Genomic DNA, 72089 nt, shown 5'->3' on the forward strand with positions numbered 1-72089 from the left:
CACACAGACAACAAGTGACAACAGTCCTGCTCAAACATGATTCAACAGAAACTGGACAACAAGTACTTTTCGTACCAGAAATCTTGTCCCATCCACATAGATTAGTATATTTGAATTCAAATATCTGTTTATATTGATGAGTAGTAAAAGCAAACAAACAAAGAAAAAAGAGGCCTTTAATTCAAAATTACAAAGTTACTGAATTCTTTAAAAATAAAGATATAGATATAGCATCTCACAAAGGGACTTTGTGACACCAGTGTCTCTGTTCGAGCTCTCAATTTGGATTAGCTGTCTGCCCAATCTCTTGCTATACAAAGGCCTCATTTCTCCTTTCATCTCTGGTACCTCCTTGCACATTTTTATTCTCTGTAAATAAACTCTTCAATTTCATCTCCTGTGCTGTGTACTGCATTAGTCATCTGGTCCTGGTGAAACTTAACAGGACTAGAATGGAAATTAGTAGTCTTGATGCATTCTCAATCATCCAGGAAAGTAAATCTCCAAAAGTTGAATCTGTTCATCTGGACGTAGCGTTTTGTGGGAGAAACGTTTCGTCACTCATCCAAGTGACTTCTTCAGTCTCAGCTGACTGCAGGTTTCCCCAAACCTTATAAACAGTACATTTGCATAATGACTGAAACCAGCCCACTGAAGGAACAATGGGCTGTGAGGTCAGTTCCTTAATCATAATTATGCAAATTCCCATGACCATTGATCAACAATCACTGACCAAAACCCACTGATCAAAGAACACTGATCAATGGCCATGAGTACCATTCACAGAGAGTTGGGGAATGGCTGCAATCACAGCATTGTAAGATGGCGAAAGATGTACCCTTAGGCCCCCTCCTTGATTCAGAGATGGTCTTTCCCTTTTCATGTAAATGGCCTCCTTGACTCCGCGCTCAAACCAGCGTTCTTCCCTGTCCAGGATGTGTACATCCTCATCATTGAAAGAGTGTCCACTGGCCTGTAGGTGTAAATAAACTCAGAGTCCTGGCCTGATGAGGTAGCTCTTCTGTGTTGTGCCATCCGCTTCGCTAGAGGTTGTTTGGTTTCCCCGATGTATAAATCCTGGCAATCCTCCTGGCACTTAACAGCGTACACTATGTTACTCTGTTTGTGTCGGGGGACCCGATCCTTGGGGTGGACCAGTTTTTGGCGCAGCGTGTTTTGGGGTTTAAAAGCCACAGAGACCTGGTGTTTAGAAAAAAATGTGTCTCAACTGTTCCGATACTCCTGACACATATGGGATCACTACAGGTTTTCGCCTGGGCAGCGGTTGTCCTTCTCTCCTGGATCGGCTGGAGCTTTCTTTAGGTGCCTTCCCAGCTTTGACAAAAGTCCAGCTGAGATAACCACATTTACTCAGGGCCTTCTTGATGTGCTGTTCTTCTGCCTCCCTGGCCGCTGTGTCAGTGGGGATGGTGTTCGCTCTGTGTTGTAGCGTCCTGATGACACCCAGTTTGTGCTCCAGTGGATGATGAGAGTCAAACCTTAGATACTGATCCGTATGCGTAGGTTTACGGTACACATCAGCTTTTAGATGTCCCCCATTACTGATGGAAATCTCACAGTCTAAGAAGGAAATTAGTAGTCTGTGTGAACTATTGCATTGACTGATTGATATGTCCCACTAACAGTCCTGAGAAGAACACTTTAAAATGTTGGTATCCCCTCACATGCAAATGTCTGTATTCAGAGCAATAATATTTACAGCCTCTTGCTGTCAGTCAGAGTATTATCCAATCAGACAGTGACATATGGTGTGAAATAAGGCCTTTGTCTTGTGAGATCTAAAGATAAGAATCGTATTTCCATTAAATCAATGAGCTGTGTGCTTTACTGCAATGAATAATGCATCACCTCTTCAAACCTGCTTCTCTCACTCCTATACTTTCTCACTCACCTCTCTTGCTCAATGTTTGCAATGCTTGCCACCGTACAGTGTCTCAAGTGTTTTTGTACCTTTGTACTTCATAATAAAGTGAAGGTCCCGATCCCTCTGCTCAAGTGCTACTTCATTTTCTCTTAATGATCCTCCCAGGTTGACTGATGAGGACAGCACAGTTGTGAACCAGAGATGTCAATGATATGGCCTTTGAAATGATGCACCATATAAAAACTGCTAAGTAACTATTTATTCTTTACGCTCTCAAAAATGTCCCTTGGATATTGAGTGAAAAAGAGACTCAAGTGGATGCAAAACTGCCTGAACACATACTGTGTACTGGCACTGAAGTGGAATCCTTGCAACACTCCACATTAAACCAACTACTATAGCTTTCATTCTCTTGTCTGTCTCATCTTCAACACTCCCACCTTACCAGATCCATTAGCCCCATTAAGTCCCATTCACTGTCTCCCCTACTGTGAACTTAAACCAAGCCGACATCCTTTACGCCCGTTCCCCCTGACAAGGCTGCTGCAGACACAATGGCCCTCGTCCCACTTCCTTAATAACTGTGTATAGAAGTCTACAGGCGCGTGTAAAGCCCTATTGATCCCCTGTAGAGAGGCGAGACTAGCAGTCCACTGTGGTGTGCAGTGTTGACCTTGTCTCCCTCCATGTAATTAATTAAAACTTCACAGCAGGACTGACGGCTGATGGATCACCCTCTTGTTGATTGTTACTGTTGTGTTAATCACACACAGATAGACACACGCATACACAGACACACTCGGGGAACTGAGGTGTGTCCATTCGCACCATGTTGACAAGTAGTGGAGAACACTGACGTAAAAATGCTAATGTTGTCGTTTGTTAATGGCGATGCCAGCAGTGCAGAAAGGTGTTTGTGACGTGCGAGTGTGTGTGCAGAGTGATACTTGCATGTTCAATTAGAAAAAAGAAATAAAGAAAAAAAGAAAGACAACATTCGCTCCCTATTACCATCTTCACACTCACTAAATGTGTATTTGTGTTTTGGTGTTCAATTCCTTATCCTTCCCACACATAACAGCCCTCTGTCTACCTGTGTCTTTGTACTCTATCCCTTACCCTCCCTTCATCCCACGCAGCCAACCAAAACTACAGTGTGTCAGCCCCGTTTCATCATTTTCTGTTCACTTTTTCAAAGCAAGATCCCTTTTTTCTCCTCTTCTTGCTCCCCTCTCCAAGCCACACTGAAGCCATTTGCACAGGCAATGATCTGATCTATAGGCCCACAGAAAAATTGAGCTTTTGGATTAATATTGCAGATGATACATTTAACATCAGTCTTCAGCAATCCAGTGTGACTGTAGCTACTTGTAAGAAAATATGTGACTTTCAATATCAACTTATGAATCCTTCTGTATTTTTTTCGTTTACTCTATTTCTCACTTTATCAGATGTACCGAGAGAGAAAACTGGAGCTTCCTTCAATCATACTTTCTCATGCAGTGTCGCTTTGATAAGGCGAGAGGATATCAAGATCCGAAAGAAAAGTGTCTGGCAGTAAACAGAATGACTCTGGATCTAACAGCCGTTTCTTAGCTTCATTCTTAATCAAAGTTTATTTGGTGCCTGCAATCTATACTAATCGACTGTCCTCTATATAGGTATGAACAGAGAGATCATGAGGAAGTGTGTTGATGAACTGAAGCTGTGATAAAGACGATCAAAAAGTGGATCACTTTCTGATCGTCTTGCAGCAAGAATATATAATTTGACAAGATATACAGACCTAATCAAACTATCTATAACTGACTGAAACTTTAGTCTTTTGCCAAGGGGTTTTACACCGATGAAGTGTCAGAAATACTAATACAGTAACATAATAAAAAGGCCTCGTGAAGACAATGGCAAAAAAACAAACAAAACGAAAAGAAAACAAAAAAACCTAAAACATAATAAAAAGCTTGCTTAATACAGTGCACTTATGCAGAGTAACGAAATGTAGCAAAATGCAATAATTATGTTGTTAATTTACTGTTTGGTACATGCAGCCAAAGAGCAACAGGACACAAATTAACAACAACTGTGATATAGTTATGTAATATAATTTTTCACACATTGTCAATGTCAAGCAATAAAACACTGGTATGTTATGTGCTCATTGTGAATATCTTAGCTTTTAGCTGAAAGTCGCAATAACCCTATAAAAAGCCTCACAGACCTACTAGCACAAAAATGGAGTGTAATTTTGTTGAAGATAATTTCATATTGTTTATTCCTTCAGCGTTGTTGGTTACAGTATAATTTCAGTAATTTATTTGACCAACTAAAATTGCTCGGTGAAGATTACAGGAAGATAATGCCATTACTACAACCACACAAAACTATCCATCCATTTTCATCTGCTTATCCAATTCAGGATCATTGGGGGGCTGGATCCTGTCCCGGCTGGCATAGGACGAGATACACCCTGGACAGGGTATCAGTATGTCACAGGGCTAACACAAAGAGGCAGACAACTGTTCACACTCACACCAATGGGGGTATGTGGAATCATTAATTAACCGAAACCCACTAACCGCACATCCTTGGACTCTGGGAAGAAGCCGAGTACCTGTAGAGAACCCGTGGAGCATGGGAAGAACGTGCAAATGTCACACAGTAGAAATTTGTATTTGTCTTTATAATTGGTTTTATTCTGATTTCAGTGTTTATTTTTGTGTGTAGTTTTTATGTGCATGATTTTATTCAGATACTTGTATTGCATGTTTTTAGTGTTTTTATATGACAGTGTTTTAATCCACTGTGGACTAGCTGGGCTAATTGGCTAATAGGCTAATAGCAGACATCTGTTAAGGCATGGATGCGCCCCAAGGTGGCCTATCAGCTAGTGAAAGGACCTGTTTAAAGAAAGCTGGTTGAACACAGAGACAGAGGAGGCCCAGATATGAAGAGGAGGAACGCGTAGAAGCCAGGCGTTGGAAAGATGGTGCTGCCCGATTGTCAGGGACGGACCGATCGGCGTAACTTGGCAACTCAGTTCCGAACTGGGAAATAATGCGTTTGATCGACAGCAGGGCAGAGGTTGTAAGTACCCCTGTCTCCATTGTTGTTCGCCGGGTGCAGCCGTATTGGGGGAGGGTTGCCGTGGCTGTTAGCCAAGTCAGCTCCCCGAACGATGGTTCTGTCCAGTTCTGTCTGCTCACAGGGTGATGCCACGAGGGAAGCAGCTGTGGCGTCGAGCAACAGACTTAAGTGCAGAGTGCGAGCTGGGCTGGGATGTCATGAGCCCGGGGGAGGGATGAGACGGAGATGGGAGGCTTCTCTCCGTCTTCCTGGGACTAGGCTGCCGTGGTCCCTGCTCCGAAGAGAAATTTCTCTCCTGTGTCCTGTAGGACAATTGCATCGCGGGACTGTGGGGGATTTTACTGCACAAAAAGCACATTGTATTTTACCAGCTTTAGAATGGTGTTTATCGCACAAATTTCCCCGCCGTGGGATCAGTAAAGTCTTATCTAGTCTTGGTGGGAATCTTGACATACTGAGAACATTTTATTGTATACCCCTTTTTTTTTTTTTTTTGTTAAGAAGTTTGTTTTTATTCCTGCTGTCCGCCTTGAGGAATAAACTTTTTCTGATTGGCCCTGTAGCGTCTCTGTGCCCTGGGTTTCTGATTCACTTGCTCCCCCCTTTTATTTGAAGAACCCCCTAGTATGACATTCTGGCGCACCAGCTTTAGTGTCTACACAAACTCCACACATAAAGGCCCCAGTGTGGTGGATTTTCTTGCTGTGAGACAACAGCGCTAAGCACCATGCCATTGTGCTGCACTACCATACAAAACCACAATCTGGAAACACTTTCTTGGTGAGTTAATGGGCTTATTTGCTTATTTTTTGTCAAATCGAATCAAAAGTTAAGTCTACATTAAACATCTTGGTTATACTATATTTCAAAGTACAGGATTAAATCATAAATTGTTATGATTACAACATTGAAAATATGTCAAGGCCTGCCCCAAAAAATTCCAAGTGACTTATTCAGTCTGAAGACTCAACTTACGTGTGTGAGTGACGAAACGTTTCTCCCACTGAAAATGCAACGTTTAGATGCACCAAATCAACTTTTTGAGGTTTCCTTATCTGAATGATTGAGCATGCATCAAGACACTTATCTCATGGTTTCAAATCAAGACTTCAGAAACCAGGGGGAGATGGCGACATTCATCTTCTACACTGTCTATGCATAAAACATTAAAATCTGGCACAAAAACTGAATGTGTTTTACATTAGGAATTTTTAGACAAACTCAGTTCCTCTAAAATAAGAAACCCATTTAATGATATATGAAACTACAGCACTTCTTTGTGAAGCATTTTGGCTGACAGTGCAGGGATAACATGTTCTGTCATAAGAGACCACAGATTCCTCAGTGTTACATCTAACCTACTGCTCAGCTGGGAAACATAAACAGCTTTAGATATATATTTAGTTTTAGCTGACACAATATCCTTGTGTGTGAGGAAGAGCCACCGTTATAACCAAAGTTCTATATTTTAATGCCACTGCACCACTGTAACAATAATACTTCTATGCCCTAAGTGAACATTTTCATATATTTTAAATAAACCAATAGAAAAGCCACCAAGCCATCACATTAAATCATTTTTCGACAGTTATCTAACTGCTTCTTTTAATAAATCAAAGGGTTTTCCTTGAGCATTCATTTAATATTCTGGTTTCCTGTACACATGAGGCAGTCATCACACTTAAATCCACTGGCTGGGCATATGAAGTAGGCTTTGCAACTGACAGAATCCTCAATAAACTAATGACAGCTACAGGAAAGTCAATGCTAAATTCTGGTCTTCTTCTGTATTTACTGCTTCTTATAAATCCTGGAAGATATAAAGTATGCAGCAAAACTATTGAATTCCTATCATCTGAGCTTGCCTCTGTCTCCAGAAGACATCCAAGCTTCAAATGTACAAATGATCTCCAGTTTTTCTGCTGAAGAAATGTTGAGGAGAGGATTATGCATTCAAGACTTAAGAGATTCTGCTTGGAATGTCAGTGAAACCACAACAATACCTCAGTGTCTCCCTCTCTGTCTTGGGGGAGCTGAGTCGAGCTAATTAGCCATAATATCAGCAAGCAAACTCGCCTCGCTTCGTTGACATACACAACGGCCCCTAATTGACTGCCAGGAGTTTTGAGGCTTTAATACAGCAAAGAAGCAAGCTGTACCTTGGTGATTATGAGGTTTGGGGATATATTGCATTACATACAGCAGATTCTTGCAGAACCAATCCAATGTCATGAAGTTCGAATGCAACACTGCTTGAATAAACAAAGATGTGTTCAAACATTCATAAAAGCCCAAAGGAAAGTGAAAACATTCTCCATAGCAGTTTAAAGCTAAAGACATTTGTATTTTGGCAGATGCTTTGAATCCCAACAACAGAAAACACACGCATAAACCTTCAGCTAACTTGAATGCTCTGTAGTTTGCTCAGCCATTAGACCATGAATCCTTCAATTATCACAGCGGCAGAGTATCAGGTTATATTTATTGTTCTATCTCCTTGTCTTCCAGCTAAGATGGAGTGCTTAGATGATATTATATGGGCAGCCCCAAGACATAGCCCCCCATCGACAATGGGCTCTCTCACTCTCTCTCTCTCTCTCCCTCAATAGAGATCGATCATAACTCATTATGCCAACCACATAACAAAACAATTTCAGAATTGAATGTGGCTGGGTTGCAGGATGAGTGGAGTTGGACTGGGGGAGAAAAGCAAGCATATTGAACATAAACATCTATTTTCTAACTGGGGATTTCGGGTGGGGCAGGCAACCGCTTGAGTAATTTAGAGGATTCATCCATTTTTAAAGGGGATTTGATAGAAACCAATCCCCCTTTGTGAATCTTTCAACCATTTCCCCCAGACTCTGGCTATAATGGGGACCTCCCTCACTGTCTCACTGTCAATCAATTTCCGCACACATGGGTCACTTTGAGCCTGCAGGTGCAGCACGTGCATGTACAGTATATCTGCATGAATATTGACCGTTGTATTTGTTAAAGTGCCTGTGCTGTCTTTAGTGGATTAAATCTTTCATTTTCTCAGAAAGCAAGACGGAGAGAGACAGCGAGAAAGAGAGTGGGAGGAATATGATGGGGGGCCTCACCTAACCTCCGGGGAAAGGCCAGTGCATTAGACAGAGAACAGATCAGTTCCAGCTAAGATGAATATGAGCATATAGATTGGTCTACTGTCTGGGGAGACTCAGAAATGCAGTTTTGTGTACGCTGAAGTTCCGAGGCTTGGAGGCAGCCAGTAAGAAGGGCAGGAAAGAAGGCAATCACTGCATAACCAAACAGACCCTGAGTGGAGCACATCAGAGCGAAGGGCCAAGCTGAGACAGATACAGATTGCTTATTGAGCTTTTTTAAGCATGATGGTATTAACAGCATACAGAGGAAGAACTTTTCTTTTTTTCTCTCAGAATAGCTGAGACAATGTGTTATGGCTTTAATAATCTAACACAATTGTGTGTGTGTGTGTGTGTGTGTGTGTGTGTGTGTGTATGTGTGTGTGTGTGTGTGTTACGGGTGGGGGATTGTATAGTAATTTTTCCACAGTTAATGGCAATGATAATATCGCTGCATATTTATTGTTTATGGCATTGATGATCTTTACCACTTCCCTCCTCCATCATCCCTGTTGTCATCATCATTAGTGTAAAGCAAGTATGACATGCGTAAGGTGTTCACTTATCAGTGCCATCAGTTACTTGTTAATTGTCATCATTATCATTTCTATTACACCAACTGCTTTTGTTGTGAAAAATTAGGCTATTTAAAGCCACAAATGAGTAGCAAAGAATGCTAAAAATGTGTTTTGGTTCATTTAAATCTTCTGTGTGATTTTGAAGCAGAGCCACTATAAAAGATTTTGCTCATACCAACAAACGTACAGATAATCATCATCAGACGTTTGTGATGCATTTCAAATCACATGCTTTCTAACTTACATTTGTTGTTTGTTTGTTTTTTGAGAGAATAACTGGATTCACACTATCAAGTAAGGCTACATAAAGCGTTCAGCCCGTACTGATAATGATCAAAACGTGGTGTGCAACAAAGCATACTTATTCTTAACATTTTCTTTATTGCAGAAAGACGAGTTATCATGGCAGGTAGTGATGTGGATATTAACGAGCTAGCTAACTGCAGCAGAGCTTTCTTTTTTTTTTTTTACACGTATCGTGACATTCTTTGGTATTTGCCAGGTTAAAGTGTCCTCACTATAAGATAAATTTTAAAATAGGAATTAATAACACAACACCTGGTTTTGGACATTATGAAGCACTTAATAGCTGAGAAGAAAAAATGCATTTGTGCTAATTTATTGTTTCTGCATAAGCATCTGCTTGCTGCCACATTCATTACTGCAATGTCCTATGGTTGATGGTTGTTTACAGCTTATTGTGTTGTGTAAAAATGGCCAAAATACAAACCAGTTATTGCTGCTTTAAGACCTTTCAACTTGTTGTACAGTACCATTTGGCATTGTAAAAGGACAAGAATGTAGTCAGTGAGACTGAATACCACATGCAAATGCAAACACTGCTTTTGAGTAGAGCCACTCTAATATTGCCTACCAAGTCCAAAGTGCCACTAGCAAAGCATGCTTTTCATGGTTTGCATCAAAGAGTGCTAGCTGGAGTGCTGTGCAATTGTTGATGTTTCTGTGTGAAGTTACTTGTGAAATACAGAAAGAAAACCTGTTCGCCTACTCTTCTTTTTAATTATGTAAATTTTTCAAAAGATTTGGTAACAAATTTATTTTACTTTGAATTCTGCATTCTACACTTGCTCTGTTTTATGTTTATGTAGTATACAGTTTGTGTTTTTAAACGCTAACAGATGTTTTTATGTTCTCTCTCTCGCTCTCTTTTAATTTTTACATCATGTTGAGAAGCAAGGACTGAAAATTATCACTGGCAGTTACTGATGTATTTACAGAAATGGTGATGGATTCTCCCCATGAAAATAAACCAATTACCTAAAGTAGCATCCTCTTCTGCCTCCTCTTCCATTTCTTATCAGCACTATTCACTGCTGTCATGCCCAGATCCCATATCACCATCTCTCCACCTCTTTTTTTTTCTTCCTTCACCTCCTCTCATCTCACTTTAACATTTCAACCTCTTGTGGCCTCTGTTCCTCCAACCATTCCTCTGTTCCCTCTCACTATCTTGTTCATTTTGCCCTAATGTGCTGTCCACTGCTTCCTTTGAGTCCTCCTACTTTCCTATTACCCCTCTCTTTTTCTCTCCACCACTTTTTACACCATCCCTCCATCCATCAGACTGAGTAATGGCCATCAGGGCAGGGAGTCACCCTGCAGCTGTCTGGGACAGACACTGATCACACACACACAGTCACTCTGGGCTGAGGGCACAGCCATCCATTTTGTACATGGTCTTATCCAGCTTACAACACACTGCAATTTCTAAGCTAAAGCAATTACAGGAGCCCAAATGATACAAATGGTTTGCACTGATCATACTCATCTAGGGTTAAAGGGTGAATGTAGTGTGGTTTTTAATATGCAACTGTTTGTGGATTTCACATGAAAGCCTTGGGAGACAACTGAACAGAATTTCTTCAGTAAGAGTGGGGTAGTTATTAAGAGTGAATTGTATTTGCTATGTATTGATCAGTTTTCTTCTCAAGCTTGGTTCTTGTGACACTAAGAAGGAACAGCTCTGTTCTACACATTTATTTTGTTTGTTTATTGACCTGTTTTCATTTGTATTACAGTTTCTTCAGCGTTTATGACCCCAGAGCTTCAATAAGCCGATGAGATAACACAGTCAGAAATTAACAAGTTTCTTTTTCTCTATAAACTAACTATCAAGAGTTAGTTTAAACCAAGTCTGAACTAATTTTCTGGCCACGATTGTGCACTTAAATTCAAACACAGGCTTTTGCTGACATATTGAAAGAGACAATATCTCCCATTTAGCAGTTTGTCACTGGGCTACAACTCATCTCTGTTGCAGTCTCTGAAGTGCAGGCTGCAACAGCGGTTAGGTACAGGCCTATCAAAGGGCACTGTAATAAGCTTGAGGTATATCCTTTGGGTGCTAACCCCCTTAATGATATCTTAATTGCCTTTTTGTTCATATTATGAAATTTTAATGGCCTGCTGAGCTTTTACCTAAAGACCAGCCTTAGTCTGTTAGCCTTTCACATCATGGCTAGTTATGATATCATTTGTCAAAAATTATGTCCCATTTGTCATTTCGGAGCCACTAAATTATAAATGCACCGAGAGTGAAAGAGGAATTAATATGGCTGTTGTTCCTGCACGGACACAAGGAGTCAAGTGAGGAATTAAATGGAGCCAAATGAAGTTAACCGAAGTCTTTAAATTGTGAATGCATATTTCTTACGCTAACATGCCTTTGTAGCATTGCAGTTATTCCTTTAAAGGAAACTCTTTGAGAAGATCAGTAGGAATATGAATAGTAAGCTATAGACAACACATGATTAGTATGAAGACAGGAAGAAGTGTGGCTTTCTCAAAGATTAAACAGTCCATCGATCAGTCCTTAACCTGTTCATCTTCTTCATCACAGCCGGCTTCTCAAAATAGGGAAAAGTGTAATTGAGAAAGAGATATATATATACATATATATATATGTAACAATATAATATTTAGAGTGAGCAAGTTAGGGTCCAATATTTACACATGCTGATATGCTGTCCAGGCTTATTTCAACCTGAATTTATTTATTTATTAGTTTGTTTGTTTATATGTTCACTCATTTCTTAATTACTAAACTTTTGAATTTTTCATGCTAGCTGTAAATATCTTTAAAAAAAATGTGTTTGAAGGAAAAAAAACTAACCATCTAGGACTGCTTTCTGCTATTTTTTTTTAAAGCTGGGCTAATCAGTTGCTTGCTATGGATTAGTGTTTAACAGGCAAATATGAAGTAATATTGATTCCCCACTCTCATTCTTGGTAAGAAAAGAAATGTTTTTTCACCCATAATGTTATTCTATGAACACTTTTAACAGTGATATTAACTGTTAAACACAACAACTACTAAAGGTCTTTAATTCATGGTGGCCCTATGTTGCTTAGATGTTTTCCCATATTCTGGCTGAACATATGACTTCTTCTATTAAGCCTGTGCACAATAAATTCAGTAACAGTGAGTAATTTTCTATTTAAAATGGCTTTTTACTGGTTTTACATGGAACACACTATGAATGCCACATTAGGAAAAAACAAAGGTGAAACGGTAGTGAAGGTAGTGGGGTGTAGTTGTGGTGGCTTAACTTTCTTTATTGTGCAGGCCGAATGTGTCCTACAGTTCAACCTTTTTTAAAGAGTTACAATTAAATTTTGATTCAGGTTTTACAGGAATGTAGAAATACTTCTAACAACATTTCTGATCCAGTGGTTGGTTTAAAAAGGTAATGTTCGGCTTATCGAGGGTCTTTTTACTGAGCTCTGGAATTCAAGTATGCTCATTTACTTAAGCAGCGCAATTAAAAACAACCAAGAGGCATTTTACTTAAGTGTTACCTTATTATTATAATTCATACTTCTAATCTGATGCATTTCTAAATAGGTTGCACCTTCTCTCTGGAAGTCATTATTATAAAATAAAGTTGTATACAGAACTATTCATGATTCCACACATTCATAACTGCCATAAGTGCCAACTAGCATTCTTTCCACAACTCTAGGGTTGTAGGTGTCTCTCCTGCTACAATTAAAATGAAGTAAGCATAATAATGAATCTATAGTATATTATGTCCAGTATTGACTTGTTTTATGTCTATATACAGAGGTTTTCCTTGCAATAATACTGCTGTTGTTACTTGAATTAAGAGAAAGAAAGAATATTTACGTCACCGTTGTATCAGTGAAAGCCAGCGAGACTTATTAAACGGACAATAAGATATAACGTTGAAGTGGAATGAGCAACAAAAGAGTAGTGTAGAGTTTAGCAATGTAATATGTTGCTTTCCTTCCACGGAACTGGGTGAATGTTCTGTTAGTTAGAAAATAGCATTAACGGTTCTGTTGGCTCTTCTTTATCAACAGAATTTTTTAAAAGAAAGTGGGCTAACGCAAGGGGGCGACGTTGGTCTGTAACTCTCTGACAGGGACGGAGAGCGCGACAGAGAGAGAGAGCTGGAGAGAGAGGAGATGCAGAGCGCACCGCTCTGCTATTCGACTCCAGTGTCAGCTCGATTCAGTCACACAGCTCCAGCTCAGACATGGGTAGAAATTCATCTAACGTCTCCTCTTTGTTTCTCCTGACTTGTATGGCGAGATGCAGAATCGCGTATCACTCGCTGTTTAATCCACTGCACAATAGGCACGTCGTTTTGCATTACGGCCGATATTGTTTCGCTCCATCTATTACATTTGGAATTAGAGACTTATGCTAATTAGCCTCAATTACGCTCTTTTTCATCTTTTTGTCATCATCCGCCAAATGATGTGCAAGTAGTTAGACCCCCACTATTCGTATCTCTCTCAAAACTCCACCATTTGCATTTTTAATATGTGCTTTATGAATTAAATTAGCGCATGACGCAAAGTTAAAGTTAAAGCCATCATGTGAGGGGGTTAATGATAAAAATGGGAAGATGGGAGAACTAATAGGCTTCAGGCTATAGCAACACGGTAGGACTAAAGTACAACGCTTCATTTCTCTGAATTAAAGTAAGTCATGTGTGATCCTGCTCTGATGGAACCGTGTATCATACTGATGCTCGTCGGAAATTGGATTGGATATATGTATACTTTATTTAAAATGCTTTATTTGTTTCTCCAATATCCTGTTGAGATGTGTGCATTTCAGAGAGCGAGAGAGAGAGAGAGAGAGATGAGAGTGACCACGGCACTTTGGAGTATTGCGTCACTAGCTGTCTTTACTTGCGCAGGCATTTTACATGGTGGTCTTTGGCTGTGAGTATGCTTGGTACAGTCTGACTCATGCTTTGCTATCAGAGCCGCGCTTTAATAGCAAACTGTTGAAATAATTGCGTCAAGGACAGCCACACGAGGGTCATGGCTCGTCATCTAACAAGTTGTGAGATATTTGTCATATTGGAACAAAAAAGGAATCCTCGTGATCGTAATAAGAATAAGGTTAAAAAAAAACTTTTCAAAAAATCCACTATTTCGACGGAAGCTTCAGTTTTATCTACACAGCCCCGCCAACGCCAACTAGCACCCACTATTATTCAACTTTCTTAATTCACTGGATGTGTAAAACATTTAATTTCCATGCTACAACTGAGGCTGGGCCTGGAGGAGAGAGGGGAGGAGAGGAGAGGAGCGCAGCGGCACTTAACTGGTTTTGTTATGAGGGTCCGATGTGTTCTCTGGCTGGCGTTGCGAAGCCCCAATCAGGTGCCATTACACCCGCTGTTTGAGAATATCATTGGCTGGTGGGGAAAGGAGCTGTGCGCAAAACCAACCTCGCTGCTCACACTTGCTTTACAGAAGCCGAGCTGAGAACATCATCCGCTTTGAGCGCTTAGGCGCAGTGATTACATCCTCACAGAGAAAGATAGGGAGAAAGTCGTGTTATTCGCCAGGCTTTCTTTAGAAGTTATATTTGTTGCTGATTTCGGTTGTGCATAAATAGGACTTTTTGCGTTCTTTCTCTGCTGGTGTGGAATTTCCTGTTTTGTTTTGTGACTTTTTTTCTGTGAAGAAGGGGCAGTCTGTTCTGTGCAGAGGCTATGAGTTGGCTATGCGTCCTGGCTCCAGCCTGCAATGTTTGCGCTGACGCCAAAACTCACAGACCGGTGCTGAATTGATTAAAACAGAGAAGCTCGGATCAAATGGCTGTGCTTCTCACAGCTGAAACGACACAATGTTCCACTGACCTGAGGCAGAGGAGAGGAATTTCAAAGTCGTGCAGCATTGTTGCTGTTTATTTCACTGCCCTTTTACGGACAGAGAAAATGGGAAATGCTCGTTTCTTGTGAGAAGAGGGAATAACATTTATTTTTTTCCGTTTTGAAGTGCACTTGGACAGAGGCAGAGGAGATGATTTGGTTAATATTCCTGCTCTCCACTCTGGATGGAGCTGCCTCTCAGCTACGCTACACCGTGCCAGAGGAGCAGGAACCGGGCTCTGTGGTTGGGAATATTGCAGAGGATTTGGGGCTGGACATTACCAAACTTTCCGCTCGCCACTTTCAGACTGTGCCTAGTTCACGGACACCTTATCTGGAGGTGAACTTAGAGAACGGTGCGCTCGTGGTGAAGGAAAAAATTGACCGGGAACAAATTTGTAAGCAGACCACCCAGTGCCTATTGCACCTGGAGGTGTTTCTGGAAAATCCATTGGAGCTCTTTCGCGTGGAGATTGAGGTGATGGATACCAACGACAATCCACCCAGATTTCCTGAAACAGACATTTCTGTGGAAATCTCGGAAAGCGCTATTCCCGGGACCCGTTTCCCGGTGGAGAACGCCTTTGACCCTGACGTTGGCACAAACGCGCTCAGTACATATGCCATAACGAATAACAACTATTTTTACCTAGACGTGCAAACACAGAGCGACGGGAACAAGTTTGCGGAGCTGGTATTGGAGAAACCGCTGGACAGAGAGCAGCAGGCAGTGCACCGCTATGTGCTGACGGCTGTGGATGGGGGCATCCCGCAGCGGACCGGGACGGCTCTCTTGGTCGTTAAAGTTCTGGACTCTAACGACAACGCGCCAACGTTTGACCAGTCCGTGTACACGGTTAATCTGCGGGAAAACTCACCCGTGGGCACTCTCGTGATTCAGCTCAATGCTACTGATGTTGATGAGGGACAAAACGGAGAGATCGTTTATTCTTTCAGCAATCATAACACACCGCGGATAAAGGAATTATTCAACATTGATGCCAGAACGGGTAGGATAGAGGTAGCGGGTGAGGTGGACTATGAAGAGAGCGTCACGCACCAGATCTATGTTCAGGCTAAAGATCTGGGCGCTAATGCGGTCCCCGCGCACTGCAAAGTGCTTGTCAAACTCGTGGACGTGAACGACAACACACCAGAGATCGGTTTCAGCACTGTGACTGAATCTGTGAGCGAGCAGGACGCCCCGGGCACCGTGATCGCACTTTTTAGCGTCTCGGACAGGGATTCTGATGAGAATGGACAAATGAGCTGTGAAATTTTAGGGGATGTTCCTTTTAAGCTGAAATCTTCCTTTAAAAACTATTACACCATTGTGACAGACGGACCGTTGGACAGAGAGAACACAGATTCATATACCATAACCGTGGTGGCAAAAGACAAAGGTCAGCCTTCCCTGGCTACCAGCAAGTCAATTAAAGTGCACGTCTCCGACGAGAATGACAACGCGCCCCGATTTACGCAGGCTGTTTATGATGTATATGTGACTGAGAATAACGTGCCCGGTGCTTTCATCCACGCCGTGAGCGCTTTGGACCCCGATATAGGACAAAATGCTCTTATTACCTACTCCATATTGGAGTGTGACATACAGGGCATGTCCGTGGACACGTATGTGTCAATAAATCAGGACACTGGCTACCTTTACGCACTACGCTCTTTTGATTACGAGCAGCTGAAGGAGTTTAGTTTCATGGTCCAGGCTAAGGACTCAGGTGCTCCCGAGCTCTTCTCTAACGCTACTGTAAATGTGATCATAGTTGACCAAAATGACAACGCTCCTACTGTGATAGCCCCTATCGGCAAAAACGGCACAGCCAAAGAGCACCTGCCACGCTCCGCGGAACCAGGCTATCTAGTGACGCGCATTGTGGCCATGGATGCAGATGATGGAGAGAACGCACGCCTGTCATATAGCATCCTGCGGGGCAACGAGATGGGAATGTTCCGCATGGACTGGAGGACAGGGGAACTAAGAACAGCCCGCAGGATATCTCCCAAACGGGATCCACAGGGCTACTATGACCTGCTGATCGAAGTGAGGGACCACGGGCAGCCACCTCTCTCCTCCTCTGCCAGTGTGAGCGTAATTTTAGTGGACAGCGTGAATGAAGGCCGCAGTGGGGATCGCGGCTCAGCTTCCAAGACAAAGGAGACCTCCCTTGACCTCACCCTAATTCTCATCATTGCCCTGGGCTCTGTTTCTTTTATCTTCCTACTGGCCATGATCGTGCTGGCTGTGCGCTGTCAAAAGGACAAGAAGCTCAACATATACACGTGCCTGCTCGCTGGTGACTGCTGCCTGTGCTGTGGCTCGTGCTGCAGCAGGCAGGCTCGTGGCCGGAAACAGAAAAAGCTAAGTAAATCCGACATCATGTTAGTTCAGAGCACCAATGTAACGTCAGGAGTCGGGCCCGTGGGGCAGGTGCCCGTGGAGGAGTCTGGTGTAGGCGGCGTAGGAGGGGGGTTCGGCTCCCACCATCACCAAAATCAGAATTCCTACTGCTACCAGGTGTGTCTGACACCGGAATCTGCCAAAACGGATCTGATGTTTCTGAAACCATGCAGCCCTTCTCGCAGCACTGACACAGATCACACCAACCCCTGCGGCGCCATAGTCACTGGTTACAGTGACCAACAGCCGGACATCATATCTAATGGCAGTATCCTGTCTAATGAGGTAAGAGAGGCCTGAATCAGCATTAGTAGTCTCTCTGGGCTACATTTTGAGCTGCATCAAAAGAGCACAAAACCCCGATTTCAACAGTTAACCCAGTTTTAGACATGAAAACCTGTTCTAATGTCAAACTCTCTCAAAAGACTTATAAAGGAAAGTGCCATTGGATTTTGTGCTTAGTGGCCTTTAACCGCTGTCATGCTTAATGGTGACTAGACATGTCAATTTTTAAATCTGGTAGTCTTTTTTTTTTTTTTTTTTTTTTTTTTGCAACAGATTGCTGTCAGATCACCCTTTATGTCGTGCGAAAAAGTTGAGTGCGCCAGATATTTTTCTTTACTTGCCAATTTCTTTAGACCACCAAGTTGAAAAACGTGTTTTATTTAATATATTTATTCTTTATTCAGTAAAAACGATTTAATTTGACCCACATATTAACCATTTCCCACTTAAGGGCCTACAGTGTAATTTGTGAATTTTATAAATGTATTTTAATAATTAATGAATTTTAGGCTACACCTTGGAGAGTTGTGGAACTTATCTTGGTCATTCAAACGAATGTATTTTTTTTAAAATCACACGGAAGGGAGTATGTAATCAATAAAGCACTATAATGTGCAAAAAAAAATCGCCCGGAGAGCGTTTCGTTCTGCCTGGTTTAGCAACGCCAGAATCTTTCCCTAACAGCGGATCTTAAAAAAAATAAATAAATACTGCACAAGTCCCCAGGAGGTTATAAAGTTTGCGTGGCAAATATAAGAATCTATAAGAAGGTATGAGACCAGCGGCTTCAATAGACTTGATGTGCTCAGTCTGTGCGTTCTGCCAGCGGAGCTGTGGAGTTGGGGCTTTTTGTTGATTGCGGTTTGGCTGGACTGGAGCCAGACAGCCAGTCACAGCCTTGCCTTTTCTGTGCGTTAAGTATTCCGTGCACGACCCAGCACGGCAGCACGGTGAACAAAGGTTGTTCAGTTTCAGCATCGCGCGGCTCAATCATTTACGCATTCAATCGCCTCCCTAACCTACTCTCCCCTACTCTTGTCTCCTCTCGCCCACTCACTCACCAAGTGGATGCGCGCACCGTCGGTACCCCGCCTCGCATAGCCAGAACTTATTCTACACAGTTACACGTTGATAACAAGTGTATCCATACATGTTTTTTTAAATGCTTCTCGTATTTTGAAACATATGTCTCTCTCCTGTGTTTATTGGGCATCACATGTGACCAGTGTTGTCTGTGGGTTTTCTAGACAAAACACCAACGAGCAGAACTCAGCTATCTTGTGGACAGACCCAGACGTGTCAACAGGTAGTGAAAAGCACACATTTAGCGACACATGTACAGACACTGAATCATATCGCAGATCCTGAAGAGCCACACAGAATCCACCATCAGAATACCTGAAACATTCAATATGCCTCATGGAGCCACAGCCTATTCATATGTCTATAAAAACGAATATTACAACCATTAGTGTGAATCCCATATATTCTGCATCCTTAATTGTGGCTTTGAGAGGCTACACTGTTCCCAGTGTATCCATAACACTCATCTTCAATTTGGCATCAGTCCCATAACTGACGGAGTAGCGTCTATTAAAGCTCTAATGCTGGATTTCATTACATGCCATGTGTAACATCCAATTTAGACTCTTGACGGCCACCGTGACTATATTAATGTGGTGTTGATTTCTGACTCTCCCTCTCCTTCTCCTTGCCCTTTTAATCCTGGCTTCTCTCTTCGTCTCCTGCTTCCCTGTCTCAACCTCTCTCCTTCTGCCCTATTACTATTTTCATACCTCAAACCTCTGCCCTCCCCACTGCCTCTTTTAGTTCGGCATTTCAAGAAGCAGATATTGTTAGCTCCAAAGACAGCGGTCATGGTGACAGCGAACAGGGTGACAGTGACCACGATGCCACAAACCGGGGTCATTCAGCCGGTGAGTTACCCCACATAATTACACCAACATATTAGCCCTCACACACCCTACCGTGATCTGTTTCAATAGTGTGTGTTTGTTATTGTGAATGGGATAATGCTGAATTGTTGGTGCGGACCGGTGACTTTTAATTTCCTTAATTTGAGAGAGTGCGAAGGCCTAGACTCCGAGGTTGCTTGCTGGCATGAACTGGGCCCCAGAGGTGTTGATTACATTTCACAGCCGGGTGAAAAGGAGGAAAATTTTGGGGGAAATCTCTTCTCTTGCTTCCTTCCTTGCATTCCGACTTCTCTCGTTTTAAGTCTGCTGCTGTTTCAGCATGAAGTGGTACTGAAAGGACAGCAAATGGCACTAAGGCAGTGTGAGGCCTATAGTGCTTTGGTCACACAAATCAATATGCTCACTGAAGTGAAATGAAAGGCATTAAAGCTAAATTGATATAATGAGAAGCATTTCAATCAGCATTACACTTGGGGTGTTGTACTACCTTTAACGTATAGATTCTGCTTATCAAAAAATATTAGTACCTTTTGCATTTTTTTGTAGCTTTGACAGCTAAAATAAAGGTAAAATATCAGGATTAGGTAACATTTCCCCACCTACACTCACACTTCAGGTCTGTTTACTCACTCATTTTTCTTTTACACTTTACAACAACGCAGATTTCTTTAGACATGTCTTTGGGTCTTATCATAAGGCTAGCCTTGTTCTATCTAAAATTCTATTAGGTTTTTACCTGTTTATTGATCAAAGTGGAGTCAGGCAAAAAGTGGAGCAATACAAAATCTCATTTCATATTGAACTGCCCTTTCCTTCTGAGGGATTGTTCCACACGACGCGTGTAAGACCCCTGTCTAGACGGGAGCCAGCCAAATATCATATCAATGCTGAGAATACAAATAGAAAAGATCAGATAGGTGTTGTAGGATAGTGAATGGTCCCTCATTAGGCTCTCCTGTGTTTGACATTATTAATGAACGAAGCCAAAATAGAGAGCCAGTATGCAGCAGTGGTAGTGTCACTCTCTGCCCTCGCTCATGAAACAGGCTGGGAAGGTCAAACTGTGCGAGACTGAAATACAGAATTGGAAAAAAATCCAAAACTCCCTTATTTTTTTATCAGAAAAAAACCCCTTGTGAAAGGATTAACGGGTTTGCTTAAACATACACCTTTTGTTGGAATGCATGTAGCGTTTGGCTGTTCTTCAAGCATTTCGCCCAATGTTAACCAGCAGATCAGATTTCAAAAACAAGGAACATTGGATGTATAAATATGTGATATATATCTCAAGATATAGCAGTAGCCGCAAACTTCAGAAAGGAATAAGTCCTAACATGATCCTGGACAAGTCTGAGACTGTACTTTAACACTTATTTTATGTGGAAAATTGTCTTGAATTCCTTCTTGACGATTTGCTAGCATAGTTACAGACCTACATTTTTGAATCGGTAACATGTTTCTTCAGCTTTATTTGGCTCCTAGAAGCCTCATTTGGCACTGGTCTGGGAGTGTACGCAGTTGGTGCTGTACTCTGTATTTCATACCAGGAAACAAACATTTGGTCCTCATGTTGGATTTAGAAGGGAACAGCTTAACACTCCATGGGAGGTAATATCACACGACTGGTATTTTGGAAAGAAGGACACTTGAGTTTCTCAGACTTCTGTAAACAAAACCAGATGGAGTGTGTGTCTGTGTAGGTGTAAAGGTATACCATTGTCTGATTTAATATGTAGGTGTATACATGATACCTGTATTGAATCTGCTTGTGTGTGTGCTGTGTAGAACACAAGGCTCAATGATGATGTTTGTATTGAAACAGCTTTCTCCTTTGAGATGGTGCTGTGTGAAGCTTAAATGAGATTCACTTTAAGAGGAGAGCGGTTGGCACTTTGCCATCTATATATATTTTCTCTATATAGGTGTACATACTGCTCATTTGTGTCTCTGTTTCTCTGTGTTACTTAATAATATACAGGGACAGGAATGCTGTTGGTTGTCTTATGTGGATTGCATGCTTCTGTAAGTTTAGTTGTGTTATTATGTGCTGTTTCCTGTATGAGTTTTGTGTTTAGTGCGAGTAGAAAGCCAGACTGCCAAAGCCTGAGCCATGACTTTGTACTGACCTGATGTATTTTTATGTGTTTCTTGAGAACCTGTGTTCACAACCATATGTTTGGCTGTGAACACGCACACACACACACACACACACACACACACACACACACACACACACACACACACACATATGTATATATATATGTGTGTGTGTGTTTGACACGAGTATGCCTAGATAACACTTCATATGCTTGCGTTCTGTGTGTGCATGCATTTGCCTGACACACACATATTCTTTTCTTGGGTTTGTGGCAGGGTCTCATCCTTCATTCTGTCTCCCCCACACGTTGGCTCTCCGCAACACTCGGCTGATCAGTAATTCATTTCTAGATCCTTTGCATAGCAATTATCAAAGGAGGGTTAGAGGCAAGGTTTCCTCATGGGACCGCACAGCACACTCTCCCTTTTTGTGCACCTCAGAATATTTCAAATCAAGGGAAAACCATTTCCAGTTGGCATATCATCAACTACACCTGCCTTAGCTTCCCGCTCGGCCGCTCGGCTGACACTTTAGAAAATAAGTCTCCTGACGTGGTTTTAAATCAAAGGGACACTGCCTGTGAGCCACCAGATACCTTTAAAAAGTGGGCAAATGGCTTTTCTCAAAGCAGCGTGTCTGCAGTGAGGCACTGGTTCATCAACAGCTGAAGCACTATTGACTGACTGCCACACCTTTTATATCCCAAGTCTTCTTTTTCCCAAATTATACACTGCTCTCCCATCATCTAAATTGGAGGTGACAACAGGAGTGAGTGAACGTAACAAAAAAAGGTGACACTTAAGAGAGGATAAAATATTCATCAGGAAAAAAAAATTGGCTTCACAGAAACATTCGATCAGCTGTGGAAGACTGCGTGACGGGTGGGAGACTGGAAATGATCATTATCATGACGTTTGTTTTGGTGAGAACAACAGCCGTGACAAATGAGACAATTAAATCACTGTGGCAATGGTGTATTAGATGGCTGATTATGAATTAGTGGCGGCCACAGTGTTGCAGTTTCCCATGTCAGTGAGCTGTCAGAGGAATTTAGCACACAGTGTTTTGATACCACCTTCTCTCATTGTCCCAGCCACTAAAGGGCAACTGGTTTGTATAGAAATATAGATTTATGCCAAAAGAATGTCATAAACAAACAAATGCAATCTGTGAGATCATTAAGAGAACATCTCAAGTTTTAGTTTAAAAGCTTGCATAAAAGAAACTCGAAGGAAAAGGAGTTGAGGGGAAGAAAATACACAAATGCATTCAAAAGACATTTCCTTTACTTAGGTGAAAATGACAAACAAAAGGCAAACAGTCATAACCGAAAAGCTTTCACTCATGAAAACCTTTTCAAGTCAGTAGTTAAAATAGTAACACCAGAAAAAGGCTGCAACTAACAATTATTTTGTCATCAGTTGGCTGTGCATCATGTTTTTCATCATTTATTTAGTTTAATTTCTGACAGAAATCATTTCAAAGCTCTAAATGGTTTAATGCCTAAAAACATTGTTACAAAATTGCTTGTTTGTCTTGACCACCAGTCCAAAGGATATTTAGTTTACTATCATATAAAACAAGCAACAACACTGGAATCAGCAAATGTTTAGCAATTTTCTGCTTAAAATCACTGTTCTTAAGGAACGGCTCTTTTAACAAGAAACAATGACAGCAGAGCACTTTCTTAAATGTGCAACCTCTGAACGATGATGGCATGATGGAAGTTTGCTGAAATTATTGTGTAGATCCACACTTATTGCCTTTGAAGCTGAAGAATTTGAAAAGAGCTCGCTGTAAAATCGTCTGCAGGAAACAGAATAAAATAAATAAATATTTTCTCATTAAAAAAATTACTTTGCATTCTACCTGAAATAGGCGGACATGGCATCTCTTCTACTAACACGACTCATTTGTTGAATTCAAAAATAGTCAATACAAATCAGAGCAGAGAAAGATAAAAGAGAGTTCTGGCAATCAGTTTGATTAACTAATTGACGAGATTGCTCAGATTCCTGCAAGACGTCTTTCTTATCTCTGAGGAAGCACTTAAACAGTTTCCATTTTGCATGACCTCTTTGCAACATGGTTAAGGTAGATGGAAGAGGATTCTCTGTGTGAAAAAGAATGGAAACCACAATAGGAACATGTCCTGCAGTGATTACTAATACACTCAAACAACTTTAGCACCTTGATGAATACCCTCTTCAGTATGAATAGGCTACGGCTTTTGAATAAACTGAATGTGTTTTTAACCCTGAAGTGATTGAAAAAAAGAGGACACAAGTATGGCTGTAGTGCTCGTACATGTGAATATACCTTGAATCTGTTAAAAAACTCAAGATCAAAAAGTGAAAGAGCTGTATTCTTTTTTCCTTACATGGAGGCCTTGAAAAATTCAGCGTAAAAGGTGAGGCCGTAAGACTCTTTGCAAACTCTGGGGGAGTCATAAACATGCTTTGGCCATGAGTAACACACATTTTCTCTCCAGAAAATTAATGTCACTGAACATCTGGTCTAGCTTGCCTGAATAAACCTATTTAAAAAAGAGTAGGATGTCACGATACATAGGTTAGGCAAAATATTAGAAACAATAGTCTCTCAGTGCAATTTTATAATAACTTCTGAAGGCCAGAATTAAGAAAAGAAAAGCTAAGTAGTAGTAAATCAGAATTTTGTAGAACGATGCTGTCAGAAGTTCTATTGTCAAAGAATAGTTACAGCTATACACTGTAATTCTTGGCATTCAACAAAGGTCCAAATCATACAAACTGTCCCTTTGCACTTATGATCTAAAGGGTGATATTAATCAAGCAGTGACTGTTACAGGAGGGGCCATCTTGGCTCTCCATCCCAGCCTAGTTGCTGCCTAACAAACATTGAAAATGGTAGCTAGGAACATTCTTTTCTGTCTGTCATTACGTCTAGAATTGTGAGAGCCATCTTGTTCTGTTTTGGCCCTGGGAGGTCTCTGGTTTACTCATCACAGCCTCTCTGGCCAACTCATGTAAGGAAGCTCTGCTACTCCCCTGCCGTACGCTGCTGCTGTCCAAATATTGATGTTTTGTGTCTGTATTCTCTCTGGAGCAGTGGAGGACAAGATGAAAAACAGAGGTATGGATAGAAGACACCCTCCACCTGGGGGATCAGGAGTGCTCTTTTTTAAGGGTGGAGAAAACAAAATAAGGAGAGAAAAAGCAACAGGCAAGGAGAGGAAAGAAGGAGAATTACATGTGACAGAAAATAATGAGAGACAGAGGACGAAAGGAAACAAACTCATAGGGACTAATAGAGAATGAGAGACTGCAAACCTAAGTGTAAACCCACAAAATGAATTCAAACTAGAGGCTCGTGTTTTCCTGAGAAATTGTTTTCCTTCATTTCCCTGCTCCCTGTTGCTGGATGTATGTCAGACAGCGCAATTAGTCAAATCACACCAACAAGGGATTTCAGAAACATGCAGAGTTGTAATGGGGGAAAAAAGGAAAAGAAAAAAGAACAGAAGTGCTGATTGCTTATTAGCAAGTAGATCACGTTTTTATTGTGTAGCATCGTTTACATTGTCTCCTGCATGCGCATGTGAGAGTGCGTATGTGTGTTCTTCCTGCCTGATGAGGTCACGATGAGAGATAGGGCTGCTGGCAGGGCCTGTCATTGCCAGTCACTGTTTTGGTTGTTGTTTTGCTTCCTGCCTGAGGAGGAAAAGGTGCTTCACAGGGATCAACAGCTACTTGGTGTCATGTATGCATGCCCTGTCTGTTTACTCATGTATATTTACATATCTCTGTATTAATGGAGTATTTCAAGCATGTATGTGTGTTTGCAAACATATGTGTTCACGTTGTCATTTTTCAAGAGTGAGTTGGCAGGCAAAAAATCACTGAGCATTTCGGAAGCTGTGACACGACTTTCAGCCTGATATACGGTAAACAGTGCGGAGCAGACTATATTTTTATATCATCTCCAGAGTACAATGCGAACTGAGAAATGAGAAATACGGAACAAACAGACCTTTTCTCTTAATCCTTCAGTATTAACTTTTTATTGGTATGCAGGTGTGGGTACCATGTGGTTTCTGCTAAATATATGTTTGGTTTATGCACCTGTGCTCCAGTCTTCCTGCTCGTTTCTTTATACGTTTAAGAATGTATGAGTGCATTATGACACCCAATTTCTTTATCCACACAATACTCAGAAATGACAGATAGTGGCCTGAGGTCAACACCCTTCACGTGTGAGAAGAGACATTTTTGAAAAGTCCATTAAAAGGCTAAAGGGCAAATACAAAAGTGGGAATTAACAGAAATACCATAATTTATATGCACCCAGCCTTTAAAGACACCATAAATATACATTAGTTCTCGGGGTGAATTGGAGGGTAAATTGAAGTAAACGCCACTCAAAAATGGAATCATCATTACAAATATCTCCTGGAGCAGCTTTTCCTGTACTAGTCCTGATGGAATTGAGAGATTTTTCATTTTCTTCTCCATCGGATCGGTTTGTGCTGCCACTGAGCCACATCCCTCCTATGATAAAAAACAAATGCACCCTTTGGCAGCAAAAACCTGTGACTTGTGCTTACTCATGGGGCAATCAAACCAGACAGTGTATACAAACTAAAAACATATCTCATGTCTTTAAATCTTTCGGAGTCAAACAAAATATGTTAGTTAAAATACTAAACAAAGAACTTGTCAGCTCTAACACATATCTATTTTTAAACTATTTAAACTCGGATAAAGCAGCTGCTCCACACAGCCTTGAATAATTAGAATTAGAAAAGTGGCATCTGAATGAATGTTTAAAAAATATTTGTGAAATAGGGTTGAAGCACATAAAAGCTAATGTTTAATTGGACATTTGTAACACTGTTTCTGGTAAATCAAAGCCAGCCTCCAACTCAGCCCACCTCTCTCTAGCCCTTTTCCCATCTCCATCTGTAAGGTTTGGGTCTCCCTTGTCTTTTCTGGCCATTGCTCTTTCCATCTGTGATTGCCCAGGTTTCCCCTCTCGTTCCTTATGGTTCCTGCAGTCTTGCCGTTTCGCCCGCCTGCTGTCTCTGTTTCTGAAATCTGTGACTCCCCCCAGTCTGTTTGGCCCTTGTTGTCTCTAGCTCTCTGGTCACTGCACAGTCTTGTGCCTCTCTCGCTCCCCATGAGGCATGAATTAGCAAGATTAGATTCACACGACGCGCACAAATAGAAGGAAATGGGATCTGTTGTAGTGGTAGTTCTGACAATATAAAGACTGATATTGCTGTGTTATTTACACGTGCAGTGGTCAATATTTACTATTAAAATAACTGGCGATGTATAACACAACAGAGTCAAAACTACAATGATGTTTTGTAATTTGCATCGAATTAGATTTAATTAATTTTAAGGTTACTTTGAAATATGTAACCGTTTAGTGGCTGTTCTCATCTCATCATTTTTCAGCCTTTTTCCCCGTCTTCAGTATTTTCAAGGATTACCTTAGTTGCAGTTCAATAAATAAATGCATCCATAAACAGTGAAACCAGTTATCCCACTTAACAGAAAAATGACAGAAAAAAAAATCCTACCTAAATCTCAGCTTTATTATTAATGCATTAAGCCTACATAATACTTTCCAGATGATGGATGATACTGTATTCTGTCTTCACAACAAGGGAATCAGCTTTATTGCATTATTTGTGCACTTAAGTTTTAGTCTAGCTTTGTTCAGAAGAATATTAACTAGAACTAGAATTAATTTCTTTTAATTTGATAAACATGAGAAGGAGGTACAAGTACTTTTTTGCCTTGACTAACATCTGCAAGTATGCACATAGCCTGCGAGGTTACCAAAATAAGTTCAGAAAGTGCGGGTTGTACCTTTTGTTGCTGATGATTGCTCAGATCATTATATTGAACACATGGAAACAGGGCAACTTTTTTTTGTTTATTTATTTATTTGTAAATTGTCATGATACTGAAATATAACAAACAGCAGAGCAGTTGCAATCTACCAGACAGAACAAACAAAACGTAACTAACAATATGAACCTTATGGATACTTTCTTCTGTACTCAGTTCTTGTCTTTTAGAAAAGAATGTATAGGTTCAAATGATCTGTAATCCATGAAAGATTGTGGAAATGGCAGAAAAAAACATGCTCTGTGGATAGCAGATAATAGTAACACATTTATTCGTTGACATGACTGTATTGATCACTACTGACTATACAGACTCTCCCACACACCCCCACCCTCTCAAAACATTTGAAAAGAGTCTAACTTCTGTGTTTTCTCTCTAACATTATTTTGTTTGTGTGTGTACATGTGTACTGTTAGTAATGGAGCAATAGAGACACTATCAGTTGAATGGATCAGTAGAATAGATCTGAAACCCACTCAGCCACAGGGAATTATCGCCCACTTTCTTTCCTTTGCTCTTTTTTTTCCCTTTCCTTATGAAACAGATCTCTTTCCTCTTCTCACCCAAAACTGATCATCTCCTGCTTTGATCGCACCATTTGAAGGCTTTCCTAAACCATCCAGATTTCACTGGAGAGCCAGGAAAACTACAATCCACTATGCACATGAGCACACACACACTCTGACACAGAGACAGTTTAATTAACACAACTGGTACTTCCTTCATGCTTGGTGTTTATGAGTGTGTTTGACATTCTATTATATCATTTCAGATGTTGATTTCATTTTTTTTATGTGGTCTTTTGTTTTTGTTTTTTGTTTCAATTACACACTTTGTCGGTTGGTATAGGGATGATTGACATTAGAGTGTGGTTATGTAGCCAGTGACTATTTTGTTGGTTTTGTGGCACATTTCTTAAGATAATTATCGTTTTTTGTGTACAGACGATGGAATATAGATTCGCATTTTGTCTCCTGGTGTTTCAAAATCAATTGTGAGACTGAGGATGTTGATGTCGGGGGGTGGGGGGGTTGAAATGTTTTCTCAACACCACATCACTTTGATTGCACATTTCATTCGGAATGAATGGGGTGAGGAAGAAAACAAACAATTCGCTTCATCAATGTTGGCCTTGTCTCTTTGATGAATAGCTTTTGCAGCACTTTTTCTGCTTGCGACATTGGCAAATGATTGCTAACTTGTGTTCTCTCTTCTTCTTTCTCTCATCTCTCCCTCCATCTCCCCGTTCCACTCCAAATATTTGTACTGCTTCTTTTATCATGATCCCATTCCTTTTTTCTTACTTATTGTCCTCCATCAACATTTCTGGCTTTCCATTTGTCCTTTCTTCATTTGCACTTGGCATCCTCTCTATAGGCACTGACCTGTTCTCCAACTGTACAGAGGAGTGCAAGGCCCTGGGTCACTCTGACCGCTGCTGGATGCCATCCTTTGTGCCATCAGATGGGCGTCAGGGGCCGGACTACCGTAGCAATCTGCATGTCCCCGGCATGGATGCCACACTGCCCGACACTGAGGTACCCTCCTCTGTCAACCTCTCCGACCAACTCACCATGACCTCGTCCACTGCCTCGTCCAACGATAGGTCATTCTCCACCTTTGGCAAGGACGGCCAAAGGTCACAGTCACACCACAGCCTTCACCATCATCTCCATCAGCAGCAACAACAGTACAGCTCCAGCACGCTAGAGAGGAAAGAGTATGATAGGGGGACCCTACCATACAAACCCACCTTTCTCTGTGAGTATCAGTATGAAAGGTCCCTGGGACCCTATGACTTTGGTCTGGTCCAGTACAGATACTAAAGGAGGGGACAATGAATCTGCCTCTTGATTCTGATCTGGACTTTTTTAATGATGTTCATCAACTTTTATTTCTTCTTTTATTAAGGAGTTTAAAATTACGGCTTTATCTTTTGTTGTATCGTTCTGTTAAGTTTTTTGATTTTGTTTTTTTTGTAAATTACCATTAATTTTATCAATTGTAAAATGTAAACTATTTCTAACTGTCCTTCTCCAAAAGACACTTAAATTTTTAATCCAACCTCACCCTAACCCTAAATGCTGCTTGTAATTATGTGACTTATTCTAAACTAATAATAAAAAAATGAATTGGACTTGTGTTAATTTGCTGTTGCCCCTTTCTTTTTCCTTTTCTCCAAATTCTCCCCTCAAAATCCTTTTTATCTGATGCTCATATAAGTAAAGGTTGTCAAAACAAGCACACGTCATGTTTCCACATATCTACATTGTGTGATTGGAGCACGCAAAGAGCAAACAAAAGACAGATCATCTCATGATGTAGAGGACATCTTTTTCCATTTGCTCAACATTGGTTTTGCTCGAGCATGATGACTTCCCTACTGAATAGCTCAAAAGGTGAAACACAACCCACGCTGCTGCTTCTTCTTCACAAGGACTGAAGTCCATTTTGTTCTACAAAGGAACTGTTGAGTATCTATACTTGGTTGCTTGTGGATCAATACATGACATTAAGAAGAGTGGGTGAGATGGGCTGTCAACAATGAGGTCAAAATATTTCAGTTGGCAATGTCACATACACAAGTTTTCTGCAAGAAGGCAGGAAACTATTGCACTATAAAGTAAGTTTAATTTGGCAAAAGAAACATATTGATAATCACTGAATCACTAAAATTGAGACTTCAGTTTCCAGTTTGCATTTCTAAGGAAAGCGAGGGATAAAAAAGGATAGCTGGACACTTCTTAGCGCCTTCAATTGCTTTCCAGGCTCCCACATTACATGAATATTCTATTAGCTCTAAGAGTAGAGAATGGATTCGATATACACATTCAGTAGAGAAGTCATTTCCAGTCAAGTCACCATCATGTTAACCACCACCCTCCATGATACTGCATGCTGACTGTGGGCTGTCTCTCAGGTAAACGATGAGCACCATAACCTGCTTTTTTCTTGTTTGTGACTTAACAGAGGCAAGCAATCTTCTTCTTGCACATCAGGTCTGTGTGAAAAATAATTGGTATTTAGCCTTTAGGTGCTAGAGCTTGTTTTGCTCCAAATATAGCTGCCTGTGCGTCTGCTCATCTCGTCTGCCTTGCAGGGTTAGGATAAATGTGCTCCATATTCGCTCAGTCCAAAACTCACAACTTTATTTTATTTCAATTTACTTTTTTGATGTTACCTCCATTTTTTCTTATCAGTTGAAATAAATGGACCCGCTGTGCCACAGCAAAGGTTTTGCTGTTCATCATTCTGTAAGAAAATAGGCTATCAGAATAGTCCCAGAAGCTGAGACTTTATTAAACAATAGGCAATATGTTCTACTTTTAAAAATAGCATCTTATGCTGCTAAGGCAATACTCTGATCACCAGGGTTGTCTTGATAAAGGATTTATAAATGTTTAATGATCCATTTATAGATAATTAATGAATCAATTAGTGCTCTGTGTATTTTCTACGCATGCATTATATAGCCACCAAATTTTGGAGCATTTATCTTCACTGATAGACATGTTTTTACCCAATTCCCAAATTAGTTGTACAATTATGCTGTGAGAACCAGCCTCTAGGGTGTATAAATAACTTCACAGAGAGTCCTTTGTGGCACGTATCCTTCAAGAGATGGTATTTCGAGCCGCCTGTGTCACTAAAAAGCCTCGAGGGAAAGGGTGTCATTTGTCTTAACGAGTGTGTTCTCTGTCTTTTCAGCCCGCAAAAGGATTTGCTAGCTCATTCCATGTGGATCTGTCGGAGACAGCGTGAATTCCTTTACTAGACCACCAACACTGATGCTAGAGACAGCGAAATAAAACTAAACAAACGGCAACCTGGACAACAGCAACCTTGGTTAAACTTCATTATCTTGGGTGGCGAACTGTAACGAAGCCTTGGCTGTGGCTGCTGAGGGAGGAAAGGAGAAATAAAAACTGAGTAGCTGTAAACCTCTAGATATCAAAGGAGCAATCCAAGGCCTTATTTCTCTCAGCAGGACTGAGACCGGGGCCGAAACTCTTGACCATGTGAAAATTACAATGTCATCAGCAGACAGAGGAAAGGAATTGAAACAAACAGAGGAATACAAATCAAGTGTGATGCTGAGGGAACGGTTAAGTCAAGGAGGTGTTTTTGTTGACTGAAGAGTTAGCCTCTAGAAATTTGTGTGTGCCTGTTTACATAAAGAAAAAAAACAAGAAAAAAAACAAATGTTTCTGTACAAACTTCAACCAACGTCACACGGAACCCTTTAGCTATTTCTATGGTCACCACTAAGCCAGCTGTACAGAGACTGTGTTGCGGGGAGGAGACAAACTGCCAGAGTGAAAGTGAGAGACAATTAGAGGAGAGAGAGAGAGCAGATGTTGTACAGGTATGAAAAAAAATCATGGTAAAGAGGGGCAGGCAGAGAAAATGTGAAGTATTATAAATTCTGTATCTCTGGTTTTTGACTTGACTGTCTTTATATAACTTCTCTTTTTTGTTTCTGTTGTTCTTTCTGTGTGGTTAAAGTGTGCAAACTCTAAAATATTCCAACTTGCAATTACAGACAGGAACATGTGGTCTAGCGCTGAGTTCAATCATCTTTCCAGATAAGCCACTTCAGGAAGGAACAAAAGCACTGCGTAGAAAAAGAAGCTCATTAGCCTCATGTTCAGTTTATCTATATAAAAAACACACACACACACACAAATGAATGTTCTCATTTCTGAAGTAGTAACAGTTCTGATGTTCCTTCCTGAGCTGACTGACTGCAGAGAAAGTGAAATTTCCTTTGATGAGGGTGTGTTTCCCTTGATGCCATTGGCCTATACATAAACAATCAGACACATTCAGTGGTTTTTATCATGTGTGCAAAGTGTTTACTGTGCTATTTTAAAAGCTTATAAATGAATATAAATCTATATATATAACTATATATATATACATACAATATACTTTTTTCTGAAAACTGTGTAACCATTGGTTAGTTTCTACACCTCATATCGTCATTCAATCTAATAATACCAAGTGCTATAAAATCAAGATGATTAAAGTGAAGGGAGAGTGCTTCAGAAAACCCCTTCACATGAACCAAGAATTAAGTTGATCTTATTTGATTGTTACTTTTCACCACTTACAGGTGCTGGGCCTTGCTGTGTGTAGCAAAGAACCAGTTGAGTTGTTTTGGCCTGTTGTGTATTTTTACTAACAGAACATTTGATCATGTACAGGACAGAGGGCTATCACGGCAAGATATTGAAGGTTTTTGCAATCATACAGGGAAGGCATACACAAATACAGTACATATGAACATCAAAGATGGTGAGGCGCAAAGAATTGCACACACATATACATACACAGACCAAGTGGTGATAAATAAACAGTGTCATTGAAGTTATTTAAAGTGTGTTTTGTTGCATTCATAAATCAGTTAATGTTTACCCAGTTTACCATATCAGTTTAGTTATGGGCATGCTAACATTTGCTAATTACCCCCAAAAAGTCTGGCTGAGCTGATGGGAATGCCACAGGTTTTTTACAAGTTGATTTGAAGATGGTGCTGATGAAAAATTACAGAGCTGCCAAATTCATCGTGCATGTTTGCAGCAGATTTTGTGACAATCTACCCAACAGTCAGAGACATTTAAAAGATTACACAGGTGTCATTAGGATTTCTCCTCTGGGGGATAGTATTGTCTGAATCAAATCCAGGCATAATGAAAGTTGGAAGGATTCAAAGGAAGAGTGAATGCCTCTACCAAATCACACAACAGAGTAGTTGTTGAGATATTTCAGCTTATAAAACTGGCAAAGTCACTCTCATACTCAATAAATTGTAGTCTAGTATAACTGATATGGTTAAAACCACATTAGAAACATTAACAGTAGCGCTTTTATATTCTTATGAAGATTTTTTTTTACTTTTTTTGGTGAACCTGTGAACCATTTGTTCCCCTAAGGCAACAAAACAATTTATAACTACAAATCTTCACAGCCCACTTCAACTGCTTTTGCTGTTGTTTTTAGCACATGATTTTTCGTTTTAAAAAATGCATAGCTCTATCCCAAAAGATGTCTTGGATTTTCAAGAAGTAATCACCATGGTTTTGCTCTACTTTCCCCATTCCCTGACCTCAATAGCTTTTCAAAAAAAAAAAATCCCTATCCCACCCTTTCACTCCAGTGTGATCTTCACATGGCCTGGCACAAGTTCACAGACACACGAAGAAAAAGAAGAAGAGAAGAAGAGGCGCACTGGAGTCTGAAATCATGAGGGAAACAGCAGTCCCTCACTTGACGTCCTAAAAACAGAGATGATCTGTTTGTGTCTATCACAAGATAGCCCTCATCAAAGAGCAGGGATGCATGTGACCAGTGTATGTGACTAATCTGGTGGTTGCCTTCATGAATGAATTGCCTTTGGGGTTCTGATCTCACCCAGAAACAATCCAGGGTATGTTTATTTATGAGACTGGAAAATTAGAGGAAAAGGAACGAAAAGAAAAGAGGTCACAGCTTGGATTAGTCTTAATATGGTAAAATAGGGTAATACGTTGGTATCAACAAGTTTTGGTTTTTTTTCGTTTTTAATCATGGTTTCTCTCCTGTTAACATTGTCCCCAAAATATTCTCATGAGAAATTTGGGTTAACATTATCCCATTAATTCTGAAAGAACTGAACTGGCAAAACTTAAAATTTGTGAGCATTAAAATCTATTGTTTAATATGGTTACTATTGACATCTTCTGACCTTGAAACAATTTCAAGTACGGCATGAATATTTTTCCCTGTAATTACCTCATTATGAAAATTTGATATGAAAATTATCATCATGCAATCATGCAATTATCATTGCCCCACCATTACCCTGTTGTAACCAAAAAATTAGGGGCATTACCTTTATTAAATATACAACAAACGCCAGGTCAGATAAGACCAAAATCTAAATTTGATAGATATGGGATCATATGTAAGAGAACCATTTTTAATGTTACATTCCAAACAGATCTGCGTGTCATTTGAGAATTTGAGGTATCATTTTGAATCACTTAAGAAAGTAATCCAATTTAATTTGTAAATAACCCAAAGGCATGAGTCTTTTGTGTTTCTTGACTAGGTTCAGGTTACTGATTATAGCTGTTACAAATGGCTCTGTCAAGGACAGAAAGAAGCTGTTTTCACAGCTCTGATGACTTCACTAATCATTGCATTAAGTGTTATTAGACTGTCTGTTGGTTAATTGTTTAAAAAAAAGAAAAAACACTGTGCTGTTGTATTTTAAAATGAATTTAAATATTTTCTCGTTGCTATTACCAAGTTATTTCTGTGTTGTTACACAAAATTACTACAGTTCTCATCTCATATTTTACCACATTTTGTTACGAAGATTCTGTACCAAAGAAATAAATCCTAACTTGAGGAATACTGAATAAATATTTTGAATCAGTTTAGTTAGATAAAAGGACAGATGAGTAGCTAATAAACTACTTTGCCTATAAACAGTGAGAGCTTTTAAAAATAGAAGTGTTTCCTGATTTATAATGGCTTTAGTTCAGTAAATAAACAACTCTGTCTGCTTAAGTATTACTTATTTAAGTGTTTATTTTAAATGAAAATAAAAATGACAATATAGACAAACATCTGGACTTCACCAAGCAGGCTACATAAGCTGAAGGTGGATACTGACATTCTGTCAGTGGCTGTAAATTGCAGTGATGTGATTCCTCTTCTTCTTGATGGCAAACAGAGAGAATACAAGTCATGACAACTGATATGTCTTATCCATTTTGTCTCTCTATAAAAGGTTGAGTGAGGTGACCAAGCTGTCTGTCTTAGCCACACAGCCTATCCCACATATTTCTCCCCTGGCAGACCTACTTCATTACTCTCGCTAAATAGACTTTCAAGAGACCTCATCAGCCATCATTTACACAGCCTGGCCCAACCACCTTTCACCATGGCCATCTCATCAGACATATACACACCCTGCCGTTCACACATGTATGGCACATCCATGCAGACTTCCTCCTTTGCCTCCTTATCCCTGGCTACCTCATCAGTCTACATGAGCCCGCACACACTCTCACAAAAACACTCCCATATCCTTGGGCTCTATTCCCCAGCCACCTCATCAGGCCAGAGCAGACAGCTATTACAGTGTGCGCTTCAATGCCTATTTCTACTCCTATCTCTTTCCTTATCTGTTGGCAGGAGAGGTCTGCAACAACCTACTGACCGGAGACATAGCCTCGCTGCCCTGTTGACCGGAATGCATTTTGTGAACATTTAGCAGAATGCATTCTACCTTTTCACACAACAAACTCCATTCAACAGCTGTTCATTTGATTTCTTTCACCTCATGTCAGGCAGGGTTGGCATTGTGCTTGTCATCTAGGTCAAATATGTGTCTGGATCATACTGAAATGTCAATAAGATTTCAGCTCACTATAAAGAAATTATTTCATTTCTAATTTGAGCAGAAAAAAACCCATTTAGAATCAAACATTTAACCATCAAACTTAGTGGTTGCATAATAAATCATAATAAATTCAAAGATTAATTTTAATTAAATTACTTATGGAATTTACTGTAAATGTTTTCAAAGTCAGAACAAAGCATTTTTAATTAGATTTCTGATTAGACAAACTATGATTAATTAATCAGTCCGACTCAGCTCATCAGAAAATGAGGAGTGTGAAAAACAGGCATTCTATTTTCAATCATGCTGTTGTTAGTTTTTCTCAGGTTGTATTAGATACGGAGTCGAGACCCTCTTTTACAAGACTGTAGAAAGACTGTGATAGAAATGTAATTATTTGCTTTTTTCATTACTTTACTTTCTCCTAGGTTGCAGTAGGAGTTACATATGGTTTGCCTAAAGCTGCAGTACAGTTACAAGGTATTGCTTTTTGATATGGTCACCATGTCAGATTAGGCACAGATTATGCAGTTGTAAATTTTTTGCTACAGTTGGCAGAGACAAATGACTACATGTTGTATCTCAACCAATCATAGCTTCCTGTTTTTCACACCCTACACAATGTATTTGGATAGGAGAAGCCAGGCTTCAAATACAAGAAACAAAGATGAAAACAGACAATAGCATCAGTGATACAAGCACAGACACATGATGGTGGCTGTCGGGGAAAGCACCGAAAGCAAAAAAAAAAAAAAGGCAACTCCAGTCCAGATCGTTTGCCAGCTGTCATAAACAATGACATTTTTTTTGGTATTACAAAGGTCTATATCTATTTATTTCTGTGTTCATATATTTGCTTCAAACCTTTTTCGCAAAATTGTTTAAATAATCATTAAGTTTTAGGTTTTAACATTGACTCTGGGTCAACATACTGTAATGAAGTAGGCATTTTTATATGTTTATTTTTAAAGCTACACTGATTAATATTTGTTAGAAGATTGATGAATCAGTATATATACCCAAGAAATCCATTTTATCTTACTTAAAAAAAACAAACACAAGAATTTTAAATGAGACTTGGTTCAGCTTACATTGATCAGTTAGGAGCAAAAGCAACTACTGATTTTTATTCATTTATTTATTTATTTTTTTCGATCCCACTTTGTCATCAGGATACATCAATGCACAGCTACCGTCTACGGCAACCTATGAATTGTTAATACATGTTTTTGTAATTCTTTCTCAGAATAATAAAAAAAAAGATAGTTTAATTTTCTTTAATACAAATTTGACTTAGATAATACTTCCTCTGTACCAGAAAGTAAGTTGTGTTTTGACTTGAAATCAAATTCCAGTAGACAGTATATTCACAAACTGCATCTAGCACAATCACAATCAGTTCTCTGGGCTTTGTCCTTTCAGGACAGAAAAAAAGGTAAAACAAACAAAAAGAGTTATGGCCTAGATAACAATTGCTCTGCTTTTCTGTAACACAACAGACACATGGTCACAGGGCCTGGAACGTTTTGCCCTCAGCCACCTTCTCATTCTAAATTCTGGACAGGAAGTAGTGAGTTGGTAACCTGGGGTGACGGAATCAGGCCTCTGACTCACACACCCTGACCTCAAGGGGGGGAACAACCCAGTGAGGACAGAGCTCAGCCTCCAGTGCTAGGCTAATGCAACGTGCCTGACAGAAACAAACAGGCTAACCACAGAAAAAAAAAAACCCAACACATCACAGAGAGCATTTAAAAAGCCAAAAAAATACAAAACGAAAAGAAGGTGGCTTGATGTCATACTGTACATTAGTGGAACAAGAAATGGCATTCATGTAGAAATATAAGGGGAAGTAAAATATATTTAATAGTTGTTGAAATTGAATTTGAAATAAATAGTGTAAATAATGTAAGACATATGAGCAGCAAATGCATCACTGTATAAGAGAAAACTAACAGGAAGTGCATAAGTGCCAAAAATGCTAAGAAAAAAAGGATAATGCCTACCTTGTCCCCAGCTGTCACAAAGCAGCTTAAAACAGTAACAGTAAAAGCAAAACAGAATATGCCTGACCAGCTAGGGAAAAAAGCAAGAAAGAGGTTGGTCTATAGGAAAGAGAAACTTGAACTGCTGACTCAAAGCCTGGCATTCATTTCAAGGAGATGTGTCAAGCGGAGGGAGAGGGTGTTGCTGAGGGCATAGAGGTCTGCTGTAGGGTGGTGTAACAACAAAGCTAGTAACCTCTAGAGACCAACCTTATCTGACGCCTTGTCTCTCCCCCTCCCCACCTCCCAACCCTGCAGTTGCAGGTGCAGATGCCAAGTGAACATGAGGGCAGGCTTTTATATTTTTTTTCTTTGCAGTCATGGCCCCTTAGAAGAACACCTGGTCCCCACAGAGGAAAGGATGGAATAGGGGGAAGGGTTGATCTAGTGATAACTATCCCCTATGTATGTCTACTTATTTGCCCATTTTTCCCATTTCTTTTCACCTTCCACAAATTCAGGCCCTGTCTCCTCTGCCTCTCTCCCTTCTTCTTTCCTCTCCTGTTCTGCTATCTGGCTCTCAGCTGTCAGACTTAGAAATTGCAGGCGAGACAGGGGTCCTCTGCTGTTGGAGACGTGCAAGAAAAGACAGAAATCTTCAGTCGCACAGTCTGAGTTACATTTGACACACATATAAATGTAACATTTAGACCAGTCCTCACTTGTCAACCTGTGCATCTCTTGTTTTGTGTATGATAAAACAATCAAAAGAAAATGGATATAATCACTACTTTTTTAGCCAAAATGACATTTGCTACTTATGAGACTTGCAAGGACTCTTGATTTTGTCTGCACTCTCTCACTGTGGCCCACACTATGTGTATGAGAAAACATTAGAAAAACAAATTTGCTAGAGAGATATTTTATGTTGATTGCAATCAAATTTGAATGAGGTTGAAGCATTATAATTGTGATTCAGTGATGAGCTCATTCTCAGAATAGCTAAAAAATAAATAAATAAAATAATCCCAGTTAAAATATTCAGTAAACACAGTTTGCAGCAGTTTAGTAGTATGGTAAATAAAAATGCATATTTATTAGGTGTCTGAATGTGTTCCTGCCATAGGTTATAACAGGTGTCGGGTGTAACATGTCCCAAAGTAGCATGTTAATATCCTGTCCTGTTCTCCTAGAGTGTTGTCTGTCTCCTAGAACCTCTTCCATGCCCTTCTGACAATGGATCATATTGATGTAGCATCCTGGAGGAGTTGGACTACCTGTGCAACATCTGTAGATTTCAGGTATTATCTCATGCAACTAACAGTGAAACTGGCCTTAGCCAAATGTAAAACTGGTTTCAAACAGCCAGAAAAGAGAAGGGGGTGGGGGGAAATGTCAGTGGCCTCCAACTGCAAAACCATTCCCAGTGGACTAGTTGTTAATTTCATTAACACCACTGAAACTGATTAATAACATTATCTGCTATTTTTGTGTTGATATGCTACTGTAACTGACCACATCAATATCCAAGTGTGTTCATTTATTTACTTATTTTTAGCAGTGTACTCGTTTGTAACAAGTTGGTATAAAGGAGGAATTTAGTGAAGGAATCTCAGCATCAACATCTTAAACTGAAATTAATCTCTGCTACACAAACCTAACACAGACCATGAACATCATACCCACTGTGCACCAGTCCAAAATAGAGCTTTACACACAGTATAGCAAACAAATCTGTTTATTTTGCTCTGAAATGCTCACTATTTTCATGCAAACTTGTAATAAGTTAGTATATCTCAGTTTGTTCTCAAGAATGTTTCACAATGTTAAAAAAAAACTTCATGTCATATACAGATCCAATAACTGATTTAAAAATACTGACGACTGCCAGTGCTACACCTATGGTATCATTTTTTTAAAATCCTATGTTGTCGTTGTTCTCAAGTTCTTCTCAAGTTATCACATTCACAAGATTTTTTAGAAAACTTCACCTCTGACCACTGAGGTCAAGGTCACCAGGATTCAAACTCATCTTAGATTTTTAGCAGATGCATCTATGGTATCAGTTTCAAACTCTTATATTACCTCTTTCATAAGTTGTCACATTCACAAAATTTTCAGAAAACTTGACTTCCAGCCTTGACCTTGAGGTTGAGCTCAGTAAGATTTTTAATAGATACAACTATGGTATCAATTTAAAACTCCTACTTTGCCTCGTTCTCGAGTTATAGCATTCACAAACTTAAGTGTCCATGCTGCCCGTCTGTCTAAATGACTCCCAATGGGGTGACAACAATACCCCATCATCCTTTCGGAGAGGTAAAAACTGAGGACATTGCACATAAGCTTTATAGTTCCAGTTTACAAATGCCACTGAGCAGTTCTTTCCTTTGAATATAACCTCCCTTGTTTCGCTCCTTTTCTGTCTTTTTGACATCTTTCCCTATTTGGGAAATACAGTAGATGTAGCTTTAGGTAGCAGACACAATGTGTGACAAACTGCATTTGTGTAACAAGTTTGTATTTGCTGATATTTGGTGAGCCATTAAAAATGTTGTATTTGAAATTAATTGCCACAACACATTAATCCATTTATGCTGAATCCTCTTCTGTAGTGCTAGCTAGATGCTGAAGTAACATGATGACAACTTGACAACTAGATGTCTGCAACACAAATGCAGTTCTATATTGTTTCAACTGTCATGGTTCCCGGGTCTGAGTTTCAGTGTTACTTCCTCTTTTATTTTGTTAGCCACCTGTCTCATGTGCTTGTCTGTTCAGTTCTGGTTCCCCTGTTTCGTTAGTCAGATTTAGTTCACCTGTGTTCCCTGGTGTTCATCTCTCTGATTATGTCATGTATGTATTTAAGCCCTTAGTTTTCTTAAGTTCCTGTTATGAGCTTCCTCATGTTGTGTGTTCTCCTGTCTATCGATCAACATTAGTTTTGAGTCAGTTTGCTCTAGTTTTACTCTGTTTTATGTTTTATTAAGTCTAACATTTGCCAGCTAATAAAACTGTACTTTTAGTTCAAGTCTGTTGACAGAGATCTGGATTTGGGTCTGCACTCTGCCTGTCATACACAACTGTCAAATGACACCAACCCACTTAACCCCTGATTTTAATGTGATAAATGATGCAGAAATTTTATGGTTTTGCCTCTTTAAGAAAGTAAGTAAGTAAAGTTTATTTGTATAGCGCTTTTCACAGACATATGTCACAAAGTGCTTCACAAGAAAGATAACTCGCTTCCATTAAAAAAACAGTTTTTCAACACATGGTAGATATTTTCAGTGCCTTATATCTAAGAGGCAAACTTGACCCAAACCATGCCAGTAAAATGCCTTCCTCTTCATGCAAGGTTGTATAAACACTATTTTTAAGTCACATATGAACTACTCACTATAGTGCTATTTTTCTGGTAAGTGATAGACTCGGATATATTAGATCAAATGGGAATATCTAACCAGTGAGCTCGCGGCCCATTCAATATCAGCGTGACATGCTGACAAGATCAAAGAAAACCTACACACTGACTGAACTTTGTTCTGCATTTTTTTTAGACAGTGTGTTAGGCAGACTACTTACTTGTTGCTCAATCATCAAAAACAGGACCTGCTCTATTGATGATATGGTTCAGAACTGATGTAACCAAAAGCCCAAAATATATGCCTCAGAGTTGATCAAAGTCTTTTTCTGCACAATACACAATATAGGATATCAGTGAAGCTGCTCCACTGGGGGCATTATGATAAAGGGGAATCTAAGGCTTGGTTATTTTGTTCCATGACCTGTTGACTTTCATGCTGATTTTAAAAGGTTTTAAAAGTCATACTGGAGACAGACTGGCCTACATAAATGCTAAAGCATTACTAAATGGACCTTATCTTTTTTAGCCTGGAAAATATAAAACAAATTGTCATGTAGCTGCTATGCCTTTGCACTTCTTTTAGAAAGAAATTCTAATGGTCTTCTATCTAGGCATTATCTTTGAAGCTGTGAAAAACAGTTATTGCAGAGTAAAGACTGGAAGCAGGGGTTTGATGTTCAGTAGTTTCATTTTAATAAAGAGAGACAGAATCAAAAATTACAGAAAAACCCCTCCACATTACATAAAAACTATAAACTGATTTGCATGTCATTGAGTGAAATACATATTTGATCCCTTTCAACCATGGACACAGAGATGACAATTAATCAATCAATAGATGCTTCTGATCGCAACTTGTTGTGTGTATAAAACACACGTCCACATAATCAATTTCTTCCATTTCAACCTCTACCACAATGGTCAAGACCAGTGGTCTCCAACCGCCGGGCCACAGACCAGTACCGGTCCGTGAGTCGTTTGGTACCGGGCCGTGAAAGTTGAGGCTCGGGTGTGAAATTTATGGTTTTCAGGGTTTTTATCATCAACTCGGTTTCCCTGGGTCTTTTCCCGTGTTGTAGTTGTGTCTTATTTTGAAAGAAATATTTACGTGTTAACATAGCGACCAGAGAGCATTAAGGGGCAGAGAGGAGGATGTTACTCTCAATGTTGTTGGCGCATTTCAGGAGGACCCTGCTAATAAAGTTACAGATTACACAGTGAATTCACATTTATTATTATATTTACAAAATACCACAGTTTTTGTGTTGGTTGGATCATTTTATTTTGTTGTATTTATCCGCGACACCTTAAAGGCCGGTCCGTGAAAATATTGTGTGACATTAAACCAGTCTGTGACACACAAAAGGTTGGGGACCGCTGGTCAAGACCAAAGAGCTGTCAAAGAATGGCAAAAAAAGATAATGCTCTTGTAAACCGAAGTCACGACTCACCAGGTGCACCATGCTTGTGGAGTGTTTTTATTCACAGTGAACAGTTTTTTAGCCAGATAGCTTTGCAGTTGTCTCTCCTCCACTCAGGTCCCTGCGTCACTGTAATAGGGACAGTCGTGATTACTATAGTGACTGCAGATGCCCTGCCAGCCTACCCAGCACTGCCTGCTGCACCACCACTGCCCTGCAGCAAAGCCAAAGACCACACCTCCTCCACACACACCCACCGCCTGACTCAAGCCAGATACCACTGGGTGATCCAGCATCCTTCATGGGCCACTGCAGCGGGGTGTGGTCTGAACAGATGGTGAATGAGTGTCCCAGGAGGTAATAACGAAGAGAGTCAATCGCCCACCAGATCACCAGGCACTCCTTCTCCACAGTGCTATATTTGCTTTTACGCTCTGTTAGTACAAGATTGGGCAGTTGACCCCCATATCTGCTGGGACAAAACAGCCCCCAGCTCTCTGTACAAACATCGCCTTGCACCGCTCCTTCCACTAGATCAGATCTGCAGCACGCTTTCGGGTGAGATCAGTCAAGGGGCTGGTCAGGTCCGTGAAACCAGGCAGTGGTGGCAGCAGTGGTAGTACCCAGCCAGTACCAAGAACCATCTCATCCTGTTCTTGTTCTTGGGACAAAGAACACAAAGCTCTGGATAGCAGCCATGGCGCCCACTCCGCCTCCGGCCATTGGCACACCTCTACTGTGGCCAGGAACACCTGGGGGTCATCATTCGCCACCTTCCGATGCAAGGTCACCAATAATGGAGACCTTGATCATACCTGGAGTAGCCTATTCTGTCTCCAGACCTTTATCCAACAGAAAATATTTGGAGAGACCTAAGACCCCAAGAATCAGCCAAGAAACCAAGATTTAGAAAGCAGAGTCCCTCCTGAGATGTTTGCAATCCTTTTCACTACACTACAAGAAATATCTTGTAGTTATCAACAAGTGACCCACCATCATAAAATTAGAGATGTTTGATGATTGTGAGTAAGAGGCCAAACTTACAAATTCCACAGGGGGGCACATAATTATTCTCCCAAATGGACAACAAACTGTAGCTTGCTTGTTTAATTCTGTCATAAAATCCAAAATGTGTCTAGACATAACATCATGTAATAAACTAAAAATACAGTATTAATATTTACAGTTACTTTTAGAAGATTCTCCTCAACCGTTCAGTCACTGGATGATTCCTCTTCTTTCCACTGTGATCCACAAACTCACTTTTAATAAGAAGATTGTAATGTAAGATTATTCTAAGTCCTTTTTGTAAAAGCTTACAGCCAAAAAATATTTCATTGCTCTATTAGGACACTGTATCTTCCTCAATTTATGTTCCCTTCTTTGAAAAGCATTACCACCATGAAATACTATACTGTACTATTCAGAGTAGTTGTTTAACAGTAATGCATAATTCCTCTTAGGCTTATATGGCTCAAGGCTCTTTCTTCCCTTCCTGAGGTGTCGTCAGTGGGCCTTTGATGGAAAAACATGGTGTGTTAAGAAAAAAGGGAGCAAATGAGCATTTATGTTTTTATTCCTGCTGAGTATTGTATTGTTAAATGCTAATGGGAGATCAAAGTGGGTCTTTGTTCTGTGAAACATTTGTTGAAGTCTTGTCTACTTACTGTTTATGTTGGAAAGGAAATAAACTTTTCTTTTGACAAAAGCTTCTAAAGGAAAAGCAGAAAAATTGTAGATTGAGGCATGTACATCTGCTGAAAATGTATACACCAAAGAAGAGACTGAGACACAAGCAGTGGAGGGAAAAATTGATATCTCATACTGTCAGTCACAATGGGAAACCCCTTGTGTGATACCCCTGTGGCACTTTACTCCCACATTGCCAGTGGAGACAAGAGGAAACAAGCCACATCCGCCCTCAGAGAGAAGAAGCAAGGTTTTTCCTGGCTGGCAAGTTTAAGTAGAATTGTGAATAAAAAATGTCAGGAAGCAAAACTAAATAAAACTAGATAAGCATGCTTGTAGAAAACCCAAATAGGGAACCTTTGTATGTCATTACATCATTGTTTGTAATTTGAATTATATCTGCACAGAAAAAACCTTAAATAAAGAAGAATAGAGGTACCCTGCTGCTGGGAGATATGGTGGGCAGGTTCTGGCATATACAGTGATTAAAAAAACTTCCTACTGATACATGCACATGGACACGAGCCAGAACATGTTTTATCAATGAGTTGACATTCACCATGACCTCTATGACAAAAATCTGCACAACACACAAGTTCTTTTCTTTTTTCTTGCGCATATGCATATTAAGGAAACACAAACTCGAGTACATGTACAATGAATATATCACACTGAAAAGGTCTCATCTAGTATGAGATTTCAAATAAAATATCTATTTAAGAAGACAGTGACTTCATGTATTTGTGTGTGTGTGTGTGTGTGTGTGTGATGTGTGTGTGTGTGTGTGGCTATTCAGCTGCTTCGTTTACTTCAGAGAGTGAATTGTGCAATATTTCTTTTACAGTACAGGACCAATAATTTCAAACCAAAGGCTAAGGCCATCTATTGCTATACTGTATTCTACGGACCGTCTCTTTCTTCCTCTTTCGCACATGTGCACATGCACACATGCACACACAAAATTACACAAATCACAGGTTTCCTATTCACAGTCATTGTGTATTACTTGCAGCAAGCATTAACAGTGTCAAAAATGACATGACTTTCTCCCATTTATCAACACTGACTAGCATCAGAGGTAATGGAGTGAATGGACGCAGCTTGACTTTAAAGATAATACTTTCAAACGAGACTCCCCAGACCCCAGTCAAATGGAGCTAGTATATCAAAAGACTCCCCATTACAGTAACTATGCATCTCCTGTGGTTTTCTCTCACTGTATTGCCACTTAAAATATGTAGCAACAAGGAATAAGGTGACAAGGCTACCTCTTGGCAGTCTGGGTCTGTCTGAATTTCAAAGAAGCTCTTTGAAAGGAGGCTGTTTTTATTGGAAACATGAGTTGGTGCAAAAATAAGGGCCAAAAAAGAGAAGAATTGATTCTGTTGGTATTGCTGGAAAAGCAAGAGAAAAATGGGCTATAGGAGAATTTTTTGTGACTTTGTCTACGTTTTGTTGTCTGTGCACCGCATCTGGTTTGTAACAGGTTGAAAATAAATCAACAGCCTTTTCCCTTTTTTTCTCTTTGTATTTAATTTCACTCAGCCTTTGTTGTTCTGATGAGTGAATAACCGTGAATAACCAATAGAGAATGAAAAAGCTAGAAACGTCAAATGTCTCCTTACCTGGGGTGGCAGAATTGGAGCTGCATGGTTCAACCTTTTTAAGCATAATCAAGCATTCTAGGTTCTATCGACGAACACAAGACCACAAACAACAAACAACCCTACAGGAGCACTGAGAGCAAAAACGTGTCAGCCAACCAGAAGCGGGTTTCTAAGGTTACATGTTGTATTTAATCCCCTGAACCCCCAGTAGGCCCAATGGAAGAATTTTGTTGATGTCTTGGGCTGTCTACATTGTGTGTGTGTGTGTGTGTTTGTGTGTGTGTGCAGTTTCTTCCCTCGAGCCACAGTTAAACTCCTGTGACATCAGCAGCCATGTCTTATTTCCTTATTACAAAGGTCCCACTGTAACGCAGTGTGTCAGAGCAGGGACTACTTTCTCACAAACACACACATGCTCATTAGCACACATAGTGCATCTCCATCTCACACGTACACATGCACACACACACACACATGCGCGCACACACACACACACACATATATACACACACACACACACACACACACACACACAGACACACACACACACACACACAGACACACATACATCAGAAGGAGTAAGCAGGAGAGCAGAAAAAGGCACAAAAACAAATTAAACCAAGCACAAGATAGGCCTTTCATTATAATTACCATATTCAATAAAACACAGATTAGATAAAGGAAGAGAAGCTCTGGGAAGGAGGAAAGGGTTTCTGTCTGGGTGTGTGTGTGTGTGTGTGTGTGTAGGTGTCTAGGTCGGTGTGTGTGTGTGTGTGTAGGTGTCTAGGTCGGTGTGTGTGTGTGTGTGTGTGTGTGTGTGTGCGTGTGTGTGTGTGTGTGTGTCTCTCTGTATTTGAGCATATTCCTTCACAGACTTGAAAGATGAGTAGAAGAGTGTGCATAATTTACACTGTACTTTTCAAAGAGGCCAATGTTCCACAGATGGTACAAATTATGGTGGATGTGCTCCTCCACTCAGTTTTACTCAAGCATCTAAAGTCTCTCTAAAGTACCGAACCTGCTGTAATTATAACATCCAATCAATTTTAAAGTAATTTTAGGTTTGGCAGTTAGCTGGGTGTTTTGTAGAGTTATATTTTTTGCAAGTTAGTTAACTTTGCAAGTATAAAGTTATTTACACTCACTTGATAGGCCGCATGAATTTAGCTTTATAATATATCCAAAAAGTAGGAATTCGATTAATCTGTTGTTATCTTTCAATCATTTTTGCTTTTTAAACATTTAAATTTCCTACTACATATTTCTTTGTGTACAATCAAACATAATCACAATGTTGCACCAGAAAAGTGGGACAATATTTTTGTTTAATGGCAGTTACAATACCTTAAATGTACATGTACTCAGGTGTACAAACATGCATTATTTTAATGATCTTATACAGGATAAGAATTCTTTAGCCGAGTAGTGCTGTCTTGTGCTGGACTGACATTACTACCATGTATCATTTGTCTCATTTAATGATGAAGCTACTGTTAGCTGAAAAAACTGAGTGCATGAAGGTGTGACAGCTCTAGATATATCTTGGAAAAACAAATAATTTGACCTATACACTGTGATAATAGGCTTATAATGACTACTCTTAGTTGCAGCACTTGAAAAGTGAGGATATCTGTTGAAATACTGAATAACCACTTTATGCATAAAATGTCAGAAATAAAGGGAAAAAAATGTCCATCAAAGATTTCAAGAGCCTAAGTTGATGAAATGCAAAGAGCAAATCAATATATTTACATACATGTGAAACTGGAACCACAAAGTTGACATAACCACATAAAATTTGCTTGATAAATAACTTTAATATTTAAATTTAAACATTCACATAAAATATTGTCATAAAGAACACTATATTGTTTCAGGGCTAATTTGGCCTTTGAATTTGAAACATCTCCAAAAGCACCTTTGATATTCTTTTAGTCCTTAGAGATAAACACTAAATGTACTAAATGCATTGCTGTTATTCCTGTCATTTTGGTAATGTTGTGATTTGACAGATGACAAGACATCAGACATGACATGACTGTGACAGAATTGTTAACAAGAACATAAAGAATAGATTATTACAACTTTAAAATTGAAGTAATGTCTTCTTGTTGAAATTGGTTTGTATGTTCATGACAATTTAAACCAAATTAGAAAAATAAATGGTAAAAGCCCTGGTACTGCTATGACAAAATATAATGCATTGGGGGCAATTTGGGGCTTAGGATCTTGCCCAAGGCAATAATTGAAACACCAACCACTGGATTAGTAGACAACACATTCTACCTCCTGAACCACAGCCACTACAAAGCTATGAAACGTAAAAATTGTTTTTATATACATGTTTGTTTGTTTGTTTGTTTGTTTTTTAATTTGTTTTGGCTGAGTCAGAGCTGTGCAACAGCATGGCCACTAGCCTATTGAATATAGAATTACCTGCTTTGCATATAATTTAAATATTAGACATATGATTATGCCTTAGGCCTTTGTAACAGTAATTTTCACAAAGGCCTAAAAATGTGTGGTTCCTAATCTATGCGTGAAAAAAGAAAACATTGTCAGTGAATATCACAGCTAAACAGATCTAACAGTCCCATTCTGACAGACAGCTAGCTAACACCAGAGTTGCTGAATGGCAGTGTATTTCATTGAGTGGTTACAGATTCATGCTGCACACTAAGGCTACGTTCACACTGCAGGTCTTAATGCTCAATTCCGATTTTTTTATCAAATCCGATTTTTTTGTCTGCTTGTTCACACTACAAATAAAATGTGACAGCAAACGCGCTCTAGTGTGAACGCTCAAAGCGGCCCGCATGTGCAAAAGAAGACGTCACACACAACGCGCTCTGTTTAGACCCAGACCAAACAATATTGTTTGACTGATGGCCCTTAATATAAAGTCTTCGGACTTTACTTTTCCCAATTTTTGCTTTAAATTATTCTGTTATTTACATAATAATGTAAATAACCTAATAATTATCCTTATTGCTGTTTTAGAGAGGAGCGGTGCTTCAAAGGATAGTTGCAGATTTCTGTCAGAATCTGCAGATTATACAGTACAAATAAAATGTTCACGTTGTCTTCCCAACAGTTTCACTGACATCTACACTGGATGGCCAGGAAGCGTTTGCGATGTCTTCTCCGGCGCTGATAATTGGCGTCTGTCTTGTGTCAGTGACGTAAAAGACGGATTTAATGCGACAAGACCGTTCAAACAGCAGTCGCTTTCTAAAACATCGGATATGTATCGGATTCAGTACCACATACGAAAGTGACCCAGATCGGATTTGAAAAAATCGGATTTGATGTGCTTTCGCCTGCAGTGTGAACGTAGCCTAAGTGTATTTAAAATGCTTCAATTAAAACAATTTAGTGTTATCCATTCTAACTAAATCAGTCCTGATCACTTTTCAAAGACTAAAAAACATGCTAATTTCCAGTACAACTATTAAATGGTGCCATTCAAATAATTTAAAATTATACACAATGTTAATAGTCTATACTCACAGTAAACCTACAGAAAGTAAAGTCATTTTTTGAGTCAGTGTTATAAGCAAAAGTGACATTTATTGAATCATAGGAATCAAAACTATTTGACATAATAATCAAAATTGAAAGCAAAACTAATAATTAAAAAAAGCTATAAACTAACTGAAAGGCTCTTTTTACTATTTAAAGTCAGCATGATATAAAATTCCCCTTGCAGGCAGTCAATTCTTCAAGCTTGGGTCCAGAGGCCTGGGAGCTTGAGGGCCCTGCGAAGTATCTTAGCTGTTCCTAGGACTGCACTCTTCTGGACACAGATCTCTGATGTTGTTCCTGGGATCTGTTGGAGCCACTCACCTAGCTTTGGAGTCACCTGCTCCGATTAAAGCTGGGACCACTGTTACCTTCACCCTCCACATCTTCTCGAGCTCTTCTCTGAGCCCTTGGTACTTCTAAAGCTTCTCGTGTTCCTTCTTCCTGATGTTGCTGTCATTCGGTATCGCTACATCGATCACTACGGCCGTCTTCCTCCACTTGTCCACCACTACTATGTTTCGTTGGTTAGCTATCACCAATTGGTCTGTCTGTATCTGGAAGTCCCACAGAATATTGGCTCAGTCATTCTCCCACTTTGACCTCAGAACTTCCAGGCCATACTCGCCACAGATGTTTCTGTATTCTATGCCGGCCACTTGGTTATGGCGTTCTGTGTATGCTCTGCCTGCTAGCATCTTGCACCCTGCTGTTATGTGCTGGATTGTCTCAGGGGCATCTTTACACAGCCTGCACCTGGGGTCTTGCCTGGTGTGGTAGACCCCTGACTCTATTGATTTTGTGCTCAGAGCTTGTTTCTGTCCTACCATGGCTAGTACCGCTGTGCTGTCTTTCAGTCCAGCTTTGTCCAGCCACTACGAGGATTTCTGAATGTCAGTCACTTCCTCTATAAGCTGATGGTACATAATGTGCAGGGGCTTGTCCTTCCATGATGATTCCTTCTCTTGCTCCTCTGCTTTCTTGGGTTTCTGCTGCCTGAGGTATTCACTAAGCACACAGTCAGTTGTGTACGCATGTTTGTTGTCTCATCCTGGACAGTGGTTCTGACACTCACCAGTCCTCGGCATTCCTTCGCTTAGCGTACAGTCTCAGGGTGTTGGATTTGGGGTTAAACCCTCCCTCCATGCATGGTCAGGAGCTTCCTTGTATTGATGTCAGTGGCTTCTGTTTCCTGCTTTGGACATCTTATTATCATAGTGGGGTAGCTGATCACTGGCAGGGTGTAAGTGTTGATTTCCCAGATCTTGTTCTTTCTATTTAGCTGACTTCTCAGGACTTGCCTTACCCTCTGCAGGTATTTACCAGTCTCAGTTGAGGGTATACCCAATCTGGTACTAGGGTAATGATAATGTTCATTCTTAAGTGTATTCCTTAGAATCCAAATCAGAATACTTTATTAATCCCAGAGGAAATTATGGGGTCACAGTTGCTCCAAGACAGTAAGAACATTAACCTACTATAGTTAATTTAAAAATATCATACATTACAAAGTCATGTATTATATGTATTATACCAAAATATAACAAAATAGTCCAAAAAATACAAATACCTCTAATTATAAATATCCCAGTATATTACACAAAATTGAATATATATAGTTGACAATGAGACACCCTTCTTATCATATTGACTTTGTAATTTTCTCTCTAGAGGATGTGAAATTAAGTCATTTTTCTTGTAAATACAATGACTGTGTGTAGAGCTTAGCACTATCAAATGACCTATGCACAGCACAGTGCCTGAACACATCCTGTGTAGAGAGAGGACTGAAGCTGCTTCTGCTGATCTGCAGATCCTTCAGTGTTCCACCTTCTGTTGTATTATTTTAGGGTCTTTACCTTATAACATAAAGTGCCTTGGGCCAACTGCTGTTGTGATTTGGTGCAAGAAAAATCTAATTGAAAAAAATAACATGGTCTTAGTTGAGTGGCATGTCAAATCCAGGCATTTTATCAACCTAGTAACTCAAAATAAACTAGAAACCACATCCTAAAATTTTAGACCCCCACATTTTGCATTAATCTGTTTATTTGTGTGTGTCTGTGTGTGGGTATGTATTTATGTATTACCACCCTGCGGTGATGCCTTTCAAGCTGATTTATTTATTTGCTCCTTAATTTGTCAAACAAGGTCAAGCGCCCTAGTGACATTTTATCAAGACTTCTTTAGCCATTGTTTACACCCTAGCCAGACATGCACACAGATAGACACACAGGCCCACAGTCACACAGCCTTTTTATCTCCCAAACATTTACAAAGCTGTCGGTGCCCCCCTGCCAGCCAAAACTCAGCATGTCCTCCTTATAAAGTCAATGAATTTCATGCAACAGCCGTTGTGACATCTGACTATCAGTTAGAAGGGCTGTACAGTCCCATACTAATAAACCATAATCATCTCCCTGAAAAACACTCACAGCGAGACACTGAAATCCCTGCGTATGTATGCCAAACCATTTCCACATTCCAATTTCAGAAATACTCTTGTCTCTGCATTTCAAACACCTCCCAAGAATACACCTGCACAGATGCACACAGATATTGACAATACTATGAAAGCAAGTACACGCTCAAAACGCACATATATAGACAGAGGCCCCTCCGAGTGCACACAAATTTTGTTCAGAAGTAAACACTGTTGATCAGTTGCATTCTCCTGGGTGGCTCATTGCAGCTAAGTCTCTTCCACCGTGGGGTCTCCAACTGTGACTGAAGCAGAACTAATGCAGTTAGCCACGGAAGTCTGGCAGACGAAGTCATGAACATTGTGCTGTACCTGTGTGTGCCCACCCCACACACATACTTGCACATTCCATCATTTTCCCTAGCACTAATGGATAAGCATGCCTGGAAATGGCAACAGGACGCTACATTGAAAAGGACATGAGATTTTTTTTTTTCCTGTGATATGTGTGGGCAATTTTGACTGCGTGAGTCCAGCTGGAATATTTTCTCTGATTTCAAGCTTGTATGGAAATGTATGTATGCTGCTCATTGGTGTGGGCAGTGATAAAAACAGCTACACTAATGGGGTAAAAGTAAAAAATAATAAAATGGAGTGTGCAGCATTTGGGAAAAGGTTATGTTTTGCCCTAAGGTCAGAAGGATGACAGTTGAACTAATTAGAAGGGCACTTGGGTCAAAAGCAAAAGTACTTTCAGGCTACTTAACCTGACCACACCAGGTGCCCCCTTTGTCACCAGCTATTATATTAAGGCAAAAATGGAGTGCAAAAATATTACATCAGTGTACACACATACCTGATAAATGAATGTTTAAGAAAACAATTTGGCAAAATGGTGGCAATCATCCATCCCCCGTGCACACCACTGCTGGAAGCACAGTCACAGTTAAAACAATCACCAGAATCCTCTTGAAAGGGTACTTCAGTAATTTAGTGTTGAAAATTTACAAAGATTTTAAACCTGTTCGGTTGAACAGGTTTAAAATCAATGGTAAAGTCAATCAGTTAATGATTTTCTGCCTTTTTGTCTCTCAAACGGGTCAAAGATTAAAAGGCATTAGATCATTCATGTCCAATAAATACAAATTATGCTATATAATAATTCTTTATAACTACAAATATGTTAAAAAATACAAGCAATACAATGCAGGTGTCCCTGGTCAAATTGACTTTAGATGCTCATATGTATATTTTGCAACTATTTTCACAGGAGTAGATCATAAGGGGAGTAAGTTGACCTTTGTATGTAAAATAAACATAAATAAAAGCAGAAAGACAAAGAAAAAACAAATAATTTTCAAAACCCCATGTTTTGGTCTACAGAGAGCTGCATGAAAACAAAACCACAAGAGGAGACAGTTTCCACAAATATTACAGTGCTCAAGAGACAATAAAACCAATAACAGGACTGGGAAATGGGGGGTTGGAGCATGCCAGAGCAACCCAAGAGCAAACCTAGATAATAAAGGAGGAGTTTACCAGGAAGAGTTTTAGGTTTTTCCTCTATTTAATTAGAGGTTTTCATACTCGGTAGCATATTTTAAGGAAAAAATGTTTCTGTCCTTAACATGAACTCCACTTAATTTAGGAACACGTGATTTAAGATCTGTCTAAAAATTCAGAAATACAACTCTTCGTCTAATAGTTTGTGAAATTAGTGAAAAAATATTAATATTAATATAAAATATTAAAAATTTTGTCCCATATTATATCCTCCATTTTTGCCTTAGGAACTAGTAACAAACACCCGAATATTTCATCCCAGACTACATTGAGAACATTGTCAGGTCTGAACAGAAAACTTTATGTATCTCAGCCTGTGATGGATTTCCAGAAAGGTACTTGAGTTTAAAAATGGAATGAAAAACCCAAGTCTCTGAAATGGAGTCATTGTTTTGTAGTACCTGTGAGAGGCACAGAACTCAGTGCAAAAGTGACTCTGAAACATGGTTAGTTTGAAGGGTTGATATTGATGATGGTGGTGGTGGGAAAAGAGGAGGGGAAGGGCAGGGTGTCAGTGAACTAGCTCCAAATAAATGGATTTCAAGCATAAAAACACATTTATTTTTTAACAAGCTTTTTAGCTGTGGTTAAATACAATCATTTAAAAATGCTAGTGAGCCTGTGAGGCTTTGATGTGGAGACTGACTGATGTTTCTGTGTAATGGACACCATCTTAGTTTAACCTAAGATTTGCTAATCATCTCTAAACTTAAACTACTGGTTATACTAAAGAGAATGCCAGTAGTTTTGCAAGTCATAAACTGCAGTATTTAAAAAAATGTTTAAAAAATTGATTAAAGGCCTACATGATAACTTTCCAATTATAAATTATGAAATTCGTTAGAATTTTAAATTTGTGGACCTTGAACATCATTTCATATTAAAGCAGACATTTGTGACAGACTGGAGTATATAATAAAGTGTGTCACTTCAATGTGATTTTATACACACAGCAGATATATATATATATATATATATATATACATTATATATACATATATACATTATATATATACATATACATTATATATATATATATATATATATATATATATGTATATGTATATATATAATGTATATATGTATATATAATGTATATATATATATATATATATATATATATATATATATAATGTATATGTATATATATAATGTATATATGTATATATAATGTATATATATATATATATATATATATATATATATATATATATATATATATGTGTATATATATGTATATGTATATATATAATGTATATATGTATATATATATATATATATATATATATATATATATATATATATAATGTATATGTATATATATATGTATATATATATACATATATGTATGTATGTATGTATAATTCCCCTCTTGCCCCTGCGGGCGATCTATCCTTCGAGCTTGGGTCCTGGGAGTTTGAGGGTCCTGCGTAATATCTTAGCTGGACTGCACTCTTCTGCAGTCTTCTAGGACTGCACTCTTCTGCAGTCTTCTAGGACTGCACTCTTCTGGACAGAGATCTCTGATGTTGTTCCTGTGAGCTGTTGGAGCCACTCGCCTACTGGGACCACTGTTACCTTCACCCTCCACATCTTCTCGAGCTCTTCTCTGAGCCCTTGGTACTTCTCCAACTTCACGTGTTAATTCTTCCCAATGTTGCTGTCATTTGGTATCGCTACATCTATCACTACGGCTTGTCTACCACCACTATGTCTGGTTATTTACCACCATTTTGCCCATGTGTATCTGAAAGTCCAACAGGATCTTAGCTCGGCCAATCTCCACCACTCTAGGGGGCGTCTCCCAATACATATTCTTTATTTATTTATTTTTGCAATGTGTGGAAACTCAACAAGAATATCCATATGCCTGTCTGATGTGACAACAGGTACCAATGATCTCACTTTATATGCCTTGAATACAATTTTTTATTTGCAGTTTGACTTTGTGCTTGGGACACAAGTATATATCACTGTTGTGCTTATAGAGCATGCTGAAAAATCACTTGAGAAGAGAATTTAATTAATGACTTGTGCTACTTGAGACCAAATGAGTGTTTCCCTAATCTATTAGCGTGCATGATAAATATACCTGTCTGAGTACTGCTGAAGACATGTCATATTAAATATCATTTAATGGTGTTTCTGCTTTCAAAAAAGCAGGCTCTGATGACAGCAAAAGAAACATAGTGGTGTGCTCGCTGTTTTGTTTTTTCATGCTCACTAATCTGATACACTACGATTGTTGTCTGTGATACCTTTGAGTCACTCGGTCAGTAGCTGGTAGGCAGGTCTGGTAATGCACAGACATAAAAATCTACACGTCTTCATCAGATGTGCTTTATTATTGCACTAGGCTCTTGTTTCAACGCCAATCACTGCAAAAGCAAACCAAGAACCTGGCAAAATAACTATATATTTTCTAGGCTTGGGTTTCAAAGAATCAATATGTGAATTCAAAATGCGCTTCTTGCAAGAGTTTGCTTCATCATAAAGAAAACAATGTGCCAATAACAATATCTGCCTACTGTTGTTTGTGATCGCTTGTCTCTTCGAACAAAGAAGCTTTTGGCCAAATGCAGAGAACAAAGACACGCAAATTATAGTACATCAATGTGCTGCCTGGAGGGATCCATAACAGAAGAGCAATACAGAGAAAACCAATAGCCTGATTTTGAAAAGCTAGATTGCCTCTATCCAGATAGATTATGGTGCTAACAATCTAAGAATAGAGCATTTCACTCAAGTGTCTATCATTAGGTTGGCACACAGAAGAATGGTCATCATAAGCTACGCTCACAGGAATCTGCCATTACTGCCATTACCAAAATGGATCAATGTCATTGTCCTTTAATGGACAGGTGACCCATGTCACATTTGTGCGAATGTGTGTTTTTCTGTAGTTCCAAAGAATGTGAAATTTATCAACACTCATTCTGACCCCATGATTATCAGAAGTTTCATAGCAATTCACAAAACTCCATATAACACAAGCATTCTTTCTCTTAAATTAATTAGCTTAAATTAGATGTCAAAATGGTTAATTATTTTGATGAATGCTTTATTGCAATAATAGTGAGAGGAATTAGAACAATGTTAAATCGGGGTGCACACACTCAATGCTGAGTTGTCAGAGAGAGTAATGGGTATAATTCATTTAATGGGAACAAAAATACCCACAGATTTTAATAGCAAGGACAGAGTACGTGTGTGTGAGAGAGAGAGAGAGAGAGAGAGAGAGAGAGGAGGGGAGGAAGAGAGACAGAGGAGAAATAATGAATGCATCCGAAAATGCAACTCATCTCCCTTTGTCGTATAGAGCTAAATGAGCAGAGGCTGAAGAGAGAGTCTCTCAGCTCAGCTGTATTTGCCTTGCTTAACAGAGAAGCACACTTTGAATAGAAATGAAGATAAAGCCCTCTCATAGCAGTGCTATAAATTGATAATAAATTATGTGAATGCTTTGACAACAATCACAATATTAAGAGGTAGTAATGACTGAGCTTTTCTTACATCAAGCACAGCTTGAGTTTCATATTTGTTATAGCCACTTCAAAGTCTCAGATGTTTCTGCAACTTAGTTCCAGACCTCTTTTTATGGATCCAGTTTTATCTCAGGGAAAAGATCTAATTAGGGTAAGTAAAAAGATTTCCAAATAGACAACGGAATATTTCAGCTGTCACTCTCTATTCTTAACTTGCTACTAATACATATGAAAGGGCTTATTAAAATGATCCTCATCTACAAACTACAAATTATCTATCTTAAAAAATGCATCTTAAACTGTTGTATGTTGATATGAGGCAATAAGACATAGCCTCTTTAAATATGTATCAAATGTGTCTTAATTCAATTTATCTGTATTCAGTTCAGTTCAAGTTAGTACACCCCATCAATCCGTTTATCCATCCATCCAAATTTTTAACCAGTTCAGTTCAATTCAGTTATATTTCCTGTTAGGCAAATGCATGCAACAGCTCTCTACACTAATCAACACGTACTATGTATAGTACACAAAAGGAAAAATACTGTTAATCAAACATTTTAAACAACAGAAGACTTTAAGCTCAAACAATATGTGTTAAATCTGTAAAATTATATTAACACCAGGTTGTACCCTGCTTAATGTATACTTTTTAATCCCGTAAGAAATTGCTTAGTCCTCTGCATTTAACCCATTCACTCAGAGAAGCAGTGGGCAGCTACCAATCCAGCGCCTGGGGAGCAGTGTGTAGAGACCTTGCTCAAGGGTACCTCAGGGTAGTCGTTCAGTGGATTTGAACCCCCGAACACCCTACCTACTGAGCTATCCCTGCCCCTGTTTTTGCATTATGACTAATTCCTTGAATGCCTATAGAATTCTAATAATTTTTCTGTACTTTTTTGTCAACTGCTTATTAAAAAAATCTGTTAGCATGCTAACAGCTAAACTAAGTGGTAAACATCCGACTTACTAAACATCGGTGCATTAGCATTGTCCTTGAGATAATGTCACACGGTAACAATAACATTTATCTGAGTAAAACAATCTCACAGAGATTGTGTCTCAATGACTTTAGTGTCTTAGTGGCAGGTACAGTCACTGTACCAGCACAGCGCAATGAGAAAAAAAAATTAAATTAAAATAAAACAAGCAGATAGCTTACCCCATTTTGTACTCGACATGGCTGTAATAGATTAGAACTGGTAAAAAGGGAACATTTGTCTCCAGCTGTGTTTTGATTTTTTTTAACAACAGAAAACTGTGTTCAGGTTATAATTTGCAAAGAAATTAATTTAATTTAATATACCTAATAGTAATATACCGTACAAATGTGACTTCTTATCGATTTATATTTGTATTGCATGCTTTGTGGTTTTGAAATATTTTCCTGAAATTTACATTCAAATCAAATCAAATCACTTTTATTGTCACATCACATGTGCAGGTACACTGGCACAGTACATGCGAGTGAAATTCTTGTGTGCGAGCTTCACAAGCAACAGAGGTGTGCAAAAATACAATAACATAAAACAAGCAAAATATAAGAATGGCTAAATCTGAGAGTAATAAATATATGTACAGTATAAGAGTGTATGCATTACTGGATGTGTATACTAAACATGTTTTTCTACGTGTGTGTGTGTGTGTGTGTGTGTGTGTGTGTGTGTGTATACATATGTTACAAATTAAATAGAGTAAACAATAGAATAAAATATATAATATACAGAGGTTGGCATTTGGATATTGTGCAAAACAAGTGGCATTTATATACAGTGTGGAGTGCATAATGTTGAAGTTCCAGTAGTGAGGGTGAGGTGTCTATGAAGTGTTCAGCAGTCTGATGGCCTGGTGGAAAAAGTTGTCTCTCAGTCTGCTGGTACGGGACCGGATACTGCAGAACCTCCTTCCTGATGGAAGTAGTCTGAACAGTTTATGGCTGGGGTGACTGGAGTCCTTGATGATCCTCCCCGCTTTCCTCAGGCACAGCTTCCTGTAGGTGTCTTGGAGGGAGGGAAGCTCACCTCCAATTATCCGTTCAGCACACCGCACTACTCTCTGGAGAGCTTTGTGGTTGTAAGCGGTGCTGTTGCCATACCAGGTGGTGATGCATCCAGTGAGGATGCTCTCAATGGCACAGCGATAGAAGGTCCTGAGGATGCGGGGGCTCATGCCAAATCTTTTCAGTCTCCTGAGAAAGAAGAGGCGCTGCTGCGCCTTCTTCACTGTTTTGTTTATGTGTCCTGACCACATAAGATCCTCAGCCAGATGTACACCAAGGAACCGGAAGCTGCTCACTCTCTCCACAGCAGCGCTGTTGATGGTGATGGGGCTGTGTACTTCTCTGCACCTCCGGAAGTCCACTATCAACTCCTTTGTCTTTGCGACGTTGAGGGTGAGATGGTTGTCTTGACACCAGTGGGTCAGTGCGCTGACCTCCTCCCTGTAAGCCATCTCATCGCCGTTGGTGATAAGACCCACCACTGTAGTGTCGTCCGCAAACTTCACAATGATGTTGGAGTTGTTAGTGGCCGTGCAGTCATAGGTGTAGAGTGAGTACAGGAGAGGGCTCAGTACACACCCCTGTGGAGCACCAGTGTTCAGTGTGATGGGGGATGAGGTGATGCTGCCCAGTCTGACCACTTGGCGTCTGTCAGACAGGAAGCTAAGGATCCAGCTGCAGAGGGAGCTGCTCAGTCCTAGATCCTGCAGTTTCCTGTCCAGCTTCGAGGGAACGATGGTGTTGAATGCTGAGCTGTAATCTACAAACAGCATTCTCACATACGTGTCTCTCTTCTCCAGGTGTGACAGGGCAGTATGTAGTGTCAGGGCTATGGCATCATCAGTGGACCTGTTGTGGCGGTATGCGAACTGTAGGGGGTCCAGTGAGTCGGGTAGTGAAGAGCAAACAAAGTCCCTGACCAGCTTCTCGAAGCATTTGCTCACGATGGGGGTCAGGGCTACAGGTCGCCAGTGGTTCAATGAGGAGATGGTGGAGGATTTGGGTACAGGGACGATGGTGGCCATTTTGAAGCAGGCTGGGACTACAGACAGAGAGAGGGAAAGGTTGAAGATGTGTGTAAGAATTCCAGCCAGCTGAGCCGCGCATGACGAGAGGACGCGGCCGGGAATCCCGTCCGGACCAGTAGCTTTGCGTGCATTCACCTTCCTGAAGCACTTCCGCACATCCTCCTCAGACACAGTGTGCACACTGTCTGGTCTCCTAGTGTTCGCTGTGTTGAATCTAGCGTAGAATACGTTTAGATCCTCACACAGAGAGGCCGTGGTCTGCGGTGTGCTGGTTTTCCCTCTAAAGTCTGCGATTGTGTTTAGTCCCTGTAACATACATTCCTCTACTAACATGTATTGTTATATCATATAAAACACATAACACATGACATTCCATGAATTTTGTGTGTGATGTTTCATAAAACATTTTTTTTCACATTCCCTTACATAGATCTCTTAGGTTTAAGCTTTTGTGCTGTTTCATGAAACAGTATGAGAATTTGTACTGTTCTTAGTAGATTTTACTAGTCACTGCTAGTAGTGTTTTGGGGGGTTTGGGGGGTAACACTTATTTCTTCTGCTTTGTAAATCTGATATAAACCTGATATAAACTTACAAAACAAAGCAAAATATTTTTTTTCACTTATTTAGTCTGGACAGTGTGGTGAGAATTACATCTGGGCATCTTCCAGAACTGTTCTTCCATAGAAGACTGTTAATCTCAAATGCCTTTAAATTATATGGCAGCTGGGAATTCTCTGGACAATTACCTACTCTTGCACAAGGAAGATGTCAGGGCAAACTTTTCACCCCAAACTGATCCAGATGCAACTGATGTAACTTGTGGTAATTCTGGCAAAATCTAATTTCCTCCTGTTCCCTCTGGAGCTTCAAAAATGCTTTCTATAGCTATTCTCACACATGCACTAGTATGCAGACCTGAGAAGAATGCTCCCAAATGTGATAGTAACTATTACCATAGTAATATTAATTGTAACTATAGTTACTTTATAGTCTCTTTTACTATCACTGTCAACAAGATAATGAAATCATCTCTTAGTTTGATCACTACCATCATTTAATAGATATTTTATTAGCTTGTTTGACTGTGTTGTTGTTTAACATTACCTTTAGAATTTTAACCACTGAATCACCTAATGTCTTATCATTTAATCTGCCACTGCACTTTCATCATCTTCATGTTGAAACACTCCTTAAAGTCTTAGCCTTGAGATGACTGACAACCCCATGAAGTAGTTTGGTTTGATATGTATATGTAACCCACATTAATTGTGGTTGTTCTGTGGTATGATACATGATGAATTTCCTTTAATCAAAATATACATGTAATTGTACACTGATCCTCAGGTTGCATTTTAGTCTATCCCATCTATTAAACAGAAAGCAGATTAAAAGTTTAATTAACTAAACTGCAATCAATTCATTAGCTACATTTAGAATAGACTGCAATTAACTGATCCAGTTACTTTATACAATTAACTCTTTAAAACCCACCCAATTACAGACATGCATTCTTATCAACAGTATTTTATCTTAAGAGCCACATTAACACAACATTAAACTAAAATGCTCGATTCATCCGATTTGTCTAATCCAAGTTATTTGAGGATACAAAAGTTTGTCAGGCATTAAAATCTTTTGCAAGACAAAGTACCCAGCACAAGGTGTTGAGTACAAATGCATGTTATGCAGTGTTTGTGTGCATGTCTGTGTTGTGTTCTTTGTATTGTGAGACGTGCACTGAGGTGTAAGGGGTGTGATGAACTTAGGATCATCTCTTTCTCAGGTCATCTCAGCACAATCTTTGTGCTTGGACTTCCTGACCTGACTTGTCCTCCTTTATTAGTCCAAATAGGGTTTAAGCTGTCTGGACTCACCATATGTTGGCTAACAACATTCCTGCTATGAATGACCCATTCACCCCTGCCTCAAAATCCTCATACATTTAACATTGGATTGCAGTACATGATGTGTGTCTGTGTGATTTCTATAATGTAGACCTCAGTCACTGAACTGCAAACGTAGTAAAAATTATAATGTCTAGATGACAACGTGCACAGCAATTTGAAACAGATTTAACTGATGTCAAAAGCTCACATCTTCCTGTGAATCTATAGAAAAAAGTTTTAAGATTTCTAACACCAGACAAATAACGGAAACCTCTCACCAAGTGGCCAGGGTGCTGGTAAACAAAGAGTCCTCTGCTTAAAATAAAAAAGAGAAACAGGCAATGGAAGACAAACTCAAATCTAGCAGCAATTTAAGAACAGAACAGAGCTATTTAGTGATAATATAGTAAGTTAGTTGATGATATCAAGATTACAGTGCATTTCACTTGTTGTCAAGGTGTGTCAAGATATAGCACTAACAAAGCCTTGGTAAGATATTTTTGTCAAATTTTTAGAAAGATCTGCAAAAAATTCTGGAAAATATACTGGCAGTGCCCTCACTTCATTACCACACCAGAGGAGAGGGCATTCAACATTTCTCATCTAACTGCTTCATAAAAAATCAGTCAGGACTTTTTACTGAAAGTATAACTGACTGAAAATGATAATTGTCATAGTTCCCATATGTTTAATAATATAACTTATAATAGTATAAGCTTTGATAAAACTCAGATGACGACCTTTGAATTATTGTTGAATTATATTTAGTTGTAAATGCAATACAGAAATTGTTCCAGTAACCTTAAACTCAACAGGAGGGATGAATATCATTCTTGTTGTTACAAAGTCCTATTACAGTGGAACCCCGACTTACGAGTACCCCGTTTCACGAAAAATTCAAGTTACGAAGGCACTGAAAGGCAGTATTTTTGCCCGTGTTACGGCAAAATGCCCGAGTAACGAAATCCGCTGGCTCTGATTGGCTGAGCCTACAATGCCCACAATGCCTTCCGAATCATGTGACAACCCCTTGGCTTCCGTACTTGCGCTTCGCTGTTCCACTTGAACGACGTATTGTTGTTCTAGTTAGCAATTAGCCTTTAGCCTATCGTTCAGCATCGCCTCAGTCAAAACGTGCGATGGGTGCTTCGACTTATGAAAGACCCTCGGGAACGAATTAATTTCATAAGTCGGGGTTCCATATTGGATTAATGATGAAAAAAAATAATATTTTATTTTTGCCCTTGAAAAGATTTTAAAAGTCATCCTAAAAATTAAAAATTCCTCCAAAATTACAATACCTCAAAGGAAAAATATTCATTTTCCATATTCATTTTTAAGTTGAATTTGAGGTAAAAACAGAAATGAAGCACAAAACAGAAAATGGTTTTAGCTCCTTTTTTGTCCTTCTTTCTTTTTTCAGTGCAAATAGTGTAGAAATACAACATGTTGCATAGAATATAATTATAAGTGGAAATAAATTAAAATGTAAAACAATTTCCTAGATGGAAGATGGAAAAATATCAGTGTCACTTCTTTGTTTAGATATTTTAGGAGGGTACTATATTTTTGATGCAAACCCTAGTTTGGGAAACAAAGTCCTTACAGTATGAAATACTTTAATGTTTAATATTGTTTTCATTTAACAGTGCTTACTTGTGATAATTCATTCCTTACTGAATGTGTTTTCAATAATTTTATGACATTTTTAAATACTCCTTAACCTGAAAAACACATTTTGGTGTTACCCTGCTAACAATTGTTATGATGGCCTCTTTGTACACTCACAGTTTGTAGTGAACTGGTAATGGTTATGTAGTGGGCTGATAACATCAAAACGAGCTGCACCCAAATGCAGTGCAGGGTTTTGGTGTAACTAATAAGTTTGCACCAAATGGATTCAACATGAATGTCGCAATAAACCTGCAACTTGGAGGTGTATTCTGGGTGAACTATCATTGACATTGAAATAAAACAATAAAAATATAAGAGAACTGAAGATGCTAAAATAAAGTTCTTGACACAGTGACAGCGAACTAGTCGTTTAACACTTTAACCCTTTATTCCAGATATGTAGGAACAGATGATGTATACTACCATTCAAAGAAAAAAAAATGTGTTATACCTTCTCATACAGCTGTACTGTAAATGACAATGTATAATCCTCTAAGTGGGATGAACAGACGATTCTGTTTATGTTCCAACAATAGCATACCTCAGCGTATCTGAGGCTCCTGCGAAAGAACATCTCTCAAAGTAATCTTTTGAAGTTGTGATCAAGATGCAAGATTGCATGTCTGCGTGTCTGTCTATGAGTGTGTCTGATTTGGGTTACGTCTTCTCATCTGGTCTTGGCATTATGGAGTCAAGCTTGTTTTCTTTTTTCTCCTCCTTTGCCTCGCAAGTTGCTCCCACCATCTGGCACCAGGCTTTGAAAACCAGGCCAAGTCTCTCCCACCAGAATGGCATGAAAATATACCCACATATACCCAGCCATCCTGTCATTCTCTCTCAAGTCAACCACAGACTATGAGCAAAGATAACATGTTTTGTGGGCTAAATGGAATACAAAGGAATTTGGTTTGGTTAGGGGAGAAGAAAGTGTACTTTCTGAGATTGTAAGTATACTTGAAAATGGATTACGGTAAATTGTTCTGTGGTAGCTTTCAATCCAGAACCAAGGGTGCCATTCAAAGACTGCTTGAAGTCTAGTTTTGTTTTGTTTTTTTTAAAAAGCAAGGTCAGAGCTTTACAATCAGCTGATAGATGCAGTAATTTGAACTAGGCAGACTGCAAAAAGAGACGGAGGGACTGAAGGAGAGAACTGGTCCAAAAACCCAGTGACTTGTTTGTGTAGTTAACTTTCTGCTCCCGTCAGCGTGGAGGAACTCCATTGACTCCCTTCTGTCGGAGGCCAGGATCATTTGCATAACCTATTCCCCTCCCTCACTGCCAGTTGCCTTAGCCTTTCCCTCAGTCTCTGTTTACTCTGTGCGACCGAGGCCATGTTGGATCACTCCACTGCTGTGCTGTGTCGATTCCCTGGTCCGTGGCTGGGCTTTAATTGCCTTGGTTTTATGCTGGGTCAGGCTGTCTGTGATACACACTCTTTAGCAGGCCTCATTGTGACAATGACCTTTAAATTACTCCCTCTCTCTCTCTCTCTCCCTCTCCCACACACACACACACGCGCGCACATGCACGCGCACACACACATGCTGTGCTTGCATTCTTGAGTTTCTTTGGCTTTTTTCATCTCTATTTACTGGGAACTTGCATCTTTATTTTTAAGAGTGACTCATAAGTAGGAGCTTCATGCAGCACTGGTGGACTATAGGAGGATGACGAAGATTAAGACTACGTTGCAGTTCATAACATTCCATGAATTTTGTGTGTGATGTTACAGAGCACACTAACAATCTGGTGATATCACTCTGTGGCAAAGCCTGGCTGACTGGAAAGTTTCTGCCCATAGCAAGAAGCAAGGTGTAATTTTCCCACTATTGATGATCCACTGTGGATTTGTCCCTTAAAAGTTGATATACTATCCTCAACTTTTGAGCATAGAGGTTGCACATAATCATTTTCTTCATTCCACCTGCATGTATTCTCTTTTACCATTCAGTTTATCTGGAAATATTAAAACATATCGGGGGAGGAAGTTGGTCAGTGACATGGAAACCCTGCCACTCGTCATGGCAATGTAATCATGGCTACTTAGCTTTTAGAAATGAAAAACCTGCAATTGCTTAGTCATAAAAAAATGTATGCTATAGACATCAAAACCACCTTCTGTACAAGATTGGCTCTAATGGTACTTCAACAAATACAGAAATATGCCATCAAATAATGTGCGGTTATTTGATGTGGCGATAAGCAATGAACAAGCATGTCGTATGCTGCATGTATACTCCCAGTAATGTGTGCATCTCTCGGTGTGAAACAAGTTGGTAATGAGGTCTGGGAAAACATGAATAACTTTTGGTAAAGTCTGAATTGTGTGAACCGACATCTTCTGACAATTATGTAGTACTGGCACAGGTAGAAGCTTGACTGAATGCCACCCAGTTTAGTGGAGCAGCCAGCATCAAAGATCAAAGAGACAGACATCAAAAAAACTGGAAGACTCAAGGATGGCGTGTTTCTGAAGTACCACCGCGTTCCTTTTCATTGTCTTCAATGCATCACCGTGCCCACTTATGTACTTTTATCACTCTTGACTAACTCCACAGAAGAGGTAAAATGAGGATGCCAGAACTACTTTCTGCATGAACTCTAAAAAGAGAAGAAAAAAATGAATAATACAATAAGGATAAGAAATAGGCAAGATGTGAGCTGAGTGGTTGGAATGGTCTAAGAAGTTCTTGTTGGCTTTTGTAAATCATTACTCTGTGGAGAAAAAAATGTAATGACCTCTTGTGAATGTTAGATGACAAGTTTGACACTGCACCTATGTCTGTGTATTAATGATGTGCAGTTAGCTGAGTTAAAGATTTGTAGAGGAGGAGGTGAGACCCTTGCTGAACTGCTATGACCTTATGGGTTACATGGCCATGGGGTTAGTTAAGAATATGAATTAATCTGCTGGCTACCCCATTTTGGCTCTGTGAGCTATTACAGCAATTTTTTTTTCTTCTAATATAACATGACTACGTTGGTAGCAAACTATGTGATCTTCTTGTTCCTTCCTGTGTTTACGACGCTATGAAACAAACGAGTCAAAGATGAGCAGGGTTAGCATAAAAGTAAAAATATATATTTCGTGGAGTTTAACTTGAAATATGGTCTAGTTTGCAATATATATATATTTTTTTTCTTTCTTTCTACAAGCTGACAAGACAGCAAGTTTAACAAAACCAGCATTGCCAGATGGAGTAGATTGCAGCCAGATTGCAGTAACTTTGCTCCAGGGTAATCTCCCTCAGCTGAGTGACGAGAGATGGGAGAACTCTAGTGATCATCATAATCTAAACAAGCATGATTGGCTGGGAGACATAATTTTTGAAAGGATGCATATTTATATATTTTTTATGATTGAATGGGATAGCAAAACTGCCCTCCAATATTGTACAATGTCATATTTTTGGCATTGGTCATAATTCAGAATACAAATTCTTGACTAAAAACTAACAATATACTGTATGTGATTATGTTAATCAGATATATGTCGTGTGACCATTATGTCCATCAAAAGTCTAATGTAAAATAACAAACCAAACTTTTTTCAAAGCTAGCTACTGTAACTGATTACGTTGGCTGGCCTCAGATTTAGCACACAGTAAATGATTAGGTAAATGTTCTTAATATCTAACTAAAAATAAACAAACAATCCAAACAAAATCACACAAATGCTGCCCAGCTGCTAGCAAATAAGTCAAACTCGTTCCTAACGGATGCTGAACTCCGCCGAAGCGGTTCTTTTGTTACTGATTCTTGTTCATCATTTTTATTAAATTTTTATGAATTTTTAAAAATTTCTAGGCTAGAGGCAAAAGTCAGTGCTTTGGTGGCCCTTCTTTGTTTTTAGCAGATGATGTAGTTCTGTCAGTGTCTTGAGGGGATGACCTCACATTCAAGTGGTAGGAACAGAACAGAATATACTTTTATGTCCCCAACAGAGTATATTCAAAGTATGGATAAAACTTGTTCTGGCCTCCAAGTCCAAGTTACCAACAATATAACCATATTGAAACCGCCACATACATACAAAGCAAAACAAATCTAAATTTGTGAGTAACATTTACATCAAAATCAAACATCATAAAAGAACAGTACACAACACAGAATACCTCTGCCTTGTTATAACACACAGTGTTTGTAAGGTGATTAAGGACTATGATGAACTTTCTGACCTATGATATTCATGGCTGTCTGCACCACTTCTAGCAACCTTAACAATCTTAAAACACAGTTTTTTGAGCTGATGACTTACCACAAGTGTTTTTGATTGTCTGGAGATGAATATATGTTTCTATGGCTATTCGAGGTGATGCCACAAGCTACTGCAGCTCTTGTTCAGAGGGGTGTACTACAAAACATGACTTGTTGATCTGTTGTTCTTAAACTTAATGTCACAAAGGCAGCTCTCTTTCAACCTATATCATCATGGCAACTAATGGTAAGACATTAAATAAACAGCAGGGTTAGAGTGTAGAGTTCTGGTCACATTTCTCTCATTTTTGTTTTTTTCTTGCTAAAAGTGTGGACTAGATTACATTTATTGCCAAAATATTCAGTTGATTAATTAATTTGACTTTGATCTGGCATCAGACTAAAATAACTTCAATGTCTCCCTCAGATTATGAATGAGAATGAAATATACCAAGTAAGCTTTAATGTTTAAATACACCAAGTTTAAAGTTTCAAAGCTCAAATGTTTAACTGTCACATTAGAAAACAACAGTAGCTACAAGCTACAAAATATATTAATTTATGAATTTACAAAATAAATTATTTTCTTCCGGCTTTGCTGTCTTGTCTTATTTGCAACAACAGTGTTCCATTGTGTTGTTGTATTTTTATGTTCACATTTTGCCCATTTTATGCTGTAGGTGAGAGAGAGGCCCTTTATGTGCATGCACACAGAGCCTGAAGCAGAAAGACCGGCTTAACAGAGAAAGGTGATAACCACCATTGTGATTCTTGTTATCGCTGACTGCGTTTTTAGATTTTGTCGAGCCAGCTTACACCAAGAATGGTTGGTTTCACAGGACACACTTCTGATGAAAATCTACTTGAAATTGGCTACTTGAAAGTAGTGCAGAAACAATACCCAGTTATTCACGTTAATCTACAGACTTGACAATTTTTAAATCACAGCTTCAATAACTACATTAAGTTTATAATATGCCTTATGAAGTGAAATTAATTGGTCAAATGTCATAATGACATTTTAGGTGTGTTGATGTGTTGATAATGTTAACTTATGTTCCCAATAACATCACAGAAAATGTTCCACCTTAAAAATTGTTGTTAGCTATTATCCTATATGTTAACCAGTAAAGATGAGAGACATCACATGATGCTTTGAAATTTTGAAACCACTGAACAATAAAGGTTACTAAAAAATAACATTGGCTTCCATGATTTCTCCTTCATTCACACAAAGTGCCCATTTCATCTTCCAGTACACTATGGAATGTAACTGCCCATTTCTCATTCTATATGTTTAAAAAAGTATAATCAATGGAATTTTATTACTTTTGATCCAATGCCTGTTTCAATTTCAAATTAAAATCTCTCTGTCAGTGGAATTTTAGTGGACACAAACTATTCATTTCTTTACATTGCTTCCATTGTCAAACATTTGCATAGCATCTTACATATTACTCAAATGTGTTTTTACAGATTTTGTAAAACAGTACATAAAAATATCTTTGAGTATATCTTGATCCCAACTGGTTACTAATTCGTGTTACTCTACCACCAACCCAAACAATCGATTTGTGTGTGTGAAAGAAACAGAATAATATATAGTGCCAGAAACCATTAGAGAGAAAGAGAGGAAGATAAAGCTGAGAGAATGAGTCAGTCTAATATGTGATTATGCACTCAGAAATAGATGACTAATGTATGTAAACTTGCCACATTACATTGCCTTACGAAGGAGACACAACTCCAGTTGTTCAGCTGTCCTCCATACTTTATCATCCCATGTCATGACATCCCCTCTAAACAGCTGCTGCAGGTTGTAGCATCACCTTCAAGCAGCCATGGCATCACCGCCAACAGCTATAGCAATACCCCCAAAGCCTGTGGCATTACCTCCAAACAGAAGTCTCCTCCATGGCAAGATATGGCATTACTCCCAAATGCCACGGGATCACCCCCAAGTTCTATTGAATCACCCCCAAAAGTTGTGCCTTACCCAAAAAAGACTATGACATTACTTCCAAATGCAGCATCATCCCTAGATGCTATGGTATCTCCTCCAAATGCCACAGCATCATACACAGATTTTGTGGCATCACCTCCAAATGCCATGGCATTACCCGATTTGCACCTGAATTACCTCCAAAAAGAGACCACTGCCACAGCAGGTCATGACATCATCCCTAGATGACTTGACATGAACCCCAAATGGCATCAACCTCAAAAGCTGTGGCAGGTAGTGGCTTCTGAGGTTGCCACCAGGGCTTCCGCAGTGATGTGCCACAATCTGAGCTTGCCCTTTTAACTGAATAGAGTGTTACTGACTTGTGATAATGATAGTCTGGCATTTTCACCACATTCATTATACAATGTTGAACCTAGGCCCCTAATTGTCTCAGCCGTTAAGTGTCCAGTTTCAAAACACTGGGAAACACTCAAACACTTGAAACACAGTTTCAAAACAGTTTCTTCATTGGGGCATTTTAGCTAGAGACTTCATGAAGTCCCACAAATATCTGGAGTTGGATTTATAAAACTGTTCCTTTAAAATATGTTCATATTATATAGATTATAAATGCTACCTCTCTGCACTGAGTGCAAGGAAGGTTTCTTACTGTTAAAAGGGGATTTTTCCTTGCCACTGTCGCCAAAGTGCTTGCTCATAGGGGGTCATATGATTGTTTGGTTTTTCTCTGTATGTATTATTGTATGGTCTACCTTACAATATAAAGTGCCTTGAGGTGACTGTTGTTGTGATTTGGCGCTGTATAAATAAACTTGAATTGAACTGAATTATATGATCATGATTTTAATTTTTGTTTTGATTTTTAAAATTAGTACCACCAAGTGTGTGGCCATAGCTCTGAGCAGGAAATTGCTGGAGTGCCTACTGTGGAACACGTTGCTGCTCCAAGTGGAGGAGTTTATTATCTCTAGGTCCTGTCCATGAGTAAGGGGAGAGAGGAGAGGAAGCCTGACAGATGAAACAACAGGGAAGAGGATGCTATGCTAATCTGTTGTGGTGAAGCAAGAGCTGAACATGAAGCTGTTAGTTCACATTTGCACCATCACCTATGGCCTTTTTGGGTAAGTGACTGAAAGAATGAGCCTGAGATTTAGAATAGAGCAGCTACTCCCCCAGTTGAGGTGGCTGGGATATCTAATTAGGATGCATCCTAGACACCTCCTAGGTGAGGTGTTTCAGGTATGTCATACTGTGAGGAGGCCCAAGACAGACCCAGGACAGATTATATCTCTTGGCCTGGCTTAGTAAAACCTTATTACCCTAACCCTGGGATGAACCAGAGGATGTGGCTGGTCTTCTGGATGGATGGCTCTTGGAAGACTTCTGCCTCTCCAACACCACTTTAAGAGAGTCCAGCTTTGTCCCAGCAATGGATCAGTTTATCGAGTCTGTTGGCATCTGTGAACCTCAACCTGTGGCTCCAGCATGCAACACTGTATGACACTGGCCACAACAGACTCATAGAAAATTCTGAGCCTTGTCCACCTCAGAGCAGTGGTGTTTTTAACCCAGTCCAGTATATTGTCGTGGATGGATGACTATTTCAAAAATACTATTAAATTAAATGCTTTCGATAGTTCATGAACTACATTATCAAGCTAATTTTGTTTCTGATTTTTGCAGTTGGCATCTTATAAATTTAGCCCCAGAAACAAACATTGTTCCAGTCACAGTCAAGTATAACTAGTAGAGGCAGTACTAGACTGTAGTTATATTTACTACAGTCAAATGACTAACATTTTGCACGTCACACAAGATAAGAAAAGGGTGCAGGAAATTCAAACGGACTCTAGTTCAGTTTTTTAGATTCGTGTTTACTTTAGCCAGTATTATATTCAGAAGACAAAAAATGAGCTAACGTCCCCATGTTGGCACTTCAATATAACCCTATTTCATATTGATTTTTCCTTTAATATGAGACTTAGGATAAGTATAAGAAAGCAGGTAATAGCATGAGACGCAACAGCATGTTGGCACAGGTGGTCTATAACTGCTGTGTAAATGGATTGGGCAGTCATCTTATCAAGCTCTATAATGAAGTGGAGAAAAAATATGATTCACACTGTGAAAAATAAATGTGTTTCCTTTACAAAAGATAGGACAATGAAAATATGGGTAAATAGATGTAAGAGGAGGTAGCATGTATCTGTTTACTGCTCAAGTGGAGTCAGTTTATTTTAGAGACAGATAAAGTAGAAAGGGGCATGAATAATGGATGAGGCAGGGATGGAAGAATGGATAGATGCAGGGTGGAAGAAAAGATTAATGAATTTCCACTGTATATCAAATTAAAGTAAAAGCAGAGATGGGATAGTTTTCAGACATTATAACATATCACTAAGAGGAAAAAAAGC

General features: G+C 39.4%; 1 protein-coding gene across 2 annotated transcripts; it reads left to right on the forward strand.

The window, feature by feature from the left end:
* Positions 1–14390: 14390 nt before the first annotated feature.
* Positions 14391–32840, forward strand: pcdh10a (protocadherin 10a). 2 transcript variants are annotated; one of them, XM_013273001.3, is made up of 5 exons: positions 14391–17531; positions 18779–18837; positions 19362–19468; positions 28844–29227; positions 31175–32840. In XM_013273001.3, exons 1-5 carry the CDS (start codon positions 14985–14987, stop codon positions 31192–31194), a joined length of 3117 nt encoding a protein of 1038 aa, XP_013128455.1. In that variant the 5' UTR covers positions 14391–14984; the 3' UTR covers positions 31195–32840. The 2 variants fall into 2 exon arrangements, with proteins under 2 accessions (XP_013128455.1, XP_003448093.2); XM_003448045.5 differs by having other exon boundaries at positions 28844–29004.
* The last annotated feature ends 39249 nt before the right edge of the window (positions 32841–72089 follow it).

This window comes from Oreochromis niloticus, linkage group LG6 (genome assembly GCF_001858045.2).
Source record: "Oreochromis niloticus isolate F11D_XX linkage group LG6, O_niloticus_UMD_NMBU, whole genome shotgun sequence".
NCBI lineage: Eukaryota > Metazoa > Chordata > Actinopteri > Cichliformes > Cichlidae > Oreochromis > Oreochromis niloticus.

Bases quoted from the DNA above. Each gene is read 5' to 3' on its own strand.
- pcdh10a (XM_013273001.3), top strand. From the start codon at position 14,985: ATGATTTGGTTAATATTCCTGCTCTCCACTCTGGATGGAGCTGCCTCT. The intron at 18,838-19,361 runs GTAGTGAAAAGC...TGCCTCTTTTAG, and splicing joins AGACCCAGACGTGTCAACAG to TTCGGCATTTCAAGAAGCAG. The intron at 29,228-31,174 runs GTGAGTATCAGT...CTGTCTTTTCAG, and splicing joins ATACAAACCCACCTTTCTCT to CCCGCAAAAGGATTTGCTAG.